Here is a 60948-nt window from a genome sequence, read left to right as displayed (position 1 = left end):
CCCTTTCACTACTAGGTTGCTCTATCTAATCTCTCTACTTCTAACACACAAACATATCCTTCCTTCTCTATCACTTCGTATCTTCTCACATCCTTATGATTTAGGGTTTGGGTGCACTCCCTCTTTAAATAAACAATTAAAGAACCTTCTAGATCAAGATAATGTTCTAGATTTATCCCTTTTTCTATTTAGTCCTTCCATTTTTCTTATTGGTTGGTCACCTCACATAGGGATCAATGATCTCTAACAAAATACATAATTACCTCCTTACCTATCTCTAAAATTCGTAAATTATGTGTAGAATTCGACCAAAATAGTTTACATAAGTGTTTGTGCCATCACAAACACATATGTCAAAACTGGTTTATTTGGTACTTGAATATCTTGACACTTGGTCCATACTGATATTCATGTTGTCACTTGACATTTGAATGCTTAACACATACTGTGTGGCTTAACATGAACTTAGCTTGTTTTAGCTCAGCATCCACTATTTCACTCAACATAAACTATCACTTGGTCAAAATTGGAATGCTCGACAACCTAAGACTTTCTTGGTTTGCACTTGAATATAAATAAGTCCATAATAATTTAGCCTTCATTTGATGGCTCGATCATAGTGATGACCGACCAACTCTGCCTAGGAAATGACTAAGTGTTTAACACTAATAGGCAATTGGGCTTAGAGATCAACAATTTAGTCATATATTTGATAGTTGATTTAGTCACATATTTACTAGTATATTTAGTATCATAAATAATAGTATATTTTGTCATATATTTACCAGTATATTTAGTAGCTTATTTAATCACATATTTGGTAGTGTATTTGGTCACAATAGGGTACAATAGAATCAAACCACCATCATCCTTCTTGTAAAGTAGGCACTCTTCCATTGAGCTAGCACCCTTTGAAGAATACATAATATATATATTTTTGTTAATTTTCATTAATAGCAACATTAATTTGTCTTCGCATAATATCAAACATTTTATATTATCCCTAAATTGTGTCATTATTATCTTTAAAGAGAGCATGACATTCATGACATAACTAATCTTTCAATGATGAGATTTGTCAAGCATCTCGATATTTTATAGATATTTTAAGTAATGGAAAGAAATACCAAAATCTATTTTGTTATGGAATGTGTTAGATGAGAACTCTTCAAAAAAAGTTGTCAAATAAAAGATAAAGGATGATGTGGAAAGGAAGTACTTCCAAAAACTTACTAGTTTAAAGGACTTCTATCACAATAGGAGAGATTATTACAAAGATTTGAAACTACAAGATTTGATTGTAAATGAGAGCAACAATCTATAAGTCTTAGACTTTGGATTAAGTGTAGTGACTCAAAAACTCGAGCAAGATGGTCTATCGCATACAGGTTTTGGTACTCCTATATAAGTTGTACATTAGATTATTACAAGAAACAACTATGATGACACCAAGACAAATACATCATCATGCAATGATATTTTATTTGTGTGGATGGTTGGTTATTTACCTTTTCATGCTCTCAATGATGGTTGTGTTTAATCAAATATGCAAGGGAGAATTTAAATGTCCATGTTAGTTTTCATATATATGATGCTATAAGGTTAATGAACACATTATTAGATCCCCATCCTAAAAATTGAGTCACTATTCCCTAGTTGCTATTGGAAGTTCCATGGATCTAAAATAATTTCAAGCCTATGTATTTTGAAATAGAGAATGATGACCTTGTTAGCAAATTTTTTGATAAAGCAAGCTGCAATTAGATGAGTTGGAATTCTTCCCCTTATAGAACCCTTGTAAAGAAGTTAGAAATATTAAATGCATTTTATATCACATCTTTCTCAAATATTTAATCTGTAACACCTACTTGAAGAGAAAAAAATAGAAAAGAGTGACAAGCACTTTACATCAAGTGAAATATTTTCTAGCATAAGTTCAAAGCTTGAGAAAGTAACTAAACTTTTGAACTTCAATGTGAAGAAAATATATTTCACAATAAAGATAAAGGAAATAAGAATGGAAAAAAAGTGACTTGATAAATTCTACATATATTTTTGAGGTAACACCTTCATTCTTTGTATTGGAGTTGAGAAAAGCTTGTGGAGACATAATAGAATATGAAAAATTCTGTAATTCAGAGCTCAAACCCGCTCTCAAAGATATCATGTGGGTTTGGTGAGATGATCATCAGAGTAGTTTGGTACCTAGGTCATTATTGAGGAATAATGCTATGCTTATGAAGTCAAATTTGAAGAAAACATATTGCAAAGTCAAGATGTTGGGAAATAAAAATGGCAGTATGTGATTCTTGTTCACCCCAAGGAACTCAAGTAACCTATTCATATTAAAGAGAAGGTGAATTATACAAAATATTTGAAACATTTAAAGGTTGAACAAGACAAACAATATGTTGTTAATCCAAATATTCTAAGCAATATTGTAGTGGTGAATTTGATTTAGAACATAAAACTAAGAGAAATCACTATAATAATTCTACCTTTGACAAGGATTCACCATGGGTTGCCAATGTTGCATGATTGTCATAAGGATAGGGTCATTGACATTTGTGGTCAGAGACTTAACAATAATCAACATGTTAGTTATTAACCTAGGTAAAAGAGTTCTTAGAGATGGTGTGGATCATATAAGTCTTATGAGGGTATGAGAAGTACCTATATCATGTAGGTATATATAATCTGGATTGTTACAAGATGAATATAGAAATCAACACATATTCAAAAAATGTTAATAAAAATATTAGAAGGTAGCGATAATTTCAAAATAAATAATTTTATTGGAAAACATGTCTCTAAGGAGACTATGTTAAATATCATGTGATAACAAACAACCATTCTATGGTTGATATCCAACTCAAAGAAGGATAATAAATTAACTCTAAGTGAGAGAATAAATCAAAGGGACCAAGACACACACACACACACACACACACACACACACACACACACACACACACACACACACACACACACGCACGCACGCACGCACGCACGCACGCACATAGACACACACACACACACGCATGCACGCACACAGACACACAGACACACACACGCAAGCACGCGCACGTGCGCGCACACACACACACACACATTACAGATGATATTAAAAAATAGATAACATCTCTTACAATATTTTTCAACAATGTATAGAAGTACTTTTTAGTACCAAAACAAGCTCTGCATAGTTAATATCACAAGGAAAACATAATCAAACATCAAATATAATCTGGATTTATTTTAAAATATTTTTGAAGCTTCTATAGAATTAAATCAAGATAAATACTTACTTTATTGGTCTACCATCTAATACATATCCATTTACAACCTAAATACAATGTATAGCTTCTCTATATTTCATATAGGTAAATATCTAAGACATATACAAAACAAATGATCAGATGAGACTATTGAGCCTATACTCACTATCAAAATTCCTTACAACTCACTTTCTGACTTCCTATTTCATAAATTAAAAACATAAATCTCCTATTTGTCGATTGTATTCAAAACAACAAACTTATAATAGAATAAGAACTTTTTAAGTGTCACAACCCACTATCTCTTCTTTTGATAGACTTTTTGCCATCACCTGACCAATGGTAGAAAAATAAAAGATAATACACACTAATGAATGTTTTGTACTTTGCATCAAAGTCAATAGAAATAAAAAAATAAGCATACCTTGATAAGCACTACGGTATAATTATTTATGCATCTCAAATAGCATCTACTTCTCTTGTAAATAAAATGATATTAGGTAATGATAAATAACCATAAAATGAAAATCCCCACTAGGTGACATAAAAATGGTCTCCTAAGCTTTTAACATTGTACTTGTTATCCTGAGGATAATTTAAAATAAATAATACAATAACTACTTTAAACTTGTTGAGTTATTCTTATGTATCTTGATTCAACATCTTCTTGACCACATCTTTTGCACTAGTTGATATGAATGGCCACGGTGCACTTTCAAAGTCAATATGCCCTTCTAAGATAGCATGAAAAATGTCTCTCTTTGTTTCTATTTGTAATCCAATATTTTAATCAACTTATAAATATTATTAAAAAATAGATAAAAAACTATATGATTAAGGGTGCTCCCCTTAATACCATAAACCCATAACAGAAACAAAGAAACAATAAAAAATGTGAGAACAAAGATGGACTTCTTATTATTGCCACAAATGTAGAATTTCAAAATTCACAAGTACAATATACTAACCCACATGGGCACCTTCATTATAGTGATCTATAAGACTAAGCTGCAAACTACCACCTGAAGCTATTCTAGACAATGTTTAGGCCTTTCTTAAATAGGCAATTTTATGCTTCCCGGGAAGGTTCTAGATCTTCAAACTTAATACCTAGAGCCAACAGACCCTAACAACACATATAGAGTTGGCCAAATACATTTTTGACATTTATTTTAGGAATTTCGGGTACCCCAAATTTGGGAGGCCATAACTCTCGACTCATTGCTCTAATTGGCTATTATAACCACTTTTTGAAAATACCAACTCTTGATATATAGGATCAAAACTACACAATCACCCTTTTGTCAAGTTTTTGGACCTTATCCAGGCATTCTAAGGCCTCCAACAATGAGCCTGAAGATTTTTCTTCTAAATTTTCTACCAAAATTCTGCAATAACTTCTCCAATACTTAAACAAGAGCAATGAGATTTTTATTGAAGGCTTATAATTCTAAAATGAACCTTCATGTAGAAAATGAGAACATTATGACCTCGTATGAAAAACTTACTAAAAATAAAAAGTTCCCCAAAATAGCAACCCCCTTATCTACTAGTCCTTATTAAAATAGGAAAGACTGAAATAAAAATATTTTTGGGTGATGCAAGATTGCTCTTACACCCAGGATGCTCTTGCACCAAACACCCAGGGTAATTTGAGAATTGACTCTGTCACATCTCAAGTGCTCAGAGGAAAACCAAGATGGTTAACCTCCTCCCTTCCTAGCCAAGATGAATCCTCTACTGGCCTCCCTTTCCATTTCACTAGGTATTCCTCATAAGTTTTGTTCCTTGTACTTTTCTCAACATGATTTTCTAGTATCTCCTCAATCTCCTTTGTAGCTGAACTAGCTATTGGAATACTCCACTACACTTTTGCAACTTCATCTCCATCACCTCCTTTATAATACTCTATCAAATCTAAAATATTAAATATTGGTGAAATATTCAATTTAGTAGGTAGGTCCATTTGATAAGCATTTCTGGAATCATGCCTTTTCACTATCTTATATTGTCCAAACTTCTTCATCTTCATCTTATTATATGTACCCACTAGAAAACACTCCTTTCTCAAATTAACCATGACTTCATCTCCAATCTAAAATTCCTTATACCTCCTTTTCACATCTTCCTTAGCCTTGTACTATGTATTCATCTTTATGATATGCTTCCTCACCTCCTAATGGATGTTCTTCAAATGTTCAACAAATTCTTCTGCTTCAGCACTACTTATCTCTCATTATCCAACTACCGCAATTCAAAAGCATTTCTAGAACTATTCCCATATACAATCTGGAATGGTAATTTACCAGTACTTCTATTGAAAAAATTATTATATGCAAATTTGTCTCTAGTAAAATTAGATCCCATCCTTTTGGTTTATCTCCAACCAAGCATCTTAGCAAGTTTCCCAAACTATGATTCACAAATTGTGTCTATCCATCAATCTACGAATGATATGATGAACTAAAATTCAACTTCATCTTCAATTTCTTCCACAATGTACACTGGAAATAACCAAAAAATTTGGTATCTCGATCTGAAACTATACTCTTTGGGAGACTATGTAGTCTCACCACTTCTTTGAAAAAAAACTCTACCACATGAACAACATCACTAGTCTTCTTGCAAGGAATAAAATGTGCCATCTTTGAAAAGCTATCAATCACCACAAAAATAGAATCATGCCCATACTATTTCCTTGGTAGTCCAAGAATAAAATCCATACTAACATCCTCCCACGACAACTCTGGTATAGGTAATGGTTAATACAACCCTCTATTTTGCTTCACTCCTTTCACCATATGACATACTCTATAACTCTATACAAACTTCTTCACATCTTGCTACAACTGTGGCCAATAAAATTATGAACAACCAAGGCTATGGTTTTATCTCTACCAAAATGTCCAACCAATCCTCCACTACACTTCTCCTTGATGAGATTCTCTCTCATTGAACTTCTAGGAATGTACAAATAGCTTCTTTTGAACAACATGCTATCTTGGATGATGAAATCCAACCGCTTTGTCCAGTCAAGTGTAACAATTTTTATACAAGCCTTCCATACTTCACCAAAATTAGGATCATCTAGATACAAAGTACTGAGTTCCTTGAACCCAACCACCTCTATCTACATTTCTGTCCACAAAATTTGTCTTCTACTAAGAGCATTTGCAACTTTGTTAGACTTCCCACTCATGTGTTTCAAAACAAATGTATAACTCTCCAAAAAATCAACCCACTTCAAATGCCTTTGGTTTAATTTTCCTTGACTATTCAAATATTTCAAAGCTTGATGATTAGTATACAAAATAAACTCCTTAGGAAGAAGATAGTGTCTCCACTTCTCCAATGCTTGAACTATAGCATAAAATTCCTAATCATAAACAACATATTTTCTTTTGACTTATTTTCAGACAAAGTGTTGAGCAGTGTTAGGAGTCTATGAAGCATAAAAGTGTTGAGCAATCAAAGACAATGAATTGGACATAATCATGAAGTATTTTCAGATTAAAATGAAGAAGAGGTATAGAACACCTCCAACACTTGTAGAAGAGTACAATAATGAAATATGTTTTATGGTTGAAACAAACTTTACATGCATGGAGGTAGTAGTTCCTCGAGTGAAATTCATTGAACCTATGGGTTATGAAATGAGTGAGGACCTAATTGAAGGGTATGCATAGATAATCCTTCACTCTGAAGTTTATTCTAATTGTCCCAGATGGGGAACATATATAGAGAAAATGAGGGAAGTGAAAACTAGTCAAGTCATAAAGGACTCCAAGAAGAAGGTAGAGAAAGTTATTGATTCCATCTTGAATTAATCTGGAATGTCAAGGAAAGAGTTTGATGAGGTAAAGGGAATAGCCGTGGAGATGAAAGCTAGTGGCCAAATTGAGCTTCTAACCCCTACACCCATTGCAGTGGCAGGACCTACAAAAGAGGTCACATTTGCCCAAGCAAGTGCACAAACTCCTTTTGTGCCCTATGCAATAGTTGCACAACAACAAACACCAAGGAAACCAATGAAGACAAAGGAAACATATGCAACAAGAAAATCTACTAAGAGAACAAACCAAACAATCAGTGCCCCAAGAAAAAGGAGAAAAACTCTTCAGATTAGCTCATATGAGTATGAGGAAGAAACTGGTGATAGACCAGTTGAAGCAGCTGATCGGGAAGTCAAAACATCAATAGGAAGTAGAGCATGGAAACCAAAGGTAGAAAACCTTAACATGCAAATTATTAATGATAATAATTTTGTACAATTGAATAAATATTATGACTTGTATAATAACATGGATAGGAGATAGCCAGAAAATGTTGTAGTTAGAAATATGATTTTGAAAGATAAAAGGTTTGATACAATAAAGGGAAAATAGCCGAAGACTTGTACAACAAACTGCTGAATAGGAAAAATAGAGTTGTAGAAGAGGACAAACAGATAAGAGTAAACATGATAAGAAAGTTATGTACTGTAAATAGTGAAGAAGACATAAAATAATTTTTGAAAGGTATAGCACCAATACTAAGGCATAAGAGAAGATCCATCCTATTTATGGGAGGTAATTATGAGGAAATTAACAAAGAAACTCAAGAAGCCATAGTTTCTTTCATGTCTATTGTGCCTAACGATAGTGCACAGTCAGTAGAGGCAAGCCAAATGCTTGGAGTAAGTGTGCAAATGACTAGAGACAGTGCGCAGTCCGTAGAGGCAAGCCAAATGCTTGAAGTAAGTGTGTAGATGACTAGAGATAGTGCACAGTTAGTAGAGGCAAGCCAAATGCCTGGAGGAAGTGTGCAGATACCTGAAGTGAGTGCATAGTCAATAGAAGCCAGGGAGAGTGCACAGACAAAGGAGGATAGTCCAATAGCTTACAACCCTCCTCATAGTATTGAACCCACAGCTACACCAAGCTCTCCTAATCACATCACTATTGGTAGTGACTCTATACAAGTAGATAACACCAAAGTGACTGTTGACAAATCAGAGGACCCACTTAAGAATTATGGTGCCAACATTGTTGGCAATATTGTAGATTATAGTAGCTCAGACAATGAAGAGGATCAAAAGGCTACTGAAGAAACTACATAAAAGATGGAAACCATGGAAACCAGTGCTATAGTAGGTGCCACAAGTGTGCCTTCAGCAATGACAGTAGTAGCGGGAACTTCCACTCCTACTCAGATAGTAGCAACAACAACAGTTTCAACTCAATCTGATGAAGAAGAAGTGAAGAATCTTATATCATCTTTGAGTAAACTTCTTGAAAAGAAGTCAGTCAAGTCACTTGAGAAGACTTTGATCACAATTTTGGACAAAATGGAGCAGGTAGTGAGCCTTGTTGACACCCAATAGATATCTAATAACGCACAACAATTTTGTGCAAGGCGTTTGATGATGAGTTCTCAACACTTATGAATGTGGCTACCATACAAGCATAGATTGAGCATGATGGTAAACTCCTAAACACCATGTGCACTAATATAAGAAATGACATAGAAACCTTGAACATATGTATAAAGGAATTGGGGCAGTGTATAGAGGAAGGAAAATAGGCATATGCTAAGTGTAACTTAGCACACATTCATCTAAAACAATATGATGACCAAATAAAGGATAAAGCGACTGAGCTTCAGACAGTCACTGACAACTTTTTGAAGCTGAATCAAAAAATAGACACCATTGAGCCTATAATATAGTTACTTCATGATAATATAAGGGAATTACAAGAGGAGAAGGAGAAAATCCTAAAAGGTTCACTTTTCTGAGAGCACATTTATTCCCTCAGATAACATTACTAGAAAACCAATTGAAAGAGTACTTATCTACAAAATCTTCATATGACAAGTTTCTGGCTACAGACTTGAATGCAACAGAATTGGAAACATATGCTCTATGTGCACTTATTAGTGAATTTGATGCATTGAAGGACAATTGGAAGAAACAATTTGAGCGGTTAAAGACAAATTTTAGTGATTGTCTTTCCAAATTTTGACATGCAACAACCAGATTTTGATAGTTTTTGACACCTTTGTCATTGATGTCAAAGGGGGAGAATATATGGAAAATTGCATTGTAAAATAATTGTAATAAGGGGGAGCAATAAGTTATAATAGGAAGTGATAAGAAATGTAATCTTTCATAAACATGAATACAAATGTCTTTAATGTTTTATGTTATGATTATTTGTTTTGATTGGCATGACAACATGTTTGGGACTTAGCCAATTTTCCCAAAATGTTGCCATCAATGCCAAAGGGGGAGATTGTTGGCAATATATCCAATAAATCATAAAAAGTAAGTCATGGTTGTCATTTATGGCAACATATTTGTTTTGCAGATTAACCCCATTCAGTTACAGAAGAAAATTGTCTAAGTATCAGATAATGTTACAACAACAGGAGAATTTTGATGATAATAGAATATTCCCTTGGAATATTCTCTTGCGTAGTTGACCAAAGATACATGAAAACATAAGGATGACATATACCAGTGTGCATATCCATACAGTCAACCAAGCTTTAGTTATGATGAAAATAATGATGCAGTACTGACATAGTGCAAAACGAAGCATATCAGCAGAATATGGTTAAGGATTTGATTTATTATTTTAAGTTATATCTTCTTGTTGAGCCGACTCTAATAATGTTATACGAGCCGACTAAAGAAGAATTCACTAAGATGTTCCATATAAGTAAAGTATTTTATTTTCAAAGTTAAGATATGTGATGAGAAAATATGAATTGTGAGTTGTGAAAGTGAAAGTGAATGATTCAGTGATGCGAAGTCAATATGATCTTGTGAAATTAGAGTAACAAGTGAATGCAATAATTTGATATGTGATGCAAACCAATATTTCATAATCACTATTGCGTGAAGAATCATCAATCAGAAGGTTTGCAAAGTACAATAAACAAGTTAATATTGTATGTATACTCATTTCTTGAAGAATTTATTTTATAGTTGCATGTTAGAGTAGTGGGCTCTTCTTGCACACATTTTTACATGATCCACCAACTCCTAATAGGGTTGAGGCTTCTAACAAGGCCTAGTCTCCGAGACACTATACATGCTTCATAGACTCCTAACAAGGTCAATATCCTTAACCAGATCCTTATATATAGTGAATCATCTAGTGGGTTCCATCCCCATTGGGGTTTTCCCTTGGCCATGGTTTCCCTAGTTAACAAAATATGGTGTCATGATCTATCTTTTTGTATGGTTGTTTACATTGCTTAACACTATTGGTTTATTTTATCATGCACATCACAAAGTGATTAATAATACTTAGTTGTGGGTTAAAAGATTGAAAATACTAATTCACCCCCCCTCTCAGTATTATCTATTTCTAACAATGTCCATAGGTGTGATATTACAAAGTACCTTATTCTAGTAGCTTCCAATCTTGAACTTCACTAAGCATTGCTCATTGACCATGACCTTTTGGTCATTTTGTACCCAAGCAATATGGTATGGACACTGGTGTTTTTGTCTCTTTATCTTCAACTTGGTGACCATTGTTTATGACACTATATTTTTAGTGCTTCCATCATCAATGATCACATCACAACACTTATCTTCACATCTACATCATGTGGGAAACAAGCTCCTTCTTTGATCAGGTTCATTCTCACCACTCACCTGAACTCTTTTGTTAACTAGGATTTTTCCTCTTTCAACATCTTTAGAATGTGATCATTTGGCATTTTCATCATGTGCAACTCTGGCCTAGCCTTATGTTCTTTGATCTATCCTTTCTTGGTGTTGGGAACATTCAAATGCTCTATGCCCTTCTTCTCTGTAGTGAAAACATTTCCCACTGAAGCCTTCTCTTGCAAATCCTTGTCCTCTACTTCTTCCTCTCTGGTCTCTTTTGTTCTAATCATGGAAATAATTAGAATTATTTCCCCTCTAGTTCTAACTATTACTTCTAGCCTTATGCTTGTTCTTCTAATCATTATTTCAACCTCCATAAGATTGCTAAATCTTTTTTTGTGACCTCTTCCACTATTCTTGTTATCAAACTTCTTACTTAGTTTCTCCTCAACTCTTAGGGAAACCTCGTATGCCTCCTCAATACTATTTATTCAAACCATACTTAGCTCGTCCTAAATACATAGGCTTAACCCATTAAGATAATAGGCCACTTTCTCTTTATCAACTTCTAGATAGTTGGTTCTAATGAGAACTCGGTAGAACTCTTCAATATACTCTTGAAGAGAATTTCCCACTTGCTTCAACCCTTGCATTTTCTTCAATATATCAAGCTCATAATTAATAGGAATGAATTGTTGCTTCAGTTTAGCTATCATCCAATCCCATTTGGTGATTTTGTCCTTTCCCTTTCTATTTCACTTCAACTAAAGCTTGTGCCACCATATCTTTGCATGTCCCTTTAGTTTTGCCTTCACAATCTTGACCCTATCAGGATCCTTAATATCTTCATACTCAAAGTACTCCTCTAGTTCATTGATCCAACCGATCAGCTCCTCTAGGTTAATATTTCCTAAAAATGTGGGAACCTCAAACTTAGGTCTTTTTCTAATCTTGGAGATGGCCTTAAAAATACACTCATCCTTTGGGTTTAGAACTGCATCTGGTTCAACGTTTTCTTCTTCTTCTTCCTCATCCTTGCTTTCATCTCTTATGACAAGATTTATTCCTTTGCGCATTTGTTCTTCCAATGTTTGCATTTGTCTTTGGAGGGCTTTAAAACCCTCAGTTGTAACACCTACAACTCTTCCACCATGCCCTCTTTGTAGAGGCATTTTTTTTCATGCTTTCACTTAAAATTCTAGTGCAAACTGCCTCACAATTGGTGATCTATCTACATGCTCAGCCCAAACCACAGTCCTGGTGTAAATTGCCTCACAGTTAGTGATCTTTCCACACACTCAAGAACTCTAGCTTTGATACCACTTGATTAAGGGTGCTTCCCTTAATACCATAAATCCATAACATAAACAAAAAAAAATAGCAAATGAGAGAACAAAATATGGACTTCTTATAATCTCCACAAATGCAGAATAATAGAATTCACAAGTACAATATGCTAACCCACATGGGTGCCTTCATTATAGTAATTTGGAATACTAATCTATGAGCTACCACCCCCAGCTCCTAAACTATAGGCTCAAAACTGCACATGCACCCTTTTGTCGAGTTTTTATACCTCATCCAGGCACTCTAAGGTCTCCAATGGTGAGCTTGAAGATTTTTCTCCTAAATTTTCCATTGGAAATCAGAAATAACTTCTCTGATACTTAAACTGGAGCAATGATATTTTTATGGTAGGTTTATAATTCTAAAATGAACCTTCATGTAGAAAATGAGAACATTCTGAGTTCGTATGACAAAATTACTTAAAATAGCAAGTTCCTAAAAATAGCAACCCCCTTTCTACTAGTCCTTATTAAAATAGCAAAGACTGAAATAAAAATATTTGGGTGATGCAAGAATTCTCTTACACCCAGGATGCTCCTGCATTGCTATACCAATTTACCATAGTACTAACTAACCCAAAAGGAGCCACACCACTTAAAGTTTTGTTACATTTCAAATTTCTTTTACAAAATAAGATAGGGAAAACAACATCAAGTATGTATTACATGCTTTGTTGAGTTGTGATGGCCTTTCTTGAAGATCTCCATTTAGAGAAAAAATGACAGGCATGTACGAGAAAACAACAGTCATTATTGCATACATAAGTAGTTCAAGATAGGGTAGTTCCATTGCTAGAAATAACATACCAATGAGAGAGTATTTTTAAATGAAAATATAATAATAAACAATAGTTCTATCAAATGAAGAATCATCAAAATGAATAAGAACAAGATTTATTAATGAATAACATTCTTAATCAATAAAAGTGTGGTACATTTCAGAGCCCACCTAGAGCTAGCAACCATAGAATGAAGAACATCATGTTAATATTATGTGAACCTCATATTATAGCATCAAAGAAGAGTATTTCAAGCAAGGAAAAATATGTCCTAATGATCAAAAAATTTAGTGATGAATTTTAAGATGTAATTAAAGAAAAGTCCAAATGTGTCAAGGAACATAAAAGCGTCAGGTGAACGATTTTTGGCACGCCCGATGAAACACTTTTCACTATTCAGCCCAAAACCTTTCCACACATTGTTGGTATTGAAGCAGATATCAATAATTTTAACCTTTGGAGGCAAAAAACAACACACCTAGCAAATCCAAGTTCAAATCTATTGGTTCAACTAGACAAAGTGTTGTTATGTACAGAGGGAAGATCTGATTTTTTCCTTATTTATGAAGTTTTTTTGAATTTGTAACATATATGAATGCTTTAACATGTATTTAGTTAATGGAAATGTGTGCTAAAACTTTCATACTAGGAGAATGCTACTCCTATAACTTCATTTTACCCATTTCAAAATGAACCAATAACTAGTTGTGGTCTAAATATCTTTACAATAGTAGATAACCAACATGTTCAATATGCTTTCCACCAATCCACCCCTACTCAATCTTCCAAAAAGCCTCAAAATTCTAAATTTATAAATCTTAGAGATATGATAAACATGATTAAAGATACTTTGCTACACTTTAAAGAACACATGGAAGATATTAAGAGGGAGTAAGAGATTAAATTGCAGCTAAAAGAATGGTCTTATCAAGCTTATCTCCACAAGTAGGAGGAGTTTCCTAATCAATACCAACTTCAGAACTAGTATTTGCTGGCACAACATAAGTGATATAAGAAAAAAATTGCTAGTGAGCTAGTTGTACAAGAGAAGAAATATGAGGAAAATATTTTAAGATATTTTTTTGAACAAAAGGTTAAATATGAGGAGAAAATAACAAGCTTGTAATGATTGAAGCAACATTGATGTTCCCTAAATGCAGTGTGAAAGACTGTCAATGAGACCTCTATTAGAAAGTAAAGTCCACCAAGATAATTGGGGGTGGGGGGTGAATCAGTTATCAAACTATTAAAATAATTATCAACCTTATTAATCCTTAACCATGTGAATAATATAATCAACAACCATAAGAAGATATAAATAAACAATAACTCTAGATATGTTAACTAGGGAAACTCTTGATCATAGGGAAAACCCTGGTGGCGATGGTATCCACAAAATGATGCACTGATATAAAAGTTCCTTGTAAGAGGATGGGCTCTGTTAGGAGCCAATGAAATACATTTAGTACATATCAGTTCCTGTTAGGAGATTTTGAATCCTAGTTAGGAAATTCCAACCTTGTTAGGAGTTGTAGAAGGTAGATGGACCCACTTCAAAACAACTTTAGGGGAAAGACCACTGAAATCACTATACAACTAACCTTTTTATTATTCCTTTTAAAATAATAGAAATGAAATAACCTTAGCTCCTTTTCCATCCTATAGACTAGACCAAACCTCTTTTGATCTTGATACCAGATCACCAACTTCGCATCTAATAATCCCTTGGATTGCTTACTTGCATTTATCAAATACTTTGCTCTTTCTCACTTGATATCAACCTCAATACATACTTACAAACAATGAAAACAGCCATCCTTTATACCATATCCTCAAAATACTTCCTTGAGTTAGCCCTAAGGCTTTCCCAATTAGTTGTAATAGGACCTCTTTAAGATAAACAATCATCTTACAATTACACAATATTGTTAGCTCACAATCTTCACAACTTCTCACATGTGTGACCTTTGACCTTGCACACTCACTTAAATCATCATCAAACTGTCTTATGTCACTGTCTAACTTTTCTCACCATGATTCTATCTCAATTAAGAGTTACAAATCAATCATCAGAAACCACTTTTCAAGTACTCTTTCTACTTACTATCTTCTGTAATTCATGAATATCTTTTGCATGTCTTCGACTCTATACACACACTTGTCCACATAACTAGGGCAATGTAGAATACATCCTTAACTATGTTTGATCTCATCATCAATACACGGTCTATATGACCTTTTTCTTTGTATGCTACTATACCAGTCTTTACAAAAATAATACTATGTTGACATCAATGACAAACACAGTCATGAATGTAACATGTTGACGATAACAATTTCTCCAATGCTTAGGATACTCTCCCAAAAGAATACCATCAATATTTATGCTAACAATCTCCCCTTTTCTCATTCTTAGGATCAACATCAATTTTTCACACTCTAGCTCATAGGAACAACTCTTCATTTGTGTTTCCTCATTCTTACATGAATGGTCGTCAATTTTCACACTTGTCCCCAATTGATATAACTTAGTTTTTCTCCACAATTACTTTCAATAGTATTTCTCCCCCATACAAATTTCTTCCACATACTACCAGAAGATTTTTTTCATGTATAATTCTCCCCCATTGACATCAATGAAAAAGGCTTCATTATGTCAATCATTTGCTCCAAGTCTTTAACCATCTCAAGTTTCGAAAGACACTGTTCTATAACAACTACCAAGAGTCCTTGATGGTTCTGCCCATCTCAGATACTCATCCATTTAGGAAGCATGAACATTTAGTCCAAATAAACAATAGTGCTCTATACCACTAGACTGATGCATTCTCTACATCATCTACTTAGAAGTAGGAAGGGGCATGACCCCAAGGATACCTCACAAATACTCAAATGTATATTTAGGCAAGGGTTTTGTAAAGATATTTGCAATTTGTTGTTTTGTATTTACATACTCTAATCTTATCTCTTTCTCTGCAAATTTCTCTCTCAAAACATGATACTTAATAGATATATGCTTAGTCTTAGAATGAAACTGAGGATTCTTACACATACTCATTGTACTTGTATTATCACAATATATGATAACAAGCTCTTAGAATTCCATCCCAATATCCTCTAGCATCTATTTCATCCACATGATCTGATTACAAGTGTTTGTTGTTGCTACATACTCTACTTCTGTTATACTTTGTGAAATACAATCTTGTTTCTTACTAAGCCAAGAAACTAATCTTCCTCCAAGGAAAAAATGCTCCACCATTGGTGCTCTTTCTATCATCCATACTACCTACCCAATCCACATCAATATAAGCACACAAAGTAAAATCACTTGATTTGTCATACCACAATCTAAAATTAGGTGTACCCTTCAAATATCTAAATATTCTCTTTACTAATGCATATTGTGATTCCTTAGAATGAGCTTGAAATATTGCTACTAGCCCAACTACATTTTCTATATCTAGTCTGGTGTGAGTCATATATTGTAAACCTCCAATCACATATCTATACTTCTTCTCAACTATAGGCATCTCATCTTTTCTAGATAACTTATGGCCAGTTATCATAGGTGTACCAACATGCTTACAACTTTTGAAACCAAATCATTTCAACAATTCTTACAAATACTTAGCTTGTGATAAGAAAATAACATCACTATTATGTACAATCTGTAGACCCAACAAAGAATTCATCTCACCAATCATACTCATCTAAAATCTATTCTCCATTTCATCAACAAATTTGTGACTCACTTAATTATTACCTCCAACGATTATGTCATCCAAAAATATTACAATCCATTCTCAATTTATTATATATATAAATTGCTATTTTTCATACCTTTAGAAAATCCCAACTTTGACAAATATTAGTCCAATCTTACATATCAGGTTCTAGGTGCTTGTTTTAGACCATACAATGCTTTCTTCAATCTGTATACCATGTCTTTTTCTTCTGTCAAAGGAAAACCTTTAGGTTGCTCAATGTAAACTTCTTCTTCAAGTTGTTCATTAAAAAATGTTGATTTTACATCCATCTAATGTAGTTTAAACTTCTTACTTGTTGCATAAGCCAAGAATATTCTTATTGCTTCAAGTCTAGCAATAGGGGCAAATGTCTATTCATAATCTATGCCTTCTTATTGTGAATATCCTTTTTATACCAATCTTTTTTTATTTCTCAAAACCTCACCTTGTTCATTCATCTTGTTTCTAAATACCCATTTAGTTCCTATAACATTCTTATCTTTAGGTCTAGGAACCAACTCCCATGTCTTATTTTTCACAATTTTATCTAGTTCTTCCTTCATTGCTTGAATCCAATGGTCATCCTTGCATGCTTCATTTGCACTCTTTGGTTCAACTTGAGAAAACAAATATAATTCTTCATGTATTTTGTTTCTTTTCATAACTCCTTTATCTTTTCTTCCAATAATATGTTCAATAGGGTGGTTTTTTGTCAAATTTTTGTTCATTGTAGGTGTTGTTTCAATTCTAATTTCTTCTCTAGGTTCAGAACTTGGTTCTTCTATTTGTTCAACAATTTGAACATCATTTTACAAATCATTGTTAGTCTCAAAGAAAATTTCAATATTCTCTCTAACATGTTTTGGATTATCTTCTTCTTTATCAGAATTATAATCCAACACTCTTTCTTATATTCCAAACTTTTTATCCACTTTTACATTTGCGCACTCAACAATAGTCTTAGTTATTTGATTAAAATATCTATAAGATTTTCTTTTCAATAAATAACCAAGGAACATACCTTCATCACTTCTTGCATCAAACTTACCAATGTCATCATCTCTCTTTATACAACACTTTCAAAATTTCTAAAATATTTACTAAAGGTGCATGTCCAAACCATAATTCATAAGGTGTTCTGTTTGTACCTTTTTTGATCTGCACTCTGTTCATGGTGTATACTGTAGTGTTGACTACTTCTCTCCAAAATGTCTTGGATACATCATTCTCAAACATAATTGCTCTTTTTGCTTCTGTTATGGACCTATTTCTTCTTTCAACAATCCCATTTTGCTCAGGAGTCTTAGGTGTTGATGGTTTTCTTTTAATACCATTTTCTTCATAGAAGGTGTTAAATTATCTTGAAGTAAACTTTCCACCTCTATTAGATCTCAAACATTATATCTTTACTCTAGATTCATTCTGAACTCTATTCTTGAACAACTTAAAATTTTCAAATGCCTTGGACTTTTCCTTAAGAAATGTTACCCACATCACTCTAGTGAACTCATCAACAAAAATCATAAAGTACCTTTCATCATATAATCCTCTTGTTCTAGTAGGACCACTCAAATCTATATGAGCAATCTCCAATTTTTCCATGGTAATTAACTTCTTGTAGGAAAAAAAAACTTTCTTATGCTTAGCCATAACACATTCTATGCACACAACATTAGTAGGTTTCACAATTCTAGGTTGATCTCTACCAATAAATATACTACCAACCTTCACGATGTTATCAAAATTTATATCACAAAATCCTATGTGGCATAACCAATTGCTATCCACTTTTGCAACCAAACAAGTCATCTCTATAGGGTTCAATTTAAACACATTACCTTTGGATCTTGTACTAGTGCTACTAAACTTACCATCTTTATCCTTGTTAATGCATATCTTCTCTATAAATTATAATTGATAACCTTTTATCAACCAATTGTCCAACACTCAACAAGTTATTCTTTAATCCATCAACAAAATCGTTAGAAATTTGTTCAGTGCTCCCCTTAGAATTCATAACAAGGGCTTAACCACCTCCTCTATACTATAAGTTGAGTGGTTATATCCAGCATTGATAGATTAGTCTTTTGATGCAACAACAACCCCACTCTAACAAGTGGTAGCAGAGCTTGGTCACAGGTTTGAATCCTTAGACCCTTGAGTAACACTGAGAGGGAGATTGCAAGAATTTTTTTTCAGCACTCCTCTTGGGATTTGTAACAAGGGATTAACTACCTCCTATGTAGTATAAGTTGAGTGGTTGTATTGGGCATTGATAGATTAATCTTTTGGTGCGATGACAACCCCACTCTAACAAACATCATCAATGTTAGTCTTTCCATCAAGAGTAATTGATCCTATTCCCTTGATATGAAAAGTTACATTATTATCAACCCTGACAATTCCTCCATCATGATTACTTAACTTAAAAAACATATTCATGTCTCTAGTCATATGATGTAAACATCCACTATCTATAATCTAATCAATTTCTTTTCAATTGGCAAAATTAGGGCTTTCTCTTCTCTAATTTCTTTTTCTGGATTTTCTTCTTTTATAGATACAAATTCTAATTCATCATCACTTTCACTCTTAACACTTTCTTCACACTCATCATCTTCATTTGCATACAAATACTCTCTAGGACTTCTAGACTTGAAATTCTTCTTATACTTTTTCTCTCTTTTAGGACACTTAGAATCATAATGACTGAATTATTTGTACAACCAACATTAAAAATTTCTCTTACCATCTGGTTCTCTTCTTACAAGTAGGGCAATTCCTTCTTCAATTCTTCTATCCTCCTCAAATCTGGATATGTTGCTACTAGCAAAGTCTCCACTAGTGCTTACACTTCTTGATAAGGAAGGATGAACACTTAATGCACTAAAAGTTTTTTCCACTCTGGGAATTCTCCAAATTTCTTCAAGCTTACTTCTTCTACTTCTAATCTTCCAAGTAAAGTGTCTTTGGTAAACTTCTCATTACAAGGTATCAGTTGTTCAATCATCTGCGATGTTTGTCTAAATGTGGTATCAAAGTTTTCTAAATCTTCCATATAATCTCATCTTCATCTTTAGATCCTTTACAAGACCTAATTCTTGCAACGTTTTGTGATATTCTACCAATATAGATTCATCTTCCATTATTTTAGCATCTTGAAACAAACATATATAATTCTATAGTCTGATTCTTTTAGCATGATTATCACCCTTAAAAGTAGATTCTAAGGCTACCCAGATTTCATGAGACATCTCTAAGGATTTTACCTAACTGTATTTGTTCTCAGGAAGAGCTGATAATAATGTTTCTTTGGCAATCATATTACACACAAACAAATCTCTTTTAACTTCACTACATTCCTCAAGTTTGCTTTCTTCCACAATCTCCTTTTTACTCTTTGTCACTAGCTAATACCTTAGACCCATGCATAGCAGATGATTCTTCATCTTCTCCTTCTAGCTATCATAGTTAACTCCAAATTTAGGACTTTGTTTTCTAAAGTGACCTGCCAATGATCTCCTTAAGTTGTTAAGCTTTTTCTTCAAGGACTTGATGCTTTGATACCAATTGTTAGAAAGTAAAGTCCACCAAGATAACTAAGAGTGGGGGGTGGGGGACTAGTGAATTAGTTATCAAAATATTAAAACACTTATCAATCTTATTAATCCTTAACCATGTGAACAATATAATCAACAACCATAAGAAGATATACGTACACAATAACACCACATATGTTAACTAGGGAAACCCTTGATAAGAGGGAAAATCTCGGTGGGGATGGTACCCACAAAATAATGTAATAATATAAAAGTTCCTTGTAAGAGTATGGACTTTTTCAAGAGCCAATGAAATACATTAAATATATATCAATCCCTATTAGGAGATTCCAACACTGTTAAGAGTTGTAGAAGGCAGATGGACCCACTTCCAAACAACTTTAGTGGAAAGACCACCGAAATCATTGTCCAACTGGCATGTCTATTATTCCTTTCAAAATAATAGAAATGAAATAGCCTCATCTCCTTTTTATCCTCTTGATCAAACCAAAACTCTCCTAATCTTGATACCAGATCACCAACTTCACATCAATTAATCTCTTGGGTCGCTTAATTGCATTTTCCAAATACTCTGCTCTTTCTTGCTTGATATCAACCTTAATACATAATTACAAACAAAAAAAATAGCCTTTCTTTATACCATATCCTCAAAAAAATTCCTTGACTTGGTCCTAAGGCTTTCCCTATTAATTATAATAGGACCTCTTTAAGATAAACAATCATTTTACAATTACACAATACTATCAGCTGAAAATCTTCACAAATTCTCACATGTGCGACCTCTAACCTTGTACAACTAACGTCATCATCAAAGTGTCTTCTATCACTATCTAACTTCACTCATCATTATTCTATCCTAGTTCAAAGATACAAATTAATCATCAGAAACCATTTATTAGGTACTCTATCTACTTATTATCTTTTGTAGTTCATGAAAATCTTTCGCATATTTTTGACTCTTTGTACCCACACTTTTCCACAAATTTAGGACAAAGTGTAGAGTACATCCTTACCCGCACTTGATCTTATCATCAATACATAGTTTGTATGACCTCATTCTCTACCTTCTACTTTGCCAGTCTTCACAGAAACAATACTATGTTGACATCAATGACAAGCACAGTCATGAATGCAACATGTGAATGATAACAAATTCTCCAATGATTAGGATACTCCCCCAAGGAATACCATCACCATTCATGCTAACAATCTCTTGTAATAGTGAATTGGAAAATATTGGTTCTCTAAGATGAAAATTTAGTCATGAAGGAGACATCAAAAGATTGTCACAAACAGATAAAGCACAATGATCAAAACAATAGTGATAGTAAAAACATAGATTTCCAATGCTTGAAAATTAACCAAAATAGAAGAAGATGAAAATATTACCAAGGATGATAAATAATATGAAAGGATATAGACAAGGAGGGTACTATTAGAGTAAAATCATGCATGAAAGATGAAAATACTTTTGAGATTTATGTCAAAGAAATCAAGAGCATACAAATGTCATGAGCTAAACAAAATTCAAGTAGCCAAATTTTTCATAAGGGTAGTTTTTATCAAGCTCACTATCAACAATAAAAAAGATTAGATATGTCATGAAATGAAAAGATCTATACATGAATGTTATAAGAAAAGTGAATGTAAAGAGGCAAAATATAGAGTTTGATCACTATTTTTTTCAAGGGTATGTTCGTTGTCTTCAAAGGAGTACGTTGATTGTTCCTAAGAGCCTTAAGATAGTCAAGAGGATATGCTAGAAGGTATTGGGTTTCATCAAAGAACAAATTTTAGTCCAAGGCCATTGTGATAGAAGAGTGTTGCATAACATAGTAGGCCTAGTTGATCATGATACATAAGGGTATAGAGCTTTCCCCTCACAAAGCAAGTACTGACGTAGAGGAAGGACATGTTGTGTGGAAACCAATCCTATAGGCACCTACAAGAATAGAGGGTTTCAAAAAAATACCAAAAATGATACAATTGTTTGCATAAGATAGCGAAACTTAACTGACATGATATCTTATACAAGGTTAACTGACATGGCATCTTATGCAAGGTCATTGAAAGAATCCAAAGTTACTAATCTTGTTAGGATTAAATCATGGACATAAATAACAATTACATGCAAATATAACCAATAACATAAAATAATAGATCACATAGAAAAGAACACAAGGCACCAAGATTTAACGTGGTTCACCCAATCCCTGGGCTACATCCACCAAACAACAAGTCCAATATTATTACAATCCAGTGATTATAACCTGATTACAATCCATAATCCCTTACAACTCAATACCACCGCAAGAACTAATTCCACATCACAACTTAATGAAAATAACTAACCCTAAGCCCTTTTATACAAGTAATTTTATGCTGCTTTAGGGTTACAACATGTCAGCCATATTTTGGCCATATGTCAGCCACAATGTCAGCCATGGCTCGAACCCCAAAGAATTTATGAAGTATGTACAATACCTTCCTGATCAGTCACCACAAACTAATAATCTCCCACTTGGGGACTGATCAAGCTCCACACTAAATAAGAATCTCCCACTTAGAGACTGATCTTGTAGCTATGCCACTACTCGATGAGGCTCCCACTAGATCAAACCACCCTGAACTCTATTGTTCTTGTATTCATGTTTAGTCTAGAAGACCAACCGAAGCTGAAGAGGAGTTCAACTTCTTCCTTATGACTACCTTTGTCAACATATCTTCTGGATTGTCATTTGTATGTATCTTCTCCAACTTTAATTGTCCATCCTCTGAGACTGAATGAATGAAATGGTACCCCAATTGTATGTGTTTAGTCTTTGAATGCAAAGCTAAATTCTTTGCAAGATGAATGACGCTCTGACTATCTATGAACAAATAATTATCCTTCTGAGATGTCCCAATTCTTCCAAGAAGAATTGAAGCCATATCATCTCCTTGGCTACCTCTGTAGTAGCAACATACTCTACCTGTGTAGTGGATAGAGCATTAATCTTCTATAATCTAGAAACCTAGCTCACGGTTGCCCCACCAATAGTAAAGACATAACCTATAGTACTCTGCCTGGTATCAATATCCCCTACCAAATCTGAGTCAAAATAGCCTTGTAAATCAGTAGTAGAGACCCCAAAGTGTAAAAATTTATTGGAAATTCCTCTCAAATATTTGAGAATCCATTTGACTGCATTCCAATGCTCAATTCTTAGATGACTCATATACCTGCTAAGAACTCCCATTGCATGTGCAATATCTGGCCTAGTACATACCATAGCATACATCAAGCTTCCTACAATTGAAGCATAGGGTAGCTTGGACATCTTATCCTCCTCTTCTTGTATCATAGGACACATCTCCTTAGTCAACTTCAAATGACTAGGTAAAGGTGTGTTGACAACTTTAATAGTCTCCATAGAGAAACGTTGCAACACCTTCTCCACATAATTAGCTTGAGATAGCATCAATGTGTTGTTCTTCCTATCTCTGCAAATCTTCATACCAAGGATTTTTTTTGCTGCCCCCAAATCCTTCATAGAAAATGCATGTGCTAACTGGCATTTTAGCCCCTTAATATGATCCATTTTAGACCCAGCTACAAGCATATCATCGACATATAAACATAAAATAATGTAGTTGTCATCATCCAACCTCTTAAAATAAACATAATGATCAAAACGACACCTATTGTATCCATGCTCATGCATAAAACTATCAAATTTCAGATACCATTGGTGAGGTGCTTGCTTCAAACCACATAAAATTTTCTTCAATTTGCACACTAAGTTCTCCTTACTTTTGACCGCAAATCCCTGTGGCTGAGCCATATATATCTCTTCATCTAAATCACCATGAAGAAAGGTTGTTTTAACATCAAGCTACTCTAAATGCAAATCTTTAGTAGCCACAAGATTTAAAATAGTACAGATAGAAGTCATCTTAACAACAGGATAAAATATCTCATCAAAATCAATGCCCTTTTTCTGTGCAAATCCTTTCACAACTAACCTGGCTTTAAATCTTTTGTTACCTCCTTCATCTTCTTTCAACTTGTAAATCCACTTATTCTATAAAGCTCTTTTACCTGTAGACAACTTGCATAAATCCCATGTCTAATTCTTTAGCAAAGAGTCCATTTCGTCTTTCATTGCAGATTCCCACTGAATCTTAGTATCCACCTACACAACTTCATCATAACATTTAGGTTCGCCAACATCAGTAAGTAAAATTGAATACAAAGAGGGAGAGAATCTTTCTAGAAGTCTAATTTTCCTTGTTGACCATCTAACATTCACCGGTGTGTGTGGTATTTGTTGTTGTAGTTGTTGCACATCATGAGGAATGGTTGGAACATCAGCTTTTGGAGTATCATCTAGTACTACATAATCATCTTCTTTCTTCTCATGTTGCTGCAACAAATCTTTGTACAACACTTTTTCATTGAATATGACATCCCTGCTTCTTAAAATTTTATGATTTTCAAAATCACATAGCCTATAACCAAATTCATTAATGCCATATCCAATAAATACACATTTCTTTGACTTAGCTTCCAACTTGGTTCTATTTTCAGAATCTATGTGAGCAAATGCTTCACAACCGAAGGTTTTGAGAAAAGAATAACTCACCTTCTTACCAGTCCATGCTTCCTCTAGAATACCATAGCCCAAAGGAGTAGAGGGACCTCTATTAATCAAATATACAACAATATTGATAGCCTCCGCCCACATTTGTAAGGGCAATCCAACATGCAACCTCATGCTCCTTGCATGCTCCATTATAGTCCTATTTATGCATTCAGCCACTCCATTTTCTTGTGGAACCCTTGGAAAAATTCTCTGTCTATGAATACCACTAGTGGAGAATAATCTTCAAATTCATGACTGCAATACTCACCACCATTATCAGATTTGAGACATTTTTATTTCTTACCAGTCTCATTTTCAACCAAGGATTTCCATTTCTTAAAAGTTTGAAATACATCAGATTTCTTCTTAAGGAAATACACCCATACTTTTCTAGTTGCGTCATCAATACATGTAACATAATAATGAGAGCCACCAAGGGAAGATACCTGAGCCAATCCCCATACATCTATATGCACAAGCTCTAATTTCTCCTTTTTGTTTTCCTTCCTAGTCTTTACAAAATTCACTCTCTTTTATTTTCCATACACACAACTTTCACAAAAATACATATTAACACATTTTAGACTTGGTAAAACTTTCTTTGAATGAAGTACTTTCATACCTTTCTCACTCATGTGTCCAAGTCTGTTGTGCCATAGTGTTGTATTAGAATCTACAACAACTATTTGTTCTCCCTACTCAACTGTAGCAATTGTTCCTGAACATTCATTTTTCTCTGAAAAAATTAAAGTAGAAGGAACAATATGACCTATACAAAGATATAAGGTGCCTACTTTCACACCTTTTTCTACTACAAGGGAACCTTTTGAAACTTTCCAATTTTTATGATTAAAAGTAACTACACAACCCTCATCACCGAGTTGCCTTGCTGAAATTAAATTCCTACTCAGCCTTGGAACATGTCTTACCTGATGTAGTAGCCAAAGATTCCCATTCTACAACTTAATCTTAATTTTTGCCTTTCCAACAATTTGACAGGGTTCATTATCTCCCAAATAAACAAGCCCAAAATCCCCTTGGACATAATCAATGAAATAACCTCTATGAGGTGTACCATGAAATGAAGCACTAGAATCTAAAACCCATGAATCATCAACACTTTCTAAATATAGAAGCAAAGCATCCTCTTTGGATTTCTTACTCACCACATTTGCCTCCTTGTCTCCATTTGGTTTATCTCCTTCATTTTTCTTTCGATTCCAACAATCTTTCTTTTTGTGCCTTGGTTTCCCACAGTACCAACAGTTGTTCGGTCCTGTCGATTGAGACCTCCTCCCCTTAGACTTTCCTCTTGATTTTTCATGATTTCTAGAATTACTTCCTCTCTCAGTCATTTTGCCCCTACTTTGTGCATTCAAAGAACTTCTTGATGTAGATCCACTTGAGGTTTTCCTACGAGTTTCCTCACTCAAAACAAAATTGATCACATCTTCACATTTTAGGGTACTAGATCCAGGAACAAAATTACTCATAGCCATTACCAAGCCATTCCATCTTTCAGGCAAAGAACACAAAATCAAGAGAGCCCGAATTTCTTCATCAAAATTGATACCCACAGAAGATAATTGACTAGTAATAGTGTTAAACTCATTTAAATGATCTGCAACAAATCCACCTTCTACCATTTTCATATTAAATAAACACTTCATGAGAAATACCTTGTTTGAAGTAGAGGGCTTTTCATATAGTTTTCCCTAGGGTTTGCATCAATTCTTCTGTCGTCTTTGATTTTGTAATATTAAATGTCATCGATGGTGCCAGGCATAATTGAATGCTTCCAAGTACCTTTCTATCCAAAAGATCCCATTCATCATTTGACATAGATCCCTGATTCTTGGATTTACCTTCTAACAGCTTCCATCAACCCTTTTGATAAAGATAGTCTTCCATTTGCATCTTCCATAACTGGAAGTTCTGCCTATTAAACCTGTCAACCCTCAACTTACCCTTGTCTGCCATTGCTCCCGCTTAACTGTGAGACTCCTAGTCAACCATGAGACTTTCCTAGAGAGGATAACTGAAAAATAACCTTGCTCTGATACCGCTTGTTAGGATTAAACCATAGACAGAGATAAAAATTACATGCAAATATAACCAATAATAGAAAATAATAGATCACACAGAAAAGAACACAAGGCACCAAGATTTAATGTGGTTCACCCAATCCCTGGGCTATGTCCACCAAACAACAAGTCTGATATTATTATGGTTTAGTGATTATAACCTGATTACAACCCATAATCCCTTACAGCTCAATACTGACGCAAGAACTAATTTCGCATCACAACTTAATGAAAATACCTAACCCTAAGCCCTTTTATACAAGTAATTTTATGCCGCTTTAGCGTTACAACATGTAAGCCATATGTCAGCCACAGTGTCGACAATGACCCAAAGAATTTATGAAGTATGTATAGTACTTTCTTGATCAGTCACCACAAACTAACAATCTCCCACTTGGGGATTGATCAGGCTCCACACTAAATAACAAATTAGACTGTCATGAGCAACACTAGTACATTGATAATATAGATTGTTATAACTTAATGCATAATTTGATTACTTACCATCCCCTCAAGAAGATAAAATTTCTTACATCAATTCTTATCTTCAAATATGTTAATCCAATTCATCAATCTTGGATCAATACACACCACTTTGTCATTATGCCTTTTCAAGGATCAGACCTATCTGCCCTAGGTCTCTCAAACTCCAACACACACCTTAACCTTTTACTCTTCATAAAATACCTCTAATTTCAATCTTATTTGTTGATGACATATGATCATAAGACTCTATGTCCTAACTTTACCTTCATATCCTCTAATTTCTTATCAACCCTCATTCCAATACACAATGACAACATCCCACCTAATCTTCTTATTGCCAATCTAATCAAGATACATTCCACATCCCATTAAACTATTCCTTGCACTGAGATGTGGTTCAATAGTGTAGCCGATAGTGAGCTTGAGGTATGGTAGATGTATGATGATTTTAAAACCTAGAGGTATTGATGATGACATCTCTATCAATATATATAATATTCTTTAGTGATTTTCAGGTGAAGATGCACATTTATGGTGTAAGATCAAATACATATTTTTCAATGGTGTAAATTAAGGTAATGGTAGGTTTTAGAGAGTTCAAGAGGTCACATTTCTTCTTTTGGATCAATGATTTCACTCAACTCTTTCTAGTATCAGTTGGCTCATTTCTATGTAACCCTCTTTATGATCATTACACTTGGACAAGGGGCTAGCATCTTAAGGAACATCTACTATCCCCCAATGCTCCTTCATCATTTTTCATATCGTTATACTACCCTATTCACTAGAAAATAAAATGGCCAGAGTAGATGCACAATCCAATGTGTAAACTTTGTATACTTCGACATAAATATTTTAGGACATGGCATATGCATGAGAAAATCTTTGCATCAATCTAATCCTTGGAATAAAAGATAACAATAAAAATAATTTTACTTGCAGTCTAGGATCTCTAAAAGATAGTGTTTAGAAAATAAATCAACTCACTCTAAGCTGATTATTTAATTGATTGATCATTCTAAAATCCAATTTACAAGTTATTTTGAGAAAAAATCTACAAAGAAAATATTGTGATTATATGCAAAGGAAACTTAATTGTGATGAAAATTAATGGCTGCATTGAAATGTTAGATGAGTTCTTCATCTCAGGTCATGAGTTATACATGTCTATAGATGTTTTTCATATAAATTAATTTCCCTTCTAGCTTGATGCTTCATCTGACTTGGAAAATAGTTCTCTAGCAGTGCAGGAGCACTAATAGATTAATTGATTTGATCACATTTTATAAAATCTAGTGTTATCATATTGAAACTCATGTTAATATTTATTAATGTATTTAATCACACTATCTTGCAAAATGAATAATTTTGAAAGATCTGATAATGTTGTAATTGGGGAAATTAAATAATCATAACCGATGAGAAATTAGAATGTATAACTACCCAGGAATATTATAAAATGGACAAGAGTTATTTGACTAGGATATGCCCATGGGATGGAATAGAAGAGAAATGGAAATGGTCCTTTGGCTATCGACAACCAAGACCAATCTATATTTTTCAAATGTTTAGAAGGTGAAATAAATGGAATTATTTTAGTTTGCTTTTAATTTCATGTGTTCACATTTCCATAAAATTATCCCAAAATTAGTTTATCTAGTTTGGAATTATTTTTTTATTACTTCACATTTTAATCTGACATGAATCTATTATAAATGTTAGAGTGTTGTATTAAATTGAGAAAATAGGAGAGTTGGTTATGTTATATTTCCTTTCTTATTGGTTATGTCTTGTGATGAGGAGACAAAAATGAAATATTCAAATCCAAATTGGATTTTCCAAACTAGCAAGCACCCAAATCACCAAGTGTTCTCAATGCACCCAAGTGCCCTCAAATGCTCACAACATAAACTCAACCTTACTCACTTGTTCCAAAAACTCTTAAGGTTTTGATTTACCCAAAAAGAACTTGTCTTAATAATTTTGGAAACCCCCAATAGTGGTTTTATACACAAACCCAAAATCTTGCCCTTGACCGAGCTTAATGCCCAACTAAGTCTTCAAAACCTTATTTTCCCCCTTTTCTCCAAATTTGATGAAATTTTTTGATGAATATTTTACCTTTTTAGACACTAATCTGGGTCCTCTAAAACATATCCAAAAATAAGGTGGTACTCTTTGGGACTATTTTTATGGAAATAGTAAAAATGGTGCTTATCAAGGCCAAATTAGGCCACTTTTACAAAGTAACTATGCTTAAAACTTTGAACCAAAACCTATAACTTAACTATGATGAAAATTAATGGCTACATTGAAATTTTAGATGAATTCTTCATCTTAGGTCATGAGTTATACATGTCTATAGATATTTTTCATATAAATAAATTTCCCTTCTAGCTTGATGCTTCATCTGACTTGGACAATGGTTCTCTAGTGGTGCAGTTGCACTAATAGATTTAGTTGACTTGATCACATTTTATAAAATCTAGCGTTATCATATCGAAAATAATGTTAATTTTTATTAATGTATTTAATTGTACTATCTAGCAAAATGAATAATTTTGAAAGATCTGACAATGTTGTAACTGGGGAAATTAAATAATCATAACCGATGAGAAACTAGAACATATAAGTACCCAGGAATATTGTAAAATGGGCTGGAGTTATTCAAATGGGATATGCCCATGGGATCAAATAAAAGAGAAATGGAATTGGTCCTTTGGCTATCGACAGCCAAGTCCACCTATATTTTTCAAATGTTTAGAAGGTGAAATAAATAGAATTATTTTAGTTTTCTTTTAATTTAATGTGTTCATATTTCCATAAAATTATCCCAAAATCGGTTTATCTAGTTTGGAATTATTTTTTATTATTTCACATTTTAATCTGACATGAATCAGTTATAAATGTCAAAGTGTTGTATTAAATTGAGAAAATAGGGGAATTGATTATGTTATATTTCCTTTCTTATTGGTTATGTCTTGTGATGAGGAGACAAAAATGAAAGATTCAAATCCAAATTGGATCCTCCAAACTAGCATGAGCACTCAAATCACCAAGTGTTCTCAATGTACCCAAGTACCCTCAAATGCTCATAAGGTAAACTCAACCTTATTCACTTGTTCCAAAAAATTTTAAGGTTTTGAGTTACCCAAAAAGAACCTGTTCAATAATTTTGGAAACCCCTAGCAGTAGTTTTATACACAAACCCAAAATCTTTCCCTTGACCAGGCTTAATCCGTAACTAAGTCTCCAAAACCTAATTTTCCCCCTTTTCTCCAAATTTGATGAAAATTTTACCATTTTAGACACTAATTTGGGCCCTCTAAAACATATCCAAAAATAAGGTAGTACTCTTTTGGACTATTTGTATGGAAACATACAAAATGGTGTTGATCAAGGCCAAATTAGGCCACTTTTACAAAGTACTAAAACTTTGAACCAAAGCCTATAACTTGGTATAGAATCTTATTTTGTTTCCAAACCAAGAATTTTGGCACAATTTTGGTTGGATACATTTCCTAAGTCACCCAAAAACCAAACCCTCACCAAATAAGGCCTAAAGGTAGGGCCCTCTTAAATATGGGTCAAAACTCACTTCCAAAACCAACTAGTGCTAATTTCACCTTCTCATGAACATGACCTCATACAATATGCAAAGATAGAAACATCTTATTAAAGTATATTCTCTATTTCTATACCCATGCCTCTATTTTCATGCACCTTTCTCATACACCTACTTCATCCACTTTGGTAATCAATACCTTGGCATCTATCTCTCTAATTTTATGTTAGTTTAACATGTTATAATACATGTTAGGGAATAATTCCTCAAGAATATATATATATATATATATATATATATATAAAGAGGAATGATCCCTATGCATTCATTAGGCTCTCAAAACTAATGCAAAATGATCACCTACAACTTTATTTTAGAACAACCAATATAAGTAGACCTGAAACCAGATTTTTTTTTTTAAAATTATAATATTGCTATGAAGATTTAATTGTGTAGTTTTTGAGTCAAACTCATTTACTCATTTCATGAGTAGTGATTCACATGAATTCATCTCTCATGAGAATAAATGGAACACTTAGCACTCGTTGCATCTAGGTGATGCTCACTAAGGTGAAGCACTGCGACTTCTCGGGAGGTCACCCATCCCAGTACTACTCCAGCTTGAGCCCACTTAACTATATAGTTTCCTCCCTGGTTAAAAAAATCTAATTGAAATACCATTTTCAAAACTTTACCAAGTGTTGTACCTTATGAACCATTTGTTAGAAGGCCTCTTAAGCTCATCAATTGATAAGTATGATATATTTTTTGACAGTGAGTCAAATTTTGGTACTGCTACCAGGATTTAACTATGTAGTTTTTAAGTCAAACTCATTGACTCATATTTTATGACTAGTGATTCACATGAATCCATCTCTCATGAGAATAAATGGAACACTTAGCACTCATTGGATCTCGGTAAGGTTTTGCAAATGGGGTTACAAGAAGAGTGAGTTTAACCATGAAGGAAACTTCATAGTTAAGAGCACTCAAGATGGAGTAAAACTGGGATAGGTGACCTTGTCGGAAGTCCTGGTGCTTCATCTCTATGAGCATCACCTTTATCCAATGAGTGCTATGTGTTCCATTTTTTCTCATGAGAGATGGATTCATGTGAATCAATACTCATGAAATATGAGTCAACGAGACTTCAAAAAATTTGTCCTAATTATCAACCTTTAAAAATGTATTCAAAATCACATTAGGAATTCAAGGAAACATGGAATGTATGCTTTTAGATTAGAACAAAAAGAATCAATGCAAACTAGACAAGTAATATTCATATTTTTATGTTTAAATTTGCAATACTATGCGTTCCCATTAGGTAAAAAAGATTATATTTCATCCTCCACTATTTTTCATGTCCAAAAACCTCAAAATATGTGTGGATTAGTGGGTTGTAGTAAATGACTTGTATATTTTCGTACAAAAAAAATCAAGTCCATTGATTCCAACATACTAGCTTTTAAATCTATTCTAGCTCTAAGTCCTCTTTAGTGAAGGCATTGTTTTTTACATAAAGGAAATATATTTTGATTAACTTTGTTAATCTAAGAATCATTCCTAAGCTAAATTTCTAGTGTTTTGTAGTCAATGCGTCAGTTGTTCATGTTGAGGACGAGTGCACTCGTACATTGATAACAATAAACTAGTTTTTTAATCTATTCTAGTCTAAATCCTCCTTAATGAAGCTATTATTTCTTACAAGAAAGGCATATACTAAAATAAACTATATTAATCTAACAATATTCCTTGAGATACTTTTTCAATATCTTTAAATGTCATGTGATTGCATTGTTAAGTTTTTGTTTGAAGGTTTTGTTTGGATGGTATTTTCTAGTGTTGTTCCTTGGATTTGGCTTTGTTTGATGTCCAAGGCTAGTGTACTACAATTATACATCGGTATCACATTTCTAGAGGTTATACATGACTAATCAAATAAATTCATTTCTACCACATACAATGGTATAAACAATCTGCGTTATGAATTGGCAATACAATTGCATGTACAATTTGTGTTATAGAATTAGAAATGCACAATCCATGTTATAGAATTGACAATACAATTGCATGCACAATCTATGAAATTAATATTTCTAGACAATATTATTACAATTTAACACTGTTAGTGTAAATAGTTATTATTTACACTTAAGTTTACTTAGGTTAATGTATTATTTTATTATTTATTAGGTTAGACACCTAGGAGTATGCATACTCATATGAGTTGTCATGTTGACAACACTAGAGTAAGAAACTCTAATTTAGCACATGGTGCCTACAACACTGGAGTTTGCCAAATTAGCTGAGTTGTCATGTAGACAACACAATTGTTTGCACTCTTAATTAAGCACATGGTGTCTACAACATAATTTTATCTGACACACCTTTGTAGGCTTATCCTCTCATCATCACACTAACTCCTGTGCTTAATGGGGGATAATCCACTCTTGGTGGACATGTGCTTAGTTTTGAGGCTTATCATATTGCTAACTCCTAGACATTCTAGAAGCATTCTGGAGGTCTTTATATTTAGGCACTCCTAGTGTACTTGTACATCAATTGAATATCATATTGTTATTCTGATCATGTTGTATTGGGCTATTTTGTGCTAGTTGTTGAGCTTGTTGGTCTTGGGTGATTTTTCCCTAAGGAAAATTCTTACATGGTATTAGAGATGAGGGAATTTCTCTTCACATAGCCATTGGAGATCATTCTTGCTTCACCTCTCGAAGGACACCTTGACTCAAATCTAGAGTATCATAGTCATTGGGAGTGTCTAGAGCTAAAGTAGATCTCACCATTGTGTCTGGAGCATTGATTCGGTGAAATTTGATTATAAATTTGCCTACCCTAGGCCATAGTCAAATTTGAGGCAATTTTTTTTTGCAAATCGGCATTTGAAGGCCTGATTTGCAAATTTAGTATGATCATTTTTTAGATCTATGGAATTTATTTTTAGATTTGAATTTATTTTCTCTGTTATATTCTCAAATATTTTGATTTGTATTTTTGGAAAAAAATTCGGCCTATCAGGCTTGTAGGGAAATTTTTTTATTGTAGTAATTGGGTGATCAAACCCTGGCCCCCACTGTGGAATATTCTATCACTTTCAACATAATAGACGGCCTTTCCAAATTCACAATGAGCTTAACCCTACGAGCACTGCACATCATGACACACACCAACAACCTTGTTTTCTTTTGACCTCAGTGGCTATTTTCTTTTATAACACTCACTGCAGAAGAGTACAATGGATGTGGGATTAAAATCCCATGAACACTAGCTTTGAAACTTTTGGCACAACCTATGTCTACCATATCTTGCTAGCAATCTTAAAAGTCAGCCACCATTTTTGCAGCTCCTTGTTGGCTGTCTTCAATCCTCCGACCACTTGGAGACTCGCTAGAATTCATTGACCGCCCGTACTGTCTCTCATCACTGATGACTTAAAAAACCCTCACCGGTTGAAATTTATCCACACCACCATTTGTTGTAGCCCTCTTATTGGCAACACATAAGAAAATCTTGGTGACTAGTCTCAGCGCCACATAACACCTGTGTGTCACGAAGACCCCACCAACTCATCTCCACGTGTACTTGTGATCAGCCACACTAGCAAACTCTTCGAACACCATGTTAGCTTTTTCATACAAATTTGTACAACTGACATCATGATTTTGTACTATTGACGTTAGCATCTATACCTGCCACATCATCCAAGGAGCAAATATTTTGCTAACATCACCTTTTTACTACATTAAAATTGACGATTGTTTGACTGTCATTTGGAGGCCAAATTACACTACTGTGATGTCCATTTGGATGTCAAATTTAACCTCACAGTTTGCTGATCAAACCCCTCTCTAGATTAAGTTTTGATTTGATAGTCTGATTTTGGGAGGCCATATCTCAGTCATCTGAGCTCCAAATCAGGTGCAGTTTTTTTGATTTTGTGTAGAATTTCCTGAAATTTTTGGTGGTGGTGCTATTTTCTAGTTTTGGTGCATGGATTTGTTAGAATTTGCATTTTTTGGCAACTGTACCTATCCAATCCTATATTTTGCAACTTCAAATGCTTCGTATGTGCTCATTTGGACACATTTTTAGGTTCTATTTTTTTTGAAAGTGCTTAATTTTTCATCTACTTTCTAGATCTACAATTAGATTATAGGCTTGTGTGGACAGAAATACCACTTTTAGAAATAGGTCCTAATTTACATTGTATTGCTTCAAAATTGTTGTATTTATGAGCTATATTATAAAGTCCCATATTTGAACTCCAAGTGGAGGTTGTAAATAGAGAAATTAGAAGCCCACTTTTGTCCATTTTGACAAGTGGCCTATTATAAACGCATTAAGTACAAAGTGCCAAAATCTTTCGTTTGGGGGGGTTCTTTAATTGAGTGAAAAGGGGGGTGTGTATTGTGTTCTTGTGTCTCCTTGATATTGTGCTCTTGCATTATGGGTTTCTTTTCAAAGTTGACTCCACATAATTATGCTACTTGGAAAGAAAACATAAAGGAAGAATTGGTTAAAAAAGGTTTATTGTGTTATGTACCAGTGCAGCAAAGAAACCCAGTGATGATGCTGATGAGTCTCATAAAGAAGACTGGGAATCCAAACAAGAAATGGCCCTAGGAACCTTGTTAAAGAATATCTTTGATCTTGTCAAATATCACATCAAAAACCTCACCAATCCAATAGAATTTTGGGGTAAACTTGAAGCATTGTATGGGACAATAGATGAAGATATGGCCTACACCATTGAGAACAATCTTCTCAAATTGGATCCTAGGAACTTCAACACCATCAAAGATTATCTTACCCAAGTAGAAATTATAGGGAACACCTTAAGGATTGTGGTGAACCCATCAAGGATGGAAAGTTGATCAAACATGTGATGACTCATCTTCCTCCTAAATATGCAACTTTTTTTTTTCCAATTATAATATTCACAAATTAACCATGGGTAGTGCCTTCACTAAGCCTTCATTTGAATCATTTTTAGGAATGCTGGTCTTACAAACATGAAAAGCTAGTGAGTATGGGAATTCTCCAGTCTTCCAAGACCAAAGCCTTGGTAGCTAATGAAGGGAATTCAAGTGGTAAAAATACCAACAAGAAGTAGAAGTAATGGAAGGCTAAGCCACAAGATGACACACAACAATTCTCCTCTAAACAACAATCTTCCTCACATCAATCTTCCTCCATACAACAATCTTCTTCACAACAAGGCAATACTTTTTCCAAAAGCAATAAGAAAGGGAACAACTCCAATAAAAGGGAGAATAAAACTTGTGCCTATTGTAAGTAGAATGGTCATGATGAATATGAGTGTAAGGATAAGCAGATTGATGAGTTGCTAAATATAATGAGGAAACACAAAATTGATGTACCAAATGCCTATAAGGATAAGGGATCTTCAACCACTTCAAAAGGTAAGGGACAAGCTTTGGTAGCAAGTACAAATAATTTCGAGGAATGCATTCTTGATTCAGGCACTACACATCATATGGGTACTTCAAGGGAGCATTTTTCCTCTTTGAAACCATCACTGGTACCTTACATCTATGTGGGAGATGAAACTCAAGTGTAAGTTGAAGGGAAAGGGAATGTTGAGTTAGACTATGGCATCTTCAAGGATGTTCTTCATGTTCCCAACCTTAGCACCAACCTTCTTTCAATCTATCAAATAACTCACTATGGACATGGCAACGAAGTGGAGTTCCTTCCTGATTCAGTTGTGGTGAAAAATCTTAAGGACAATTCTATGGTGGCAATTGGACAAGCTAATCATGAGACAAGACTTTATTCTTTTTCTCATTTTGTGCCTAATTCCACTTCCCTTACCTTGTTGACTTATTCAAATTCACAAAGTAAAATATGACATGAGAGGTTTGGACATCTCAATTACTACTATCTTCAACAACTTAACAACAAGGATATGGTCATTGGTCTACCTCAAGTCAAGTATTCAGAGAGTGTATGTCCAAGTTATGAAGTAGGCAAGCATCCAAAAGAGAAATGTGATAAGGGGAAGTCTTGGAGAGCTACTATTGTTCTTGAACTAGTTCATAGTGGTGTAGCTGGCCCATTTCCAGTACCTTCATTTGGTAAGGCTCGCTATGTTCTCATCTTCTTTGATGATTTTTCATGCTACACTTGGGTCTTCTTTCTTGCTCATAAGAGTGAAGTGTTTGATAAGTTTATCACCTTCAAAGCTCAAGCTGAGAAGCAATTAGGGAAAGCCATCAAAATTCTACAAAAAAATAATGGTAGGGAATATGTGAACTCCAGGCTTATAGATCTTTGCACTCATGAGGGTATTGATCTTCAACATTTAGTTGCATACACGCCACAACAAAATGGTGTTGCTGAATGAAAGAATAGAACCCTTAAGGAGATGACCATTTGTATGCTTCAACATAAGTCTCTAGATCAAGTGTTTTGGGCAGAAGCCATGTGTTGTGCTAGTTACATCTAAAACATAAGTCCCCCTAAGGCCTTAGATGGAATTACACCTTTTGAGGCTTGGTGTGGTAGAAAACCAAGTGTAAAGCATTTTAAAGTTTTTGGTTGTCCAGCATGGGCAAGGATACCTCCACAAAAATGAAGGGCATTGGAACCTTAAAGAAAACCTTGTATATTTGTTGGATATCATAAACATCTTAAGGCATACAAACTCATGGATCTAGAGACACATAAAATATTCTTTGAGAGGAGTGTTCGCTTTTAAGAGACTTGTCCAAGTTTGGCTCCTTCAACTCCTCCTTCTTCTTACTTTATGGAAAGTGATGATAGTAACTCAGAAGATGAGATTCCTTCAACATTGACTCACAAGACACCACCTTCATAGGGACCACAAATAGTTGAGGATATTCCTTCTTCTTCTTCCACTAGACCTTGTTGGGCACAAAAAAAACTTGATTCGGTAGGTTCATTAGTGGGGAATCCTCCAACTACTCAAAGGACAAGGTCACAACACAAATCATTTTCACATTCTTATATTACCATTGCTTCTAATCCACCGTCATTTAAGGAAACATTAGGGATTCCTAAATGGGACAAGGCCATGGAGGAGGAATATAACTCTTTGATGAAAAACAAAACTCGAGACTTAGTTCCCCTTCATAAGGGAAGAAAGTTGGTTCAGTGTAAGTGGATCTATCAAACTAAATTTGTAGTAGATGGAAGTGTGAATAAGCATAAGACTAGACTAGTTGCAAAAGATTTCTCATAGGTTCCTGGTATTGACTATACTGAGACCTTTGCACCAGTCACTAAGATGAATTCCATTTGTTTAACATTACCTATTGTTGTAGCTCATGGTTGGGTTGTACATCAGATGAATGTGGAGAGTGCATTTTTGAATGGTGATCTTCATGAGGAAATTTATATGGAGTAGCCATTGGGGTTCATACAGGATTCTACTATGGTTCACAGATTCAAGAAGTCTATCTATGGTCTTAAGTAGGCTCCTTAGGCTTGGTATGCTAAGATGTATTCCTTCCTACTCTCAGCAAGATTCACCACATGTCATTTAGACTCTAATGTCTACATTCTTCAAAGGGATGACTCACACTTGATACTCATGCTTTATGTAGATGACTTAATCATTACAAGAAGTACTTCATCCATCATTTCCAGTGTCAAGACTTCTCTATAGGAAAAATTTCCTATGCCAGACTTGGGTTTACTACATTATTTCCTTGGTATTGAGATCACACAATCTTTAGTAGGGATCACACTTTCTCAACCCATGTATGCTTTTGATTTTCTTTCTCAATTTCACATGAGTGATTGCAAGCCTGCTCCTACTCCCTTTCTTTCAGGTGTCAAGTTAGAGGTCAAGTGTTCCACTTCACTTTTTGATGTTATATTGTACAGATAGTTGGTTGGAAGTCTCATCTACTTGACACATACACGCCTAGACATAGCTTTTGTAGTTGGCATAGTTTCTCGCTTCATGCAAGAGCCACATGAGCTTCATTGGAAGCCTACCAAACACATCTTGCACTACATACAGAGTACATAGACATGGGATACATTATGTAGCAGGTACTAGACTTTAGTTGGTTGGATATACAAACTCAGACTATGCAGGGGATCTTGATTCTTGCAATTCTACTTCAGGTTACATGTTTCACCTTGGTTCTGGCTGCATTTGTTGGTAGAGTAAGAAGCAAAATAGTATTGCTAACTCTTCAACTGAGGCTGAGTATTGAGGAGCTATCACTACAACGATAGAAGCTATATGGTTACAACATACCCTAGAGGAGTTTGGATTTCACATACCTAAACCCATATTCATATGGTGTGATAATTAGAGTGCCATTGAGATCTCAAAACATCCAGTTTAACATCAGCAGACCAAACACATTGAACTTCATATGCACTATATCAAAGAGCTGATACATGAGAAAGTTATTGCATTACAGTATTATCCTATAGCAGAGCATGTTGCATATATCTTCACCAAACCCTTCATTGAGGTCAAGTATAGCCATTTGCAAGATCTCTTAGGGGTGCAAGATGTTTTAGAAAGGGGAGTCCCTTGACTTCTCTCTTCTTTCTTTTGGGAGGGCACTTTTCCTCATCTGAGGTCTTCTTCTTTCTCATCTTCATTATTGTACTTATCTCTCTTTTTGGAGGAGATTTTTTCCCATGAGGTTTTCCCTCTTTCTCCACTTTATAGAGATTGCATTGCATCACATTGTATATAGATAATTGCTTTTGTAAATGGGTACCTAACACGGCCTCGTAGTCAGGACCCATCATGAATTTTGTAAGCTTAAGTGCATTCCCCTAAGTTGCACTTAAAGGGGGGTGTTAATGTAAATAATTATTATTTACACTTTAGTTAAGTTTAATTAGGTTAATGCATTGTTTTATTAGTTATTAGGTTAGACACCTAGGAGTATGCATACTGATATGAGTTGTCATGTTGATAACACTGGAGTAAGCAACTCTAATTTAGCACATGGTGTCTACAACACTAGAGTTTGCATAATTAACTGAGTTTTCATGTAGACAACATAGTTGTTTGCACTCTTAATTAAGCACATGGTGTCTACAATGTAATTTTATGTGACACACCTTTGTAGGTTTATCCTCTCATCATCACACTAACTCTTGCACTTAATAGAGGCTAACCCACTCTTGGTGGACATGTGCTTAGTTGTAAGGCTTATCATATTGCTAACTCCTAGACATTCTAGAAGCATTCTAGAGGTCTTTATATTCAAGCACTCCTAGTGCGCTTGCACACCAATTGAATATCATATTGTTATTCTGATCATACTCTATTGGTCTATTTTCTGTTAGTTGTTGAGTTTCTGGTCTTAGGTGATTTTTTTCTAAGGAAAATTATTACAAGTGCCACAACATCATGGATTATTCTTCCCTATATAAAAATCAAATACTAATAATATCAACTCTTGGAAATACTAATAAACAAAGGTATATTTATTTGTATGTTTGGATCTTTTCACCTTTTTCATGGGCCTATTCATTTTCTCTCCTCGTATTGATGATTTGATAATATGTGTTGGACAAGTTTCAAGACCATGACATACATGCTGGAGATATCATATTTTCTCCCTTTCTTTTTCCTCTCTTCAGAGCATCATAACTAGAGGGATTTAGTATGTACTCTGAGTGGAAATAGTTAAAGAGGGATTTGAGACTAATTATTGATTAATTCTTTTTTATTTTGATAATTGATTCAAAATAAATTTGATGCAATCAAATCTAGAAACTAAATTATAGTCAATGCCATTGATAATGAATATTTAACATTGTTAATAGTCCAAACCTTCTGCTTGTTGGAAGTTTAATTGGGAAACCAAGACACTGCAGGGGGGGGGGGGGGGGGGGGGTGCATGAATCAAGATCTATAAAACTTTTATCCTTAAAAAAAAATTCACTACATTCACCATATTGACCATCTCATATCTAGTTTGTGCATGACATAACTTGTAAAATTAAATGATGTAATAAGTAGATCTAACTATCAATCACATCGATGAAATGTAAACACATAAAACAAAAAATTTGGTTACCTAGAAACCCTCCACGGTGAAGGTAAAATTAGGGTGGGGATGACACCCACAAAACTTTACTACTACAGTAACAAAGTTAACCTATTAGGGTTGCAATACTGATCACTTTTGATGATCTACCTTGTGAGGAGTTTTCCTTACTAAAAATGTTTAATACTATTAGGTCTTACCTTGTTAAAATGATTTTACATTTACAATGAAGCAATGACTCTGTTAGGAGATTTACAAAGGTTTATTAAAACCACTTTCTTAAGAGATTTTCCCTAATTCAATATGTTAAAAATGACTCAGTACCTAATCCTTTGGTTTGCACTTATAATTGTTGATTACACATCTCCTCCTTCCAATCTCTAATTTGATTTCCAATCTGATATAGATTTGCTCACTCCTTTAGTGATTCATTAGGTCACTAAACTCTGTTCTTCACAACTTTCGCATGCAACATCCAAATCTTAACTCCTTCACACAATACTTCACTTCCTTTACACAGTTCACAATATATTCTACAATAGCTCACTCTACTTATGAAAAATGAGGTTTGGATCTGCCTATTTAAAGACTTCTGTAGAGTCTTCTAGACAATTCTCTTTTGCCTCTTCATCTAGTTGGTTGTTCTTTCCTCATAGGGATTGGTGATCCATGTCAAAATGTGTAACAACCTCTATAACAAACTCTATGATCATTACATGTCATGTTCATGTCGGCTTGAAATGGTTTACCTCAAATTTTATATCATTCCAGACTTTTATGTTCACTCTGTGTTGCTCGACACTCACTATTTTTGATGCTCAGTCGTAATTGTTATCCATGTTGTTGCTTGAGCTTAATTGTGCTTGGCTCCTTTTGTATAACTCAATATCTATGTTCTCTTTTTCTTCGACATTCACTAGGCTATACTAAAAATATTCAATGATCAAAGACTTTCTTGACTCCTATATAGAGCTTGACAAATACATGATTATTTACAAGTCTTTACATGACTCGACCTATATAGAGTAGCTCAGTCGTAGTGATGAACGACTAACTCTACCTTATTTATGACTAAATGTTTGACACTAATAGACAACAAGACTTAGAGATACCAACAATCTCCCCCTTTGAAATTAGTGGCAAAAAAACTTTGTCATAATTACATCTTTACAATAAAAGATTAAGAGTACTCCCCCCTAAGCCTATGACTTAGTTCTTATAGAAATTTAAAGCTTTTACTTTACAATACACAATACACAATATTCTACATGACTCAAATCAGTCTAATTTTAGCTTTGTCATACCTTGTCTACCTTTGGAATCTGAATCTTCATTCCCTCTTGTATATATTAATCATGAATCATTCCCCCTTGATTATTTCATTTCATTTCCCCCTTTATTTCACTTCATTTCCTCCTTTATTCTTTCATCATTCCCTCTTGTTTTTGACACTTATGTCTATTGCTTTTGTTGTTGGGGTTGTGAGGGTAGAATCAAACCATATTTATCAATGAATGGTTTATGTATTCGATTGATCATCGCAAGTGCATGATCCCATGTGGTTCTTTCTTATTCTAAAACATGAATCTTCAACTCCAAATTTATTGCCAAGTCAATTAAGCTATCAACAATCGAAAGATTATGATCTCTTTGCACTTGAACCTTTGTTGAAATTAGCTCTCATTGCATAACCTCCAAATGAGGTATCAACATTGACTATATAGAGATAAGTTTGGCCCTCATTATACTATTTTTTGTTTGCAGCTTAGCTAACCTCCCTTGTGCAAACAATAATCTATTATAATGAATTGAGCTTGATTCAACTAACTAAGAGATAGACCCTCCTGATTGCTTCATGTCAGCTTGAATCCTCTGTATGTTTGCTTGAAATTAATCTATAAACCTTGGTATGCCACAAAGTATGTTGTACAAATCTTTAACTTTCTTTACAAGTTCTTCTATGTTCTGTACAAGTGTCTGCAACTCAACTTTTCTAATTGTAATTACTGTAGAAACTTTCTCCAATACTCTCTTCTCAAATTTCTTCTCAGACCATGCCATTCATTTTTCATTTGCCTAAATATCTTTAGTTTTGATCTTTTCTACAATTTGTACCAAACAAAGAGATAATGGGGGCCTACTCATCAATGTTATGAATATCAAACACATCAACAAATATGTCTTTAATATTGTGCAACACTTTTTTCTGCTGTTGTTCTCTTCTCATCTCTTCTTGCTTCTTCTTCCTTGCTAAAATATCTTGTAAGATGAAAGTTTTTTGAAAAGTGAGATTGGATAGATCCCATTTTGGCATATCAATTACTTCATCTAGACTAACAGTATTATCTGGAAAACTTTCCTTTATCTTCTGTCCTTTATTTTTCTTTGGAGTGTTTATGCTCGGCACTGCTAGAGTAAGAGTAGGTGATGGGATGTCACCTCTCGATCTTGCTTTAACTTCAGTGCTTGAAACATCAATGGTAGCACTTGACACTACATCCTCTATTTCCTCTTCTTCTTTTCTAGTTTCCTCATCTCCCACATCCTAAGATCCAAAGACATGTGGTCCTTCTTGGCCTATAATAACTTCTACATTTGTTTCCTTAACTGATCCCTCTTGCTCTTGCTTCTCCATTTCTTGTTCCTCGACTTCTAAGGTCTTCTTTTGTTCACCAATAGGAGTGTCAGGTGTTGTGGTATGAATAGGGGATCTATTGCATTGTGATCTTGGTACACCTAAACTTTCTTCATCACTTTGATCATCTTCAATGGTCACTACTGTCACTTCTTTCTCCTGTTCAACTCTTTTAGTGGTTAATCCAAAAATACTCTTCCATAAAAATTCATTTTTTTGTACAACAGTCTCGATCTTATTCTATAGAATCATAAATGTTTTAAATTTAGGAATGAATCAGTTCGTATGCTTCTCCAAAAATGATGTCTTCTGCTTATCTATTAATTCAAGCATAATCTTGGCCAATGTGCCTTGTCTTATTTGTTTCTCTACTTCTATTGCATGTTGCCATTTTCTATCTAGTCTATTGTACAAGTCATTTGGAATCTTCTTTTCTAATTTATTAGGAGTAAGTTTATTGTTAGCCATCATATCTATCATGGCCTCTTCTACCTTAGATTTTTCCTCATTGCTCAATGTATCATACTTCAAATATCTAACACTTAATAGACCTATAGAGCTTCTGATGTTGGCACATACGTCATCAATATTTCTTGGCTTTTGTAGGTACAATGATTTGGTGATGTCCAAGTTCATCAGAATCGGTCTTCTTTGCATCTTCCTCTTCAATATCTTTCTTCTTTACTAGCCTTCTTCTCTTTGCCTGGTTCATAGTGGCTGGCAATTTCTTCTTCTCTGCACTTGCGCCCCTTGGTTTTGTGATTTTAACCACTCCTTTCTTTACTAGTGGCTCAACACTTACTATTGTTTCTTCCCTAGTCCTTAGTCTTTGTAGTGCAGGAGGAGAGAGTGGCTTAGGTGTTGTCTTCTTTTCAACCTTCTTCACCTTAGGTTTTGTGGTTTTCATAGTTTTAGCTTTCTTTTCTGGTGGGGTGGCCAGTGCTAGGGCTCTTTCTTCCTCTTCCTCATCACTACTATCATTTTCTTCATCATCTCCAAGACCTTGAGTCAACATCAAAGTTTCTTTTCCTTTTATCTATTTTCTTAGCTTTCCTTCTAGATCTTCAATCATTTTCTTCCTTTTCTTATCTTTAGAAGCAATTTTGATATCGATAGTTATTCTTGCCTTTGCTTCTTCATATTTTCCAAAGGGCTTAGCCTATGCATCAATTTATTCCTTTAGTAGTGTAGCAATGGTTGCACTCACAACATTGCTATCAATTTCATAGCCAAAGGACTTAAGCTAGGCTTTCCTTGGCTTAACCACATGTACATATTTATTGTCTGTATCGACTATAAAACATACATCATTATAATACTTCATCACTAATGATGTTGGGATCCTCATTCTCTTTTTCATATTCAGTTTGAACTCTTTAAAATATGCACCTATAATATCTTCAAAATTTTCTCCCATTTGTATTATAAACTCACCAATCTACCTTGTAATAGGTTTGTCTTGTTCCCATAAAATATTTCCAATAGTAGAAAAATAATTATGAGTGTAAAAGAAAATACACATAACCAATGATCCAAACTTACACATTGAATTCTTTGCCTTCTTGATTGATGTCAAGTTCTCTGCTAATTACAACTGTTGCAACTCAGCAAGATCATATTCATGATCATTCAACACAATCTTCCACGCCTGATCAATTGCCATACAAAGCACACTATTTAGTTGGCCTGATTGATAAAACTTATGAGAGATGACTCTCACTACAAATTTTATTAATGGATTACTAATGGTTAAAATAGATAGCCTGTGTCCATTCCACTCGGCTTTGGCATTTGTCTCAATTGCTTCCTTGGTTTGGCACCGCATAGTCTTCCTTTTGTCAAATGTAGGGTAACCAGTAACAACCTGAATTACCTTCATTGTAATCTTTACCGGTCCATTCTCTAAACATAATTCCATGTCATGAATTCTACTCAGAACCTCCTTAATTCATTCCATCTTGAAATTCCTTGGAAAATATATAGAATGAGTTAACCCTTTCCTCTCAAAATTTTTGAACTCATCCTTCAGTATACCTTCATCACATAATTTATCATTCATCACAAAAATTTTGTAATCACCAACTTCACTAATTTTGAACATGCAACAACTCCTCACATCGTGAATCATAATGACTTTAGGTGGTATCGATGATAATGCACCCATTGAATCTCCTTTCATGGCAATCTAGGGTATAGCACAAAACTTAGGTGGAGGACAAGCGTCACTCATCAATGATTGAAAATTGCTTACATGTACTCCTTGATTCTTTGTTGCAGATGATGAAGATGCAATTTTCTCTTGTTAGGGTTCTAAAACATTTTTCTTTCTAAACTGTTTGACACAACTGAAATCAATACTGGATCACTCTTTCACTTCTAGTTTGCTTTTAACTGCCTTTGAAATTGCTTCACTAATTTCTCAAATTGCTCTGTGCTCTTGAAATCTGAATGCAAGGTGTATAAAATACCTTCAAATTCTTAATATATACCTCCATTCATTCAAGTTAAGGTCTCCATTAATGTTGTATCCTATGTTAGGTGGAATCCAACTGTCTTGGTTGATATAAACACTTTTGAACTCAGTCTCCACTATATAGCTCGATCAATTCTATCTAACTTGACCTATACATTAGTTTCACATTTGGGATACTTGATCCATATTGCAATGCTCGATCAAGATAGATAATTTTACTGATGTTCTACACCCATTGTGTAAATAATTCTTTTGCACTATTCTTTCCATAAATATGTTCTATTACATCTTTTCTCATGTAGATATGAACTTTTGCACATTTTATGTTACTAACTAATTTAAGATACAGTCCCTTACATACCTTTCTTGATTAGTTTAAGGTAGTGTGATCACCTTCTCCATTGGATTGGGTGAACTTGATTCCATTTGTTCTACTTGCTCCAGTTTCCACCTTTTTCTTCCAAGTTCGATTCATCTTCTTCTTTGTTTATTCAACATCCACTTTGCCTTTACGCTTTATGTGTTCATTATTAGGTGTTTGTGCTTGGGTCCTGTAGTTCTTATTCACATGTCCAATATTGTGACAATTAGAACAAAATTTCTTTAGTACATTTATTTTTCCTTCTATTTATCCAATTAGGTTTTGCCTATGATCTGCATTCATATGCTGTATGTCCAAACTTTTGACAATTGTAACAATAACCCTCAAATCTAGGTACAGTAGGTGTATTGTTCATTCTTTATCTAAAATTGTGTATTTGATGACCTTTCTTCTTGTAGTAAAAACAATAACCAACAAATTTAGGTTTAGGGTTTTACATACCATTCTTTCTTCTAAAAATGTTTGCAATATGTCCAAGTTTACCACAATGATAACATGTAGGTTTTCCTTTTGACATTATATTCCTTAGCTCTCCACTCTTGGATGATTCACCTTCTTTAGTAGAAGAATGTTTCTTTGTATGTCCTAGTCTAAAAGTGCTGCTAGATGACTTGGTGATTTCCTTAGTTCTTCAAAGTATCTTAATGCTTCATTAGGCTTGTTCATCCCTTTCACAAGTTCTTTCTCAAATCTTAACTCATTCCTTAGTCTCAAATTCTCTATCTCCATGTCTTTCCTATTTAATTCTTGATTTGCAAGCGTTAGTTGATTCATCATGTCTAACTGAGTGTTTGTAAGCTTCTTCATATCAGATGACCATTCTTCAAGTTTGAAAACCATTTGTATTTTTGATTCCACAGCTAAAACTTTATCTTCTTCTGTTTGGTCACTTCACATAGTCTTACTAACTAGATTTCATGCTCTCTTCAATCTTCTGACTTCTTCATTCAAGATACTATTCTTCTCTAGTAGATCTATAATAGTTGCATCACTTTCATTAGAATTTCCTATTTCAAACAATCCTTGAGTATCAACTTCTTCATAAAGTATATCATTTTGTTTAATGGCCATATCTTTTCTCTTTCTAAGGGATTCTCTTAGTTCCTCTCTTGTTACTTCAAGTTGTTGCAATATGAGTTGGATGTCAATCATTTGATTGTCAATAAACTTTCCCAATATGTAAGCTTCCATCTCCAAGATATAATCTTAAAAGTTGTTAGACTTCCTTCAAGAGAATCAAAGCTTTGATGCCAATTGTTGGAATTTTAGTTGGGAAACTATGATGTTGAGGGGCGGGGTGAATCAAGATCTATAAACATTTTATTCTTCAAAAATACTTTACTACATTCACCATATTGACCATCTCATATCTAGTTTGTGCATAACATAACTTGTAAAATCAAATGATGTAATAAGTAGATCTAACTATCAACCACATCCATGAAATGTAAACACATAATGCAAAAGATATGGTTACCTAGAAACCCTCCAAGGTGAAGGTAAATTTGGGGTGAGGACGACACTCACAAATATTCACTACTACATCAACAAAGTTAACCTATTAGGGTTATAGTTTTGATCACTTTTGATGATCTACCCTGTGAGGGGTTTTCCCTGCTAAAAGCATTTAAGACTGTTAGGTCTTACCTTGTTAAAGGGTTTTACACTTACAATGAAGTAAGGACTTTGTTAGGAGATTTACAAAGGTCAATTAAAACCATTCCCTTAAGAGATTTTACCTAATTCAATCTATTAAAAATAACTTAGTACTTGATCCTTTAGTCTACACTTATAATTATTAATTATGAATCTTCTCCTTCCAATCTTTGAACTGATCTCCCATCTAATATAGCTTTTCTTAGTCCTTCACTACTTTATTAGGTGGCTTAGAGGGGGTGGGTGGATGGGTGAATCAAGATCTATAAACATTTTATTCTTCAAAACAACTTTACTACATTCACCATATTAACCATCTCATATCTAGTTTGTGCATAACATAACTTGTAAAATCAAATGATGCAATAAGTAGATAACTATCGACCACATCCATGAAATGTAAACACATAACACAAAAGATTTGGTTACCTAGAAACTCTCCAAGGTGATGGTAAAACTGGGGTGAGGATGACACCCACAAATATTCACTACTATAGTAACAAAATTAACCTATTAGGGTTACAATTTTGATCACTTTTGATGATCTACCCTGTGAGGGGTTTGCCTTGCTAAAAGCATTTAAGACTGTTAGGTCTTACCTTGTTAAAGGGTTTTACACATACAATGAAGTAAGGACACTGTTAGGAGATTTACAAAGGTCAGTTAAAATCACTCTCTTAAGAGATTTTCCTTGATTCAATCTATTAAAAATGACTTAGTAGCTGATCCTTTAGTCTACACTTATAATTGTTGATTACGGATCTCCTCCTTCCAATGTCTAAACTGATCTCCCATCTAATATAGCTTTTCTTAGTCTTTCACTACTTTATTAGGTTGTTAAACTCTGTTCTTCACAACTTTTGCATGCAACATCCAAATCTTAACTCATTCACAAAATAATTTGCTTCCTTCATATACTTTACAATCTCTTCTACAATAGCTTACTATAGTTATGAAAAATAAGGCTTGGATCTGCCTATTTAAAGACTTCTATAGAGTCTTCTAGATGCTTCTCTTTTGCCTCTTCATCTGATTAGTTACTTTTTCCTCATAGGGATCGGTGATCCATGTCAAAATGCATAACAACCTCTGTAATAAACTCTATGAATATCATGTTCATGTTGCCTTGAAATAGTTTACCTGAAATTTTGTATCATTCTAGACTTTTATGTTCTCTCTAGATGTTACTCGACACTCATTGTTTTTGATGCTCGGTCATAACTTTTATCTCTGTTGTTGCTTGACCTTAACTATACTTAGCTCCTTCTGTATAACTTGACATTTATGTGCTCTATCTACTCGACATTCACTAGGCTCTTCTTATACTAAAAAAACTCGGTGATCAAAACTTTCTCAACTCCTATAGAGCTTAGCACTACATGATTATTTACAAGTCTTTACATGACTCGACCTATATAGAGTAGCTTGGTCACAATGATGACCAACTATTTCTACCTTATATATGATTAATTGTTTGAACCTAATATCTATAACAAGAATTAGAGGTACAAATACTGCTTAGATCTATTGTGGGTGTGTAAAATCTTTCTCAGAGAATATGATCTTTTATTTTTGAAAAGAAGGGAGCCTTCACCCATGAAGCTTTTTTAGGATATAAGGACACCATCATGACTAGAGATCTATAGGTTTCAAATCTCTTAGTACCTAGTACTATTTTTAATTAACTCTTTTTTGTGATGGTCATACACTGAGGGTTTTTATTGCAATGTATTGTATAGTGGATGATGATAGGTTGGGGTATAGTCCACTCTAAAATGCCAGCTAGACTAGGATCACAACATGGTTTGTAGTTGTAGATTAATCTTGCTGCTAAAGACAAGATGTGAGTGCATTCTCAACTTAAAATTCATAAAGTATCAAGTAATAACTTTTCCTTAAAAAAGAATATTTTTATAATTGTATTGCTTTTGTGGTGGTTAGGATTGAGCCTAAATGTCAAGAAACTCAATGGAAAGACATACCCAAAGTTGGGAAATATGGAGTGAAGGTGTCTACCAAACCAAGAGAAGCTTTGGGCATGGACTCTCCTATTTATATCAGAACTCCCATGATGTATTGGGAGTTGAATCTTCTAGGGATTTTGAAATAGAGACAAATATTGTAGTCATTAGGATACTCTAGAGATTTGGGATGCATTTGTGTATGTGTTGGAAGGTGATGCCACATTTGGTGCTTCAAATTCATCTACAATGGGTCATCATACACTTTTATTCAACAGTGGAGATGGGTTGAGTGTATGGAATAACAATGCTAATAACAAGCCTTGTAGGGTTGCAATCATTGGAATGTCACCATTTAATAAGACAGTGGTCCAACAGCTTTGATATTCATTTATCCCAACATTAATTCATCTCCATGAGTGGGTGTTTCCTAGTCTCCTCTAGATAGGAAATGAAGTAGAAAGAGAATAAGAAAGTCATCTACCATTTATGCTCTTTGTGGGGAATGACAACAAATCATTTCAAAATAACTAGACAAGGTTGTCTCTGAGACCATTAAAATATTTAGTTCAATTGTTCATTCTATAGTGACAATTGATAAAGTATGAAGATGAGCAAAAATAAAAGAAATAATAGGAAAACCATCTAAGGAGCTAGACAAGTAAACTGCTTCCTTGTGTAATGTAGAACATAAGTACTATAGTTCATAATCTCTAGCTGTTAAGAGAGATTTGATATTAGATTCCATATACGAAATGGAGGCAATTGATCCATTCAAAGAAAAAAGAGATGAATTTGATGCATTTAGGAGGAGGCTAGAAAATGATTTAAAAAAAAAAATTCAAAACCTATTCAAAACATAAGGTCATTGAGCTTGAATAATATAGAGATGGGCCTTCCAAGTGTATTCCAAGTCTTACATGAACAATAATAATTATTCATCAGAGAATGTTTTTATAGCCAATACTCTTCAAATAATTGTAAGAAACAAAAAGGAAGAATGTATCTTTTTTGGGGGGTGGGGGGAATTTAGAAAAATTCTATATTATTTGGAGAAAACATTAGACATAAAATGATGGGATTCATACTTTAGGTGTGCTGACTCGTTTACTGATTTGTTGGCTTTATTCTTTACATGTGTTCTATGCACATGTTACAATATCTGTCTCCTTGGTAAAAGTAGTAAAAAATAATTTAGCCAATTCTGGTTTACAAAATGTGATATAAGTAGTGACTTAAAAGTTTATTTATGAAATAATAGCATAAATATAATGGATAAATACCTTATTTGTAAGTTTGAGGAAAACGTTTGGAAATTCTCACTAGAATTCATTGTTCTTTTCCCCTTGACAAACTGCATGATCTTTAAACTCCACAAGACTTCCTCTACATTTCATAGATTTGATAGACTTTGCATTAAGAGTTTGACACTTGATCCTAAAATGCAAATATAGAAACACATGAAGCTCAATAGATATAACTTTGGTCATGCAATTGCACATTCGAATTCTAAAATCATTCATCAACATTTGTAAATATTAATTTCACTTTGAATACAAAACTAATATAGACAAAATCATTTGTCAACATTTGTAAATATTAATTCACTTTGAATACAAAACTAATATAGATAGCAATCACCAATTTACCTCAAAATCATGTGACTTAAGCTCACTCCAAAGAGTCTTCACTATTGGTTCTTTCACTTTCTTGAATGCAAGGCTACTTCAGCTTTGTGGCAATAACAATCATTTTTTATCTTTTAAAAATATGTATGTGTGTTTGTACACACATATACTTTTCCTGTTATTGTTGTTGCATTTAGGTTTTTATTGTGTCTTTTTATGTGATTATTTTCTTTGAATGTTTGTTGCTTTGTTCTTTTTTCTTCTTTCTTTTTATTTCTTTTAATACTCTTGAAAAAACAATAGTGGTACAAAAGTGACAAAAATGCAGTTTGTGTGCATCAAAATATTGATTCAACATACGTTCTAAATTGATTTCCATTCATTAGCTCATTTTTAACCAATATATTTATCGCAATCTTGTTGCTTTCTAAAATTTGGCTCAGAGTTCTAGGAAAGCTATTCACTATGGTAGCCTAAGTATCTTGCATTGAACTTCCTGGAGTAATCTCAATGACCTATTGCTTACTTCATTGGATTGTTTGTAGCATAAGCTTAATATGGATGTTTTGAGCTACAGAACAAAAACTACATTGCTAAACAGGTATTGGATAGATTGAAAATAAAATAATAGCTTGCAATTGACTTTTATAAGAATCAATGAACAAGCAAGTGAAGTTTTTATTGCAAACCCTCCTTGTAAAATCGATGGTAGGGAAAGTAGAAGTAAGTGATCACCAATGGAATAAGTGTATTGCATTAGATTTGTAGGATTAAGGAATAAAAATTAGTTTTATTATCTATTGTTATTCAATTTTCTATTAGAGTCTTGTTTTGGTTGTTTCCAGGAACTTCATTATCAGTTGATGGATTCATTTATTGCCAAAGTGATGTTTCAACTGTCCTTTAGAACTATTCTGGATTGATGTTGTGACCTATGATAGGAGTTCAATGGGATTTTGGTAGAAGTAGGTACAAGGGAGTGATGGTACATTGAAAGTAAAAAGGATTGGGAAGGTTAAATGGTGATCGTCATCCCAATGACAATCACTCTAATCAGAGACGATTTACAAGTGATTTGGTATAAGATTATTGTTAAACACATGTAATGTAGCGAATGACCTAATAATAGTGTGATAAGCTACAAATTATACTCTGATCAGTAAAATTAACTAGGTAACAAGTTCGATTGCATTTAAGAGACTAACAATACAAATTCTGAGTATGTTGTTGATTAGCCAAAATTATATTATGATAATCATTATTTGATAAAGAACCTTTAATGACTTATTGGTAGGAACTTTGATATATGGATAAATTCATGTCCAAATGATTATGAATGAAGATATGTAGTAAGGGTTTGGAAGTCGTAGTCCATAGTATGGACATTCATTGTTAGATCTTGTTTGATCGATGCTTAGATCATAGTTTATTGACAAAATGGGAATAAATCACTTGATTTATAAATGTTTGGAAAAATGACTTGATGGTGTTGTTCACCAACAAAATAGAGAGTTGAACATGCTATTGACATAGGAGAAGATAATAATATTTAAGTTTGTTTTGATCTATTCAGCATCCCACTCATTTCTATAGAAACCTAAATTGGGGAAGTTGAAGACAGTATTATCAAACATCCTCATTCCTAGAATCTCAAGCTTATGCATTACAGTTCCATCAACACCATGCGATACTATTGCACCACATATTTTTAAATGCTTCATTGTTTCTTCGGCTTAGAAATTGGAATTGAAGACTTCTACATCTACATAATCAAGCAACAGATAATGATGATTATTAATAATGCAAAGTACAAGGAAAATACAGATTGAATGCTTTAAGAGATCTACTTTCAAGAAAGGTGGAAACAATATTTCTAGCAGAACTAAATTCCTTGGCTAAAGTTAAAGGACATGAGAAGTCTCCCGGTAACAATATTTGATGGAAGTTCAGAGTAGTGTTTGATTCTTCTCTCCGAGGTGTCTCCGTAGATGCCTTATACTCATATCCTCCGATTATTGTAAAATGAAGCCAAAATATGAATACAAAACCCAAACAAAAGATTCAAGCAATTAGGCCCTTGTTAAACTCAAATATTAAGATATTGTCAAGGAAACAATCTTTAAAAGATAAATTGGCTATGAATCATAGTTTAAGACTTCAAATTGAAACTTTACAAATAGACATTACAATAGCCACACAAAGTATGATTAGGATGACAACTATCAAGGCTGCAACTATGACACATCCAATTGCTAGCAAATACAAACTGGTTGATGCAGAGCGTCTTAAACTTTTTCCAATCTGGATGTCGGACATCATTCTACTGTCATGAAATCACTTATGAGAAGCACAAAAAAATTTCTTTAACGTCATTCTACATAAAACTTCATTAAATATCTTTACCCAAATGCCTTTCCATGTCTGCATATCAACCATCTTTTCTTTATCATCAACACAACATGGGTTATCCTTATGCATTACAAAAGTGTGATTATCCTGCCATTTTTTATAGATCTGCACTTAGTCGTGAATAACTTTCACGCTAGATATTAGTTTGACAATCACTTCGGTCAGAAAGTGTGCAATTAGGTTTTCACAAACATAAATCAAAATTACAATGATCCAATGGTTACCTTAAATTTATGGTCTGTACATCAAGAACATTTTTTCAAATTTTCTGATTGTAAAAAAAAACCAAAAATCTTCAAAAATTTCTCTTCAACCATACTTCACTAAACTTCCCACTTATAAGAAATTAACTTTTCAAACAATCTTGTTCATGCAATCAAACACTTATATCTTCATTATTATTCCAATCTATTTTATTGATATTGATTTTGATCACTTCCATAATAGAAATCGAATCATCCTACAAACACCCTATTTATAAGGACTGATTAGAAAAAAGTTTTATTCGAACATAGACACTATTCAAATCTTAATGCATACCTGAGCAATAAAGGCGAACTATTGCATTCGCATGAATCTACAATTTACATATACTGAACTTTGTTTGGACCGGGCTTCAACGATGAACAAAATGGATAAAACAAATCACATATCAATCGATGTAATTCACAAGAACATATAAGAAAGGAAATCTGACATAATGAATTCCCCTATTTTTTCAGTTTAATACAACACTCTAACATATATAACTGATTTATGTCAGATTAAAATGTGGAGCAATAAATAAACAATTCGAAGCCAGACAAACTGAGGTGGGAACAATTTTATGGAAAGATGAACACATGAAATTGAAACCAAACTAAAATAACTCCATTGCTTCCACCTTCTAAACATTTGAAAAATACATATGGTCTTGACTGCCGATAGCCAGAGGACCAATTCCATTTCTCTTTTATTCCATCTCATGGGCATATCTCATTCGAATAACTCCTGCCCATTTTATAATATTTTTAGGCGGTTACATGTTCTAATATTTCCCATCGGTTATGATTATTTAATTTCACCAGTTACAACATTGTCACATGTGGCAAAATTAATTAATTTTGCAAGATAGTGCGATTAAATACATTAATAAATATTCACATGAGTTTTAGTATGATAACACTGGATTTTATAAAATGTGATCAAATCAATTAATCTACTAGTGCTCCTGTACTACTGGACAAATGTTGTCCAAGTCAGATGAAGCGTCAAGCTAGAAGGTAAATTCATTTATATGATGAACATCTACAAACATGTATAATTAATGACCCTAGACGAAGAACTCATCTAAAATTTCAATGCAGCCATTAATTTTCATCACAGTTAAGTTTCCATTGCATATAATCACAATATTTGCTTTGCAGATTTTTCCTGAAAGTACCTTGTAAATTGGAGAATCAATATAATAATCAGTTTGTAGAGATCCTAGACCGCAAGTCAAATTATTTTTATTGGTATCTTTTATTCCAAGGAGTAGATCTATACAGAGATTTTCTCACACATATGCCATGTCCTAAAATATTTATGTTGAAGTATACAAAGTTTACACATGTTGGATTGTGCATCTATTCTGACCATTTCCTTTTCTAGTGAATAGGGTAGTATAACGAGATGAACAATGATGAAGGAACATTGGGGGATGGTAGATGTTCCTTAAGTTGCTAGTCCCTTGTCCAAATGTAATGATCATAAAGAGGGTTACATAGAAATGAGCGAATTTTTACAAGAAAGAGTTGAGCGAAATCATTGATCTAAAAGAAAGAAATGTGACCTCTTGAACTTTTTAAAACCTACCATTACCTTAATTTATACCATTGACAAATATAGATTTAATCTTACACTGTACATGTGTACCTTAAACTATACATGTGCATCTTCCCCTGATAGACACTAAAGAATCTTATATCTATTTATAGAGATGTTATCATCAACACCTTCAGGTTTTAAAATCATCAAACATCTACCATACCTCAAGCTAATTATCGATTACACCATTATACCACACTTAGTGCAAGTGATAGTTTAATGGGATGTGGAATGTATCCTTGATTAGATTGGTGATGAGAATATTAGGTGGGATGTTTTCATAAGGTATTGGAAGGAGGGTTGATAAGTAGTTAGAGGATATGAAGGTAAAGTTAAGGACATAGAGTCTTATGATCACATGTGATCAGCAAATACGATTGAGATCAGAGGTGATTTGTGAAGAGTAAAAGGTTGAGGTTTGTGTTGGATTTTGAGAGACCTATGGTAGATAGGTTTGATCCTTGAAGGGTCTTTTGGAAGGTATCAAGAGGCATATTGACAAAGGGGGGTGTATTGGTCCAAGATTGATGAATTGGATTACCATCTTTGAAGATGTGAATTGATGTAAGAAATTATATCTCCTTGAGGGATTGGTAAGTAATAAAATTATGAATTGAGGTATAACTTGATCTATAATGCCATTGTAACATTGTTGCTCATGACAATCCTATAGATTAGCAACTTTGACTTCTTTCAATGACCTTGTCTAAGATGTCATGTCAGTTAACCTTGTATAAGATGCCATGCCAGTTAAATCCATCCATCTTATGCAAACAATTGTATCATTTTTTTTATCTTTTTAAACTCTCTATTCTTGTAGCTGCCTATAGGATTGGTTGCTACACAACATGTCCTTCCTCTACATCAAATGCTTGCATTTTTAGGTGAAAGCTCTATATCCTTGTGTATCATGATCAACTGCGCCTACTGTGCTATGCAACACTCTTCTACCATAGTGGCCTTGGAATGAAATTTGTTCTTTGATGAACCCTAATACCTTCTAATTTATCCTCTAGTCTATGATATTGTTTCTCTTAGCATGCACATCACCTTCAAATGTAGATTCCAAAGCTTCCCAAATTGCATGAGATGTTTCTAAGGATTTTACTTGGTTGTATTTGTTTTCGGAAAGAGATGACAATAATGCTTCTCTAGCAAGCATATTGCACATAAAATAATTTCTTTTAGCTTCAATGCATTCCTCAAGTTTTCTTTCTTCCACAATCTTCTTTCAATTATTTATCATCAGCCAATATCCTGAACCCATACATAGAAAATGAGTCTTCATCTTCTACTTCCAACTCTCATAGTTAACTCCATCAAATTTAGCACTTTCTTTTCTAAAGTGACTAGCCATTGATCTCCTTAAGTTGTTAAGCTTTTCTTTGAAGGACCTAATACTCTGATACCAATTGTTACAAAGTAAAGTCCAATGAGATAATTGAGATGGGGTTTGGGGGTGGGGTGTGAATCAATTATCCAACTAGTAAAACATGTATCAACCTTATTAATCCTTAACTATGTGAGCAATATAATTAGCAACCATAAGAAGATACACATACATAATAATACCAAATACGGTAACTAGGGAAACCCTTGATCAAAGGGAAAACCATAGTGGGGATGGTACCCATAAAATGATGTACTAATATAAAAGTTCCTTACAGTAAGAGGATGGACCTTGTTAGGAGTATGTGAAATATATTCAGTATATATTAGTCCCTATTAGGAGATTTTGACTCCCTATTAGGAGATTCCAACCCTGTTAGGAGTTGTGCCAACCATGTTAGGAGTTGGCGAAGGCAGAAGGACCCACTGTCCAAATAGCTTCAGGGGAAAGACCACCAAACTCATTGTTTAATTGGTCGCTATATTATTCCTTGTAGAATAATAAAAATGAAATAACTTGAATCATTTCTCTATCATGTTGACTAGACCAAGCCTCTTCTGAACTCAATACTAGATTATCAACTTCACATCCAATAATCTCTTTGATCACTTACACACATTTGCCAACTTTTCATATCACTTGCTCAATAAAAATGGAATACACAATTCATCACAAGGAAAATAACCTTCCTTTATACTATATCCTCGAAATAATTCCTTGAGTCGGCCTTGAGGATTTCCCAATTAATTATAATAGGACCTCATAAAAATATTACAAAACATTACATTTTTTCACAATTAAAAATCATTGTCCACTCACAATCTTTACAACTTCTTACACGTGTGACTTCTGACCTCACGCACTTGCTAACGTCACCATCAAACTTTCTACTATCACTATCTAACTTCACTCATCACAATTCTCTCCTTGTTAAGAAATACAATCCAAACATCAAAAACTACTTGTTAGGTGCTTTGTTTGTAAATTGTCCTTTGTAATTCTTGAATGACTATTGTCTGTCTTCAATTCTCTGTACGCACCCTTTTCCAATTCATCATGACACAATGTAGAATATATCCTCAACTACACTTGATCTCATCATCAATACATAGTCTGTATGACTTTGTTCTCCGTCTGCTACTCTGCTAGTCTTTATAGAAACAATATTATATTGACATCAATGACAAACACAATCATTAATGCAACATGTCAATCATGTTGACCATCTCTCCAATGCTTAGGATACTCCCCCAAAGAAATACCATCAGAATTCATGCTAACAAAAACCAAAGACTAAAGAGATTAAGGCTAGAAGAAGAGGTTGAGGAGAAAGCTTACTATGAAGCCTGACGATGAAGGAGAAAGAACAAAAAATCTAATGATCTGAGCAAATTTTGGATTGTACCCAAGAAAGCTTATCAAAATATCCACAAGGTATGTGATGACATTAGAAGTTTAACATGCCTTAGTAGTTTTAAACATGTATAATATGATTCATTAGTTAAAGGAGATAAAGAAAAGGTTGAACAAGTAGTTTTGGATATGATGGTCAATTTTAAATATACACCTATAGAATTAGGTAAAAAATTGCCAGAGGAATTGTATAATAAAATGGATTCGAAATGGAATGGGCATTAAGCATAGAGAGACAAATAATGGAAACAACTTTAGCCCAAACAATGCTAGATTTAGGGAAGACTCATATATCTATAGCATTAAGAGATTTTTTTCAAATAAATTTGTACCAAAAACTAGAGCATATAAAATTTTAAGAAATAAAATTGAGGAAGTAGTACACAAGAACAAGTTGGTGTGGAAGAAAGTTTCTAGATTGATGCCACCAACTAAGGAAGAAGAAAAGGAAGATGAGAAAATATAATTGGATAATATAGAGGAAATATATAATGATGTGGAACAATTGGTAGAAATAGTGGAGAAAATGGCTTAGGACAAGGAAAAATAGACAAAGACAATCACCATTGAAGATGAAACTCTTGACAATACATTGCCCAATGTGACTTTAGTGTCAACTGAGCCAGAAAAGATAGTGTTTGTCGAGTCAAAAGAAGGATAGCAAGATCCAAAATCTATTAAAAACACTTTGATTGATATATCCAATCTAGTTATTGTTCAAATCATGGAATATCCAAAGATTGGAGAGCAAGGAATAGTAACTATATCAATAACTCAAACACTTATTGTTATTGTTGACTTCAACAAATAATTGCAAAAAATGCAACAAAATAATTTAGTCCTAGATGCCAAGGAATAAAGTAGATTAATAGTTAAATATAAGAGAGGTGAAGAGCTTGTTAAGGCAGATTAGAGTACAAAGGGTTAGATTGATGGGATGAATGCACAAGTAGATAGTTCTACTATTGGTCAGATACAAGTACTAGTCTCAGGATCACTTACAGAGGGAATCAAGGAGACAGAGACACTAAGTGATGTAGTGACTAAGGAACAGGGTCAACAACAAAAGGAAATAGAGACAAGACTGAGTGTAGAACCTTCTACACAATATGAAGCTAAGACAAGTGGTACACCTAAACAAAAGGTAATTATAACTCTAAACAAGTCAACTTTAACAAGTATTAATGCTAGTGGAGCACAAGAGCCACAGAGATTAAGTATTGATATTTCGTCACACTCACTTCAGCTAGCATTATCAAAGAACAACACACTAAAAAAGAAAATGCTGAAGAAGAAGACAAGGTCACCTGGCAAGCCTGTAACAATGGAGGAAGTTATAGTGATCCCTAAATATGACATTGATAACTTGACATATGATCAAATGCAAATTTTGCAAGACCTTTTGGTTAGGAAATCTAGACAAGAAGAATTGAGAAGGGAACATCAACAAAGACAAATACTTCAAGAAATAAAATATATTTTTGTTGATGCATGTGATATTAAAGATGTTGATGAGAAAGTTCAATAATAGACCAATTAGTGAATATTTTTGAGAAGATAAATAATGATGATATACATGCAAATGAGAAGTTATTGCACTGGTTTGAGAATATAGTTTTGGAGAAAGTGTCAATAGAGATTGCTATAAGGCAAGTTGAACTTTCTAATCTTGTGAATAATGTAGGAGTAGTGAAGAATATTCAAATTTTGTTTAAGATATTGTGTGATCTATCAAGATCTACACAAGATAGTTAGGATTAGATTGGAAAGTTACAGTTAGATCTAAAGTCCACAGGACATTCTTTGAATATGGACACAAGTTCAAGTTCCATTCATTTTAACAGATTGATTTTTGCTCAAGGCGGGTTGGCTGAATTGCAAGCCACAAATGGCAGAATGAGAGCTAAACTAATTTCCATTCAGTGAAGTTGATACCTCATTTGGAGGTGATGTAGAGAGAATTATCACTTGCAATGGAGACAACAATAGAGATTCACATCTCTCTACTGCAAAAAGTCTAGTTGACCTAGCTGCTCAACTAGAG

General features: G+C 33.8%; 2 pseudogenes; both read left to right on the top strand.

Annotated features, from left to right (window-relative positions):
- The first annotated feature begins 1065 nt into the window (after positions 1-1065).
- LOC149571993 (CBL-interacting protein kinase 5-like) lies at positions 1066-2306 on the top strand (annotated as a pseudogene).
- Positions 2307-8388: 6082 nt separating this feature from the next.
- LOC149571992 (pirin-like protein) lies at positions 8389-50676 on the top strand (annotated as a pseudogene).
- Positions 50677-60948: the final 10272 nt, after the last annotated feature.

Source organism: Cupressus sempervirens, chromosome 2 (assembly GCF_028749045.1).
Source record: "Cupressus sempervirens isolate cs-2001-9-10 chromosome 2, ASM2874904v1, whole genome shotgun sequence".
NCBI lineage: Eukaryota > Viridiplantae > Streptophyta > Pinopsida > Cupressales > Cupressaceae > Cupressus > Cupressus sempervirens.
Note: the sequence above shows the minus strand (reverse complement) of the source record. Positions and strands in the feature narration are given on the sequence as shown.